The sequence below is a fragment of the Microplitis mediator genome, chromosome 7 (genome assembly GCF_029852145.1).
Source record: "Microplitis mediator isolate UGA2020A chromosome 7, iyMicMedi2.1, whole genome shotgun sequence".
Taxonomy (NCBI): Eukaryota; Metazoa; Arthropoda; class Insecta; order Hymenoptera; family Braconidae; genus Microplitis; species Microplitis mediator.
Window position 1 is genome coordinate 9239654 of NC_079975.1, and position 72089 is coordinate 9311742.

Genomic DNA, 72089 nt, shown 5'->3' on the forward strand with positions numbered 1-72089 from the left:
AGAAGATTAAAAAATCTACAGGTGCAATTTTTTCAAGTATTTTTTTTTTTTTTATGATTTATTGTTTAAAAAAAAATCCAAAAATTATGAGACGTCGACTAACTCCAGTATCATAAATTTTATTGGATTAATTTTAAGAATATTTTAAGAAAATAATAATAAATGATCGTATATATACACTAATGCAAAAAATTAAAGGAGCAGAAAAATTTTATAAATTTTTTAGTGATTTTTGGAAGGCTGTAACTTGGTGAAAAAAAATCGTATCGAAAATTAAAAAAAAAGCATTTTATAGCTTGAAATCTCTAGTTTAGGTGAATTTTTTTCAAAATTTTTTAAAAGCTCCGATTATTGCGCAAACATGAGAAATACCGCGAGCCAAAAAATTTCTAAATTTTTTTTTTTTTTCCGAAGAGCCCACGGACCGCGGAAAAATTCTTTCAACTAAACGAATGCATACATCGTTTATCAAATTTATTCAGCTTCAATTTGGTTTTTTTTTTAACCTCGTAGGACGATTTGTCGCAGAGATATCAGCCTTCAAACAGAAAATGATCCTTTTGGCTTTGATCTTCGATATTTCAGGTACCAATGATCGCACAGAAAGTTGAAGGGCGGCGTTGAAAACTTGAATAAATTCCCTACAAGACCCTGTCATCATTTTTTGAAAAAAAAAATTTTTTTTATTTTTAACATCCATTAGAAGAAAGTACAAAAAAATGACTTTTTTTGGTTTTTTAGTAAATCAACCGCTACTCTGCAAATATCGACAAAAAAAATAATGTTGCCAGGGACTTTTTTAGCTTAATGTACCCCCAAGACCTCTGTAAATTTTTAAATTGATCTATCGAATCGTTTTTTGGGAATCATCGATCAAAGTTTAGCTAAACAATTAAAGGAGCAAGTTTTGTTCCTTTAATTGTGTAATCATAATCAAAATGAAAAAATTTTTTTTTTTCGACTTTTCTTAAATTTTTGCGTTGGTAACTCAGCAAATGCAAGGAAATGACAAAAAAAAATGAAAAATTTCCAAAAAATGTCAAAAAAAAAATTTAGAACACAAAAAACAAGTTTTAATTTTTTTTTTTTCTTCGATTTTTTTTGACATTTTTTGGAAATTTTTCATTTTTTTTTGTCATTTCCTTGCATTTGCTGAGTTACCAACGCAAAAATTTAAGAAAAGTCGAAAAAAAAAAATTTTTTCATTTTGATTATGATTACACAATTAAAGGAACAAAACTTGCTCCTTTAATTGTTTAGCTAAACTTTGATCGATGATTCCCAAAAAACGATTCGATAGATCAATTTAAAAATTTACAGAGGTCTTGGGGGTACATTAAGCTAAAAAAGTCCCTGGCAACATTATTTTTTTTGTCGATATTTGCAGAGTAGCGGTTGATTTACTAAAAAACCAAAAAAAGTCATTTTTTTGTACTTTCTTCTAATGGATGTTAAAAATAAAAAAAATTTTTTTTTTCAAAAAATGATGACAGGGTCTTGTAGGGAATTTATTCAAGTTTTCAACGCCGCCCTTCAACTTTCTGTGCGATCATTGGTACCTGAAATATCGAAGATCAAAGCCAAAAGGATCATTTTCTGTTTGAAGGCTGATATCTCTGCGACAAATCGTCCTACGAGGTTAAAAAAAAAACCAAATTGAAGCTGAATAAATTTGCTAAACGATGTATGCATTCGTTTAGTTGAAAGAATTTTTCCGCGGTCCGTGGGCTCTTCGGAAAAAAAAAAAAAATTTAGAAATTTTTTGGCTCGCGGTATTTCTCATGTTTGCGCAATAATCGGAGCTTTTAAAAAATTTTGAAAAAAATTCACCTAAACTAGAGATTTCAAGCTATAAAATGCTTTTTTTTAATTTTCGATACGATTTTTTTTCACCAAGTTACAGCCTTCCAAAAATCACTAAAAAATTTATAAAATTTTTCTGCTCCTTTAATTTTTTGCATTAGTGTATATACATATATTGAACAATACATGATAATATTCTTTTTATTATTATTATTATTATTATAATTTTTATTTTCATTATTTTTATTATCATTATTTTTATTATTTATTACTAATATTATCGTGATTATTATTATTTCACTGCTGAAGAAACAATTATCAACAATTGTTTCATTGATTTAAACTTTAAATAATGTAAAAAATGTTTTTGAGAAGTGTCCAAGTAACACAAAAGCGTATGTCAAATTCAACACTCTTTAAGTGTTACAAATAACATATGAGTGTGTCAAATTTGAAGGTTACGTTTTCGAGGATTTTGACACTCATAACACGTTACTTTTAACATACACGAGTGTAACTTTTTCTACACAAACGGCGTATGTTAAAGTAACATATAAATAAGTGTCAATCGATCGTTTTACACACGGCAAGTGTCAATTTTGACGAATCCTTTTTTACTGTGCACCTACTTGGTCGTCTTATTACTCACTTCATTCGTGTGCTCAACCTCGATCTCGTGGACAATCGATAATTTACCGCACTTGTTGCACAATATACTATTGAATTTGTTTATTTAATTGACTATTTGGAGAGGAGGACTTGGAGGTACACATAAATGATCAAAAATAATAAATTAATTGTAATTTTACTCCAAGAATGAATATTTATTATTTGAACTCACTGACAATTACAGTAAATAGATATACATCAGACATGTTAACTTTTAATTACTTAAATTAACGAATTATATGACAAATTAAAGCTAGTGTTGTTTTATTTTACTATGTATTTAATTTTCAGATGTTAATGTATTGATATAAAGTATTATCAAGACATGTAATTATGTTATGAACTGGTGATCTAATGAACAAAATGTATTTTTTTTTATCATATATTTGACTTATTCATTTATTAATTAATTTATGTAAGTACTTAACAATTACCGAAAAATTTGTATAGACAAATTTAAACAATTAATATTTATTCATTACTAATTAATAACATTATAATTATTTATTTTTCATAATTTTCGGTAACTTAATCCTAAATTTTACAAAAATTTCTACATTGTTATCGCAATCGTCATAATAAATATAAAGTTTTTTTTGTATTGTGACTTTAGTTGAGTTTTAAGATCCGAGATGACAAATTTTATAACCATGAATTAAATAAATTCATCGCAAAGATAAGGATTTTAAAGTTTATGTATAAATATATTCAAATATTTAATAGTTTTTATAGAATAAGAAAATCGTATTTATACAAAAACTAATTTTTTACCACTACACTTTTTAAATGTCTATTATAAAATAAGTAAATTCGGGTTTTTTTCCGAATAATAAATATTTATTTATAGGGATTAATTATTTTTAATTTTAAGTTATATTTTGTACTATAAAAATTATATGATATCGAAAAAAGTATGTCTACTAAGGTTTATTTTTTTCCTGGTGAGGTTTAGTCGGAAGACGTGCTTGAAATTTATCATTTCGAATTTGATACTCTACATTTATTATTCATAGAAGTATTATCAATAATAACAGATGACGTTTACCTGAAATTTTCATAAAAAAAAAAAAAAAAAATCATTGGTTACTGAGCAATATAAAACCATGCATTTATCCTCAGTGTATAAAATTTTCATGTACATTTTGAAAAATCTAAAAATAAGAGTTTTATACATCGAAATTTTTTTTGCTTTTTTTTTTACATTAGAAATTCTGACAGCGTAAAAATATTTGCATACTAAAATATTATAAAAAAAAAAAAAAATATTGTAAACTCTGCAAATATTTTATATATTTTTATCAAAACCTTTTTTTTTAAATATAGTGATGATAATTAATTATTTCGTATATTTAACAGTCACTATAATCTTAATATAACAACAAAAATCTATATGGTGAAAAAATAAATGAATTTTTTCTGATTAAAAATATTACCACACGGCACACTTGTGTTTAGGATTCATCCTTGATTCTAGGGGGCATTGGAAATCTTCAGCGAATTCCGGCATATTCGAAAGTGATCCAAGAATACGGAATTCACCTGGACTGTGGAATCCAGTCGTAATACGTAATTTTAATGCTTCAGGTCGATGTACAGAGCACCAGGTGTTAGCAGCACTGATCCAAAACATTTGTCTCGGCGTAAAAAAAAGTCCAGGAAGTGTTGGTTCTGGTTTGTGTCGATCAGCCCAATCTTTATACGCCAAATATGCTTCCTTTATACCTCCATTGTCAGCAATATTTTCACCTTGAGTATTAATACCATTCAGCTAACAAAAAAAAAAAACAACATAAACAAACAACAATCATTATAATAGACGTAATTTTTATACTAAAGTGAATTCTTTATTTTCTCACGTTCTTTCCAACTTCTTTTACGGTATAATTGCCGTACTGATTAATTATACATTCAGCCTTCTCTAGATATTTTTCTTTGGTTGACGGTGCCCACCAATCGACTAGATTTCCATCTTTATCTAACTGCCTTCCTTGATCATCAAAGCCGTGAGTGATTTCATGACCAATTACGAATCCAATAGCACCATAATTCATGTATCTTGGACGGTCATTACTAAAGAAAGCACCTTGAAGAATTCCAGCAGGGAATTCTATACAAAATAAAGAAGAAACTTATGACACTGTAAAATATCGGGAGTGAATATGGATTTAATTTCAATTCGAATTCACTCTCTCACTCCAAGTTTTAGAGTTTAAAAAAAAGTCACTCTGTATGCGGAGTTAATAGGGATTTTTTTATGAGCAGAGTGATTTTGGAGTGACAAGAATTGTATGTCAATTCGCATTCACTTCGGTTCGGAATTTTAATATTTAATTAAATTTGTTTTTAATAGAAACAGCTGTTAATTAGAAACATAATCGCTTCAATAGATAATTAATTCAGATATTAATAATGAAACTTAAATTATTATGTTTTCAATTTACAGTGACATAGTTTTTTTGGGAATATTTTACCCCATAAAAAAATTTTTTTTTGATTCTTGAAGAAGTCTGCTCTCAAGATCGATAGGTGCTAGTGTCTTTTTCTACGTATGTGTCTTGGTGCAGATACTTGTGGCCAAATTTAAATTGCAAGATCTTTCGAAAGAAGTAACACGACTTAATCTCTCTGGACAAAATCTCCTTGGCAAAGTATCCCCACGACAATATCTCCCTAGGACAAAATCTCTCTACACGGAAAGGAAATTATGGCAGCGGTTCCCATAATTATAGGAATGTTTCCCATAATTATAGGAATAGTTCCTATGATTATGGGAATAATACCCATAACACTACAGGAATGGTTCCCATATTATCATGAAAAAATTAATTTAAAGAAGTGTGGTAATCACTTCTACAATACACAAAAATATTATTAAACATGAAAACAAAAAATCAAACATTGAAAAAAAAAATCGTATTTGGCAAAAAAACATTAAAATTTTTAACAAGAATTTTTTGTCAGCACAAAACATTCAAGAAAATTCAAATTTTGGGAAATTTCTACACTATTGTGCAAAAAAAAAATTTTATGATATTATAGGGATGGTTCCCATAACATTATGGGAATAGTTCCCATAATATTATAGGAATAGTTCCTATACCAATATGGGAACCATTCCCATAATAGTATGGGAACTATTCTAGGGTTCTTGCTCAAGATACACTCCAGAATCTTGCTCAAACACGTGTTACTAGGGTTATTTCGCTACAATATGAAACGTTATCTCGTGGTATGATTGATGTAAATCATACGACAGTTTGTGACTCAGTGGAATTATATTTGCGAAAGTTTTATTATCAGCTGCTTATAATTTTTAAAAATCATTTCGCGTAAATTTATGGACAGGAAGCTCGTAATTATTCCCGTACTCAATATAAATGTCTAAATATCAAAGCCCTAAGCTCAGTATGTATTAGCATTTTTTTTATAATTAATATTCTCTGAAACTCCCCTTCAAAGTGAAATTCACTCCGAGGGAATTAAATAAATAAAAAGTCATCCACTCCGCTTTCACTCCGCAATTTCTTTATCGTAAGCAACTCATTATCTATTCTTAAATAATTAATTATTAATAATGTATGTGATGAATAATAAATTAATTATACATACGAATACTGTTTTCAATTGATGAATAAAATGCATTAACAACAGCTGGGTGGCCGTGTGATACCCAATCACTCTTATTAATCGGTTTTCTTAATTTGCTAAATGAGTATTCTGTGCCAAATAATGTCAAGTTCAATATATTTTTCAAATAAGAAGCATTGTCATCAAGCTGTAGGTTTTCATAGAATTCTCCCAATTTCGCGTCATTCAAAAGCTCATCAGGATACGCGATATGGCTTGTCATGGATGCAGCTTTTTCCAGGGCACTTTTTCTCGTTTCTTCATCCATCCAGTCAACCTGTTATAAATTATTTAAATTAGCAATATCCTATCAATTATGATGAATAAATAGAAGGACAAATAATAAATCAATTACTGTTTTTAATATTTTATTGAACTGATTACGGATGTCCGAAACCATTTCCACGGCATTTTTCTTGGCGTCCTCGTTAAAATATGTCCTTACATACAAAGCTCCAACGCTTATTGATAAAGTACTGGAGACAATGTTAACACACTCTTTCCATCGAGGTTGTCTTTCCGTTTTACCACTCAGAGCTGTAGAATATTCAAGCTGTCTTTTGCGAATTTCATCATTCAAGTAACTCACAGATGCAGCAACGGCCCGCCACATTACATAATTAGCCTGTACCCTCTTTGGTGTTGATTTCATTAGTTGTTCGAAGTCTGATATGAAACTAGGAACGTTAACGATCGTTATTTCGTTGTCATCAACTTGAACATGAGGCTTGAGAATTCTGTTGAAGTATTCCTTCCAAGGGATACTTGGATATTTATTTGATAACTCTGTTATTGTCATCGGGTTGTACAGTAAAGTTGCATTACGTCGTTTTTCAACCGGCAAAGATATCTAAAATTTTTAATAAAACTTTTCATATCATCATCTTACTTTTTATCATTAATTAATTAAGTTAAATTTATCATTCAGTTTTACATTGGCAACGTTCATTTCAAATTTAAGAGACCCCATTAGTTCTTCTTCAGCGCGTTCTCGCTCAGCACCGAGAATTACTGCAATATCGACCATGTACCGGTAATATTCTTTTACAATCTTGTCATCAAATCCTTTGCTTAAGTATTCTCGTGATAATCCAAGCGAAGCTTGATCTAACTGCAATAAAAAAAAAAAAATGTTGGAAAATCCACACTGTAAAAAGAGCGGTCCCGGGAAAAAATGTTCAGACCTGATCAGACATGAGCAGGCATGAGTCTTCAGGCCTGATCAGACATGAAAAATGACCATGCCTGACCAGGCCTGATCAGGCATGTTCAGGTCTGTTCAGGTCTGTTCATGCCTATTCATGCCCATTCTGGTAAAACAATTATATATAAAAAATGGTCCTATATAATTATATATAATTATGCATAACTATATACAATTATATATAATTATTTCTATAAAAATGAAAAAAAAATAAAAAATATGGGAGTGTCTAGGATTCGAACCGTGGACCTTGCGCTTGAAAGTTCGCCTCGTTACCTGTTGACCTAAGAGATTGAGTTGACAAGAAGGTCCCGTACGAACTTCAAGTACTGAAAGTCTTAAGACTCATGCCTGTTCATGTCTGATCAGGTCTGATCCTTTTTTCTCGGGTTATACGTGATAGATTCTTGGTCAAAAAAATTTTATATCTATGAACAGACATGAACAGACATAACCAGGCATGAACAGGCCTGAGCTTATTCAACGCTTCAGACATGAACAGACATGAACAGACATGAACATGCATGAACAGACATGGGCAGGCATGGACAGGTATGATCAGGCCTGAACGCATATAACGCTTCAGACATGAACAGACATGGTTAGGCATGAACAGACATGAACAGCCATGAACAGGCCTTAGTGTATTTAACGCCTCAGACATAAACAGGCATGGACAGGTATGATCAGGCCTGATCATGTCTAATTTCAGGCCTGATCATACATGAACAGGCATGATCAGGTCTAATTTCAGGCCTGATCATACATGAACAGGCATGGTCAGGCCTGATCATTTTTTCCCGGGGTGTTAAAAATGGACTCATTTTAACTCCGCCCGGTGTTAAAATAAAATTACACCGGTGTAGGAGGAGTAATACACCGGTATTAAAAATACCGATGTTAAAGCGGGGTAACCGGTGTAAAAGCGGAGTAAAACCGGTGTAAAAGCGGGGTAACCGGTGTAAAAGCGGGGTCACCGGTGTAAAAGCGGGGTAACCGGTGTAAAAGCGGAGTAATGCCGGTGTAAAAGCGAGGTAAATTGCGTCCGCTTGGAGTATTAACTTTAAAGATTATAATATATTATAATAACTATAATAACTATAAAGATTTATAATATATTATAAATCCGAAAAAATCTAGTTGCATGATAATGAATACTTTTTCTGAAGCTAAATATTTAGTTCTTGCAGCTTAATTTTATATTATTAAGGCTACATGAAAATCATGTTGCTGACACATGATTTTCTCATGTTACCGCAACATGACTATCATGTAGCCGAAACATGACAAATCATGTGAATGCAACATGATTTCATCATGTTTATTTACCAAGACTGCATCATGTTGCATTCACGATTAATTTTTTTCCGTGTATGGGAATTTTTGGATAGGGAATGGCATGAGTTGTCAATTGTCGTGTATGAAACTCAGTAGACCAAATAACTCTCGATAGACACAATTAATCGGTCTAACTTTTTTTCATTATCTTTGTATTTTTCATCACAAGAATCCTATTGAAAATTATTGTCCAAATCCTTTTAGTTTAATTGTAATTAACTAAAAACGTAGAACTGATTAATCACGAAAAGTTTAGCGGCCATTTTTATTTTTACTATTGCTATTATCACAAAAGTAAATTTTTTTTTTTCCTCCCCATTAACTACTGGCAGCAGTATAGCGTAAAACAATAGGATTGAAAAAAAACGATATCTACAACAAAAATGCGGGGTATTTAGAGAAAGTGTAAATAAAAAAAAAAAATTTAACTGGAATTAAAAAATAAAAAATTCAAATTTATAATTTAAAAGTTGAATGAAAATTCATACACTGTAAAAAGAGCGGTGTTAAAAATGGACTCGTTTTAACTCCGCCCGGTGTAAAAATGAAATTACACCGGTGTAGGAGGAGTAATACACCGGTGTTAAAAATACCGGTGTTAAAGCGGGGTAACCGGTGTAAAAGCGGAGTAAAACCGGTGTAAAAGCGGGGTAAATTGCTTCCGCTTGGAGTATTAACTTTAAAGATTATAAAACACAAAAAATGTCAGTTCTTTATGAAAATTAATAAAAAATATCATTTATCAACAAGTAAAGTGATCGAGTAAGTAAAAATATTCACAAAATAAAATATTTTAACACCGGTAAAGAATATCTACACCGGCGGCGGCGTTATTTTAACACCGGTCTAGAATATTTACACCGGTGGCGGCGTTATTTTCACACCGCTTTCGGGGGTAAATTTAACACCGATAATTTTAACACCTACACCGTTTGGACTTACCCCGGTGATTTTTTACAGTGCAAAATTGCACACCTCAATCACTCATTTTATTTTTAATCATAAGTTTTATTTATTTTTTTTTATTACACTGTAAAAAATCACCGGGGTAAGTCCAAGCGGTGTAGGTGTTCAAATTATCGGTGTTAAATTTACCCCCGAAACCGGTGTGAAAATAACGCCGCCACCGGTGTAATTATTCTAGACCGGTGTTAAAATAACGCCGCCGCCGGTGTAGATATTCTTTACCGGTGTTAAAATATTTTATTTTGTGAATATTTTTACTTACTCGATCACTTTACTTGTTGATAAATGATATTTTTTATTAATTTTCATAAAGAACTGACATTTTTTGTGTTTTATAATCTTTAAAGTTAATACTCCAAGCGGACGCAATTTACCCCGCTTTTACACCGGTTTTACTCCGCTTTTACACCGGTTACCCCGCTTTAACACCGGTATTTTTAACACCGGTGTATTACTCCTCCTACACCGGTGTAATTTCATTTTTACACCGGGCGGAGTTAAAACGAGTCCATTTTTAACACCGCTCTTTTTACAGTGTATGAATTTTCATTCAACTTTTAAATTATAAATTTGAATTTTTTATTTTTTAATTCCAGTTAAATTTATTTTTTTTATTTACACTTTTTCTAAATACCTCGCATTTTTGTTGTAGATATCGTTTTTTTTCAATCCTATTGTTTTACGCTATACTGCTGCCAGTAGTTAATGGGGAAGAAAAAAAAAAATTTACTTTTGTGATAATAGCAATAGTAAAAATAAAAATGGCCGCTAAACTTTTCGTGATTAATCAGTTCTACGTTTTTAGTTAATTACAATTAAACTAAAAGGATTTGGACAATAATTTTCAATAGGATTCTTGTGATGAAAAATACAAAGATAATGAAAAAAAGTTAGACCGATTAATTGTGTCTATCGAGAGTTATTTGGTCTACTGAGTTTCATACACGACAATTGACAACTCATGCCATTCCCTATCCAAAAATTCCCATACACGGAAAAAAATTAATCGTGAATGCAACATGATGCAGTCTTGGTAAATAAACATGATGAAATCATGTTGCATTCACATGATTTGTCATGTTTCGGCTACATGATAGTCATGTTGCGGTAACATGAGAAAATCATGTGTCAGCAACATGATTTTCATGTAGCCGAAACATGACAAATCATGTGGATGCAACATGATTTTCTCATGTTACTGCAACATGACTATCATGTAGCCGAAACATGACAAATCATGTGAATGCAACATGATTTCATCATGTTTATTTACCAAGACTGCATCTTGTTGCATTCACGATTAATTTTTTTCCGTGTAGAATCCACTCAACTGCGATAAAAACCGAAAAGAATCCAATACAATTTATAGGATTCTATGCGGTTTTTGTCGCAGTTGAGTTGATTCTATGGGAATTTTGGATAGGGCTGGGATTAAAATAATCTATATTTAATTAATGGAAGAATTAATCGACTTAGAATTGAGTCGAAATTATTCTTCAATAAATTGTCTTTGTGTTGGGATAAAATTTGACCCATTTTAGTGTAATCGAAAAAGTCTAGAGATAATTTAATGTGAGAGAATGAGTCAAAAAATTTAGAGCGATCATAAAGCACCTTCAGTTCTTTTGCGCTTGAGGTGTGCAATAAGTATAGTAAAAATTTTTCACGAGATTTTTGAATACCCAAAATTGCAGACAGTATTTAGATGTCAAGTAACAGAGTTCATTATTTTTTCATTTTGTTTTTTTCATGAATAGTTAAGGGGCCGCTTATATAATATGTCACGCAAAATTTTACCTTTTTAGGTCCCTTTCCCCTTCCCCACATTTTTTTGCGATCCCCCTCTAAATATTGCGTCACAAATGATAGACCCTTCCTTACTATGCCGGAAATATATACATAGAAATATTTGTATACTTGCAAATATAAAACAAATGATTTTTTATCGAAACAAAAAAAAATTAAAAAAGAACGAGAAAAATTTGCGAAATTGCTTAATGAGCTGCAAACGTCACGTTTCCTTAAGCCCCTAGACCCCCCTTGCCACATCAAGTCACAGTAAGCGACACCCCCTTCTCCTCCAAAAGTGCGAACGTATTTTATAAGCGGCCTTTAACTCATTTTTTTTTTAATTTTCATTAACTTAAATTTTGTTTTTAAAAATATGAGTTTTTTGGTAACTCACATCTAGAACTCGCTTCGTACTGTTTTTAGGATCGACAACAACGCCAAACTGTATGAAATAATCAACTGAATAACCCATTTCTCGGAATTTGAAGACAGATGCCATCCAGCTAAATTCGTCATCTTTCCACATATCGCCGTCTATTACCGGCCATCCTCCAAGTTTTTTTACGATACTCAACAAAGGAGTAAGTCCTTGTTCTTCAATAACAGCTGGAAGTAACAATTTCATTACCATAAATTTAATTCAAGGTAATCATTTAAAAAAAAAAAAATACTAACTTTTATTCATGCAACTCTTGTAGAGAGTTTTTACCAGCCTGAATGGATAAGGCATGTCTATCAATCGCGGGTCTTCTATGCTCATTCTCAATTGCTCTAAAACTTGATCACTAATAATACTGAATGTATTTACGCTGACTTTGTCATCAGGAATGATAGTTGACTTTAGGAAACCACCACAGGCAAATCTGTAGAAGTCATCACACGGGTCGACGGATGAATCCATATTTTTTAGGATCTTCGAGGCTAAAATTTTATTTTTTATTACAGACCATTTTTTTTTTTATTACAACTTTATAATTAAGGTCATTCTTAGACAGTGACCCCCACTTTTTAAAAATATTCAGTGACCTTAAACTGTTAGTGGAATGAAAATTTTATTAATTAATTTCAAAAAAATTAAAACATAAATTGAAAGAAAGACAACGCAGTAACAATTTTGCCGAGATACAGATTTTTAAAAGAATCATCACAGTTGATATCAATTAGGAGTTAAACGAAATTTGTGAAATAAATTTTAGCCCACAAAATTTGAAAATTCGAATTATAATTTAATATGAAGATTTTACTGGTTTATTTCCTAAATTTCGTTTCACTCCGAATTGATTTCAACTGTAAATAATTTCTTTAAAAATCTGTCTCGGCGAAATTGTAACTGCGTTGTCCTTCTTTCAATTAATGCTTTAACAATTTTTTTAATTAGTTATCAGCATTTTAAAACGGTCATCACAATTGAAAGTCATTGAATATTTAAAAAAAGTAAAGGGCACTGTCTGTAAATGGCTTTAACGATTGCTTACCGGTATGAACACATGATGGTGAGTAGCAAATGTTATCTGAAACTTGCACAACAGTAGGTGAGGCTTGGAATGATGAATTAAATCCTAAAGCCACCCGAGTCGAAATTTTAGCACTCATTTCATATTATTTTTGGGTTTTGCCCCTCATTTGATCCTCAAAAGAGCAAAGTGAGTCTCATCTCGCCCTCAATGAAATTTACTGTCCCTCATTTCATACTCAGAAACCTTATGCGACTAAACTGAACCTCATTTCAAACTCATGAACCTCATACTGACTCTCATTTCATACTCAAAAACCTAACTCGACTAGGCTGAACTTCATATTAAACTCATAAACCTCATTTGATACTTGTAGAGCCCAGGCACACCACTGTTATTGTAGTATTTATGCTGTTATAGCTCACATTGTCGACCACTCATAACATACATGCATACATACCCGATAAAAAATGTATAGATCCAAGCATATATACAAAGAGATCTCAATGTATCTAAGTACATCCAAACAGATCTTGAAGTATGAAAAGAGATCCAAACAGATCTCAAAATTTCCAAAGAGATCCAAATAGATCCCACTAGGGGAGGGTGGGGCAGAGCGGCCCCCCTGAAATTTTGACCAAAAAAAAAATTTTTTTTTTTTCGACTAATTACTATAAATCCGATATGTTTGCGCATTTTTACCCCTACGCATGACATTTGGGGCAAAATGGACAAGCCCAAAATTTTGAAAAAGTGATTTTTTCATATTTTTATCGTCAAATTAAAAAAAAATTATCATAATTCCACATTTCTAGCCCTACGCATAACACCTGGGGCAAAATGGACCAGCCGAAACTTCCGAAAAATTTATTTTGTTATATTTTTCGGCCGTTTCTCTATGTAAGAGGCAAATTTGGTCACTCAAAATTTATAAAAATTAAATTTTTTTTTTTCGTTGATAAATTTTTGAAATAAAGTAAAATTATAGAATTGATTTTTTTTATTATTAAATAACAATTAGTAATTAAGGTAATCGAGAGTGAACGATTTTTTACGCTTTAAAAAATTTTTTTCGAGTAATATAAAACCAAAAATAGTTGTCAAGAGAAAGAAATACATTCTTAATGATGAAAACAATTTAAAAAAAAAAAAAAAAACGAAAAAAAAAATTTTTTATCACTTTTTGGAGGGGGGCCGCTCTGCCCCACAAAAAAAAAAATTTTTTTTTTCAGAATTTTGGCAAAATGTCCATAAATTCGTTCAAAATAGGACAAAAGTAAAGTGATCTTATGGTTGAAAGCCACAAAAAATAATAATTGGCTTAGGGGGGCCGCTCTGCCTCACCCTCCCCTACATATTTTTTTAGGAAATTGAACGTTCTACAAAAAAGGTCTCTTATCGTTTTTCGATAAATCCATCTATTCAAAAGTTATTAGAGCTCGTAGTAAAGTTGGAGAGCTTTTTACTTTAACGGTAAAACTATCAGACTTATCACAAAATTTTATGATGTCTTTTTTGTCGCCAATTTTATTCTCTACAAATTATTATCAGTAGAAATTTTTCAAATTCTGCATTGTTTTCTAGTTATTTTCATTTCAATGTCGAGCTCTTGAAATCGATCAGAATCACTTTTTTCAGAGCTTGTAATTAAAATGAAAATAACAAGAAAACAATGCAGAATTTGAAAAATTTCTACTGATAATAATTTGTAGAGAATAAAATTGGCGACAAAAAATATTCCACAACATTTTGTGATAAGTCTGATAGTTTCACCGGAAAAGTAAAACGATCTCCAACTTAACTTCGAGCTCTAATAACTTTTGAATAGATGGATTTATCGAAAAATGATAAGAGACCTTTTTTGTAGAACGTTCAATTTCCTAAAAAAATATGTATTAGTCTATTTGATTTATTGATTTGTTAACGAGGTTAAAAATACTTAAAGCTAAAAAAAAAATATTTCCCATGTTATTTAAATGGGAAAATCGAATTTTTCAATGAGCTAGGTCTGTAATCGACATCGAATTTTTTTTCTTGCGCGAAAATTTTTATTTTGTGTTAAACTATGGTTTTTTCCACATGCACTTGAAAAAAAAAAATCTGGTTCCGAAATGAAGCACCCTAATATATATATATATATATATATATATATATATATATATATATATATATATATATATATATATATATATATATATATATATATTAGGGTGGTCGTTAAAAATTAAATTTTTTCAGGCGCCCCATAAAAAGCTTCTTTTTAGTGGAAAAAATACGTGGGGAATTTAGTTTTATCGTTTTAAGTAAAAAGAACACGTGCCGAAGGACGAAGTTCATTTTTTGATACAATCGCGGTTTTTTTCTAATATCTCATGAAATATGCAGATTAACGGAAAAAACCTTCAAACCAATTTTGTAGGAAATTAAATTTTTGACAAATAAAGTCATGTTCATTTTTTTTATCAAACGTGTATTTATGAAGATATTTTCAAAAAACTTTTTGAGATCTTATCAATTAGACATTTTAAGGATAACGAACGTTAAAAATAACGTTTTTTTCTTAAATATAGACAACTTCGTAACTCGTAACATATCAATTATTAATGCTTGTTATAGTTTCTCTATACTTAAAAAAATGTTATTTTCAAAATTTGTAATCCTTAAAACGCTCAATTCATCAGATCTAAAAAATGTTATTTTAAAATATCTTCATAAATACACATTTTATAGAAAAAATGAAAATGACCTTTTTTGTCAAAAATTTAATTTCCTACAAAATTGTCCTTGTGATTTTTTCCTCTAGTCTGCATATTTCATGAGATATTTAAAAAAAACTGCGATTGTATCGAAAAATGAACTTTGATCGTCCTTCGGCACGTGTTCTTTTTACTTAAAACGATAAAACTAAATTCCCCACGTATTTTTTCCACTAAAAAGAAGCTTTTTATGGGGCGCCTGAGAAAATTTAATTTTTAACGACCACCCTAATATATATATGTATTAGGGTGATTCAAAAAACAAACAAATTTTTTTTTTTCTTCCAAACAGGTTTAAAAGTTTCGTTTAGATAAAAAAAGACGCCTGTGAAAGTTAGAGCTCTTAATATTAATATTAACATTGTCTGCATTGCACTTTTCTATTTCCCATAAGAATAACATGGAAAAAATTTTTTTTACGTCTTCTGATTTTTATAAGTAGCTAATGATGCGTCATAGGAATAATTGGCAGGCATATTATTGTAGGGAATTGAATGCTCGACAAAAAAAGATTCTTATCATTTCTTGAGGAATCTATTTGTTCAAAAGTTATTTGAGGTTGAAGTCGAATTCATATTAAATTTTGATATCTTTTTACTTTTCCGGCGAAACTATCAGACCTATTACAAAATATCTCTGGACCTTTTTTGTAGACAATTTTATTCCCTAGAAGTTATTCTCTATAAAGTTTTTTCGAATTCCGCATTGTTTTCTAGTTATTTTTATTTCAATGTCATGCTCATAAAAAAAATTGTCTTCTGATCGATTTTAAGAGCTTGACATTAAAATAAAAATAACTAGAAAACAATGCGGAATTCGAAAAAACTTTATAGAAAATAACTTCTAGGGAATAAAATTGTCTACAAAAAAGGTCCAGAGATATTTTGTAATAGGTCTGATATTTTCGCCGGAAAAGTAAAAAGATATCAAAATTTAATATGAATTCGACTTCCCCAGAGAGGAAGGTACCACGGGCCCAGGCTTGGCCCAGACTTGGCCCAACTTTGTAGAACCTTGGGCCAGGCTTGTACGCCAGTCTTGGCCCAGCCTTGGTAGAAGCCTGGAATGATAATCTCGGGCCAAGCCTGGTTGCCAGACCTGGCCCATGCTTGGTTACCAGACCTGGCCCAGGCTTCCAGGAAACGAATAAGTTTAATTAAAAAAAATTTATTATTATTAACCTCGTAGAATTCATGATCATTAACGTTTTAATTATCTAAGGGAGGTAAATGATGTGAAAAAAACTCGGTGGAAATTCTGCTGGACTCTGGGCGCGAACTGCCGTCCTTCTGATTACTAGGTCCGAACGGTAGCTACTGGACGAACCTACTAACGTTGAACCGGCACATTTATATGATCTCCTTGTATAAACCATGGGTATATCCAAACTTGGGTAATCCTACCTTGGCCCAAGCCCGGGTAATCATTGCAACGGCCAAGGCTAGGTTACCCAGTCCTGTCCCAAGCCTGGCTTGACAATGGATGGCCAAGGCTAGGTTACCCAGTCTTGGCCTAAGTCTGGGTTGCCATTGGACGGCCAAGACTAGGTTACCCAGTCTTGGCCCAAGCCCGGGTAATCATTGTAACGGCCAAGGCTAGGTTACCCAGTCCTGGCCTAAGCCTAGGCCAATATAGGTGTGCCAAAGCTAGGTTCCTCAGTGCTGGGCCAAGTAGGGGCCCGTTGTTCAACTCTGGCAGCTCCTGTATGGGTTCAACCTCAAATAACTTTTGAACAAATAGATTCCTCAAAAAATGATAAGAATCTTTTTTTGTCGAGCATTCAATTCCCTACAATAATATGCCTGCCAATTATTCTTATGACGCATCATTAGCTACTTATAAAAATTAGAAGACTTAAAAAAATTTTTTCCATGTTATTCTTATGGGAAATAGAAAAGTGCAATGCGGACAATGTTAATATTAATATTAAGAGCTCTAACTTTCACAGGCGTCTTTTTTTATCTAAACGAAACTTTTAAACCTGTTTGGAAGAAAAAAAAAAATTTGTTTGTTTTTTGAATCACCCTAATATATATATATTAAGGTGTTTCACAAAAAAAATTTTTTTTCTTATGATCTCAAAAGATAGTCTTAGATATAAAAAAAACTCTTCCCAAAAGAGCAGCTCGAAATCTCAATTCTACTAAGAGCTCGACGAATATTCATTTTCCCATTCAAATTGCATGTGAAAATTTTTTTTTTTGTTTTTTAAAAATAAAAGTATTAAAAAAAATTTTTTTCGAAAATCGAAGTACATAGCTTATAGGAAATTGGATTTTCTACAAAAAAGCTTATAAGTGTTTTCTCCAGAGAACTAACAGAAAAAAAAGTTATAAAGTTTTAAACTATATTAAATAGTATAACTTCATGTTTTCATTATATAAAACAGTTTTTTGATAGAAATTTAGGTTTCTTCATCTGAGCTAATGTTAACTGTCAATTTTTTTCTGAACACATGGGAAAAATTTTCCTTACTTTGAAAACGGAACTTTCTTTTTGATTTCAAAATACAGAAAGAAAACAATTTGAATTCTTAAAAAAAATATTTTTCTTTCAAAACTTATACGGAAAATGAGTAAAATGTCAGAAATCTTTTTAAAACACCTTACTGATTATACATAGTATATAGATTCACTGTATAAATATGTACACATAATTAATTCCGGAAATGATCTTTACGTTAAGTTTTTCAATTCACTATTTGTTTCAAGCTTCATAACTTTTTTTTTGTTAGTTGTACGAAGAAAACACTCATGGACTTTTTTGTAGAGACTTTAATTTTCTACAAGACCATGTACTTTGATTGTCGATAAAAAATTTTTTAAATACTTTTATATATATAAAACAAAAAAAAATTTTTTTTACATGTAATTCAAATGAGAAAATTAATATTCGTTGAGCTCTTAGCAGGATTGAGCTTTCGAGCTGCTCTTTCGGGAGAATTTTTTGAATACCTAAGACTAATTTTTAAGACCATAAGACTTGAAAAAAAAAAAAAAAATGTTTATTTTGACACACCCTAATGTATATAAAATAACATAATTACATATATTTATATAAAAATATATATATATATTTATATATAATGAAATTAGAAATATTTATATAATTATATATAGTTTTATAAGACTATATATAAATTTATATAATTATGTAAATTTATATATAATTATGTATATTTATATATAATTATACAAAATTATATATAATTTTAGATAATTATACTCTAATGGAAAAAATTAAAGGATAAAAAAAAAATTCCAAATTATTGGGCGATTTTCAACAGGCCCTAACTTTGAGAGAAATGGTCGTACAAGAAATAAAAAAAAAGGAAATTGTAGCTCCAAGTGTCTACTTTTTGGATTAGAACTTCCAAATTTTGTAGCGTCAGCGATTTTAGAGTAATCTTAGAAAAACAAACGACAAAAAAATTTTCAAATTAAAAAAATTTTTTTTTTTTGGTCCTCGGGCGTGGAAAAAATTTTTTTTGCTTAACCACTATGATGATCGAATACCTTTATTATTCGGCTTTAATTTCTTATTTTATGGACCTTGAGACGTCCACTTCTCGCCGAGACATCGGTCTTCAAATGGAAAAGGATCCTTTTGTCTTTGATTATCGATATCTCAGAAACCAATGATCGCACAGTAAGTTAATGGTGGATTTTAAAAACTTGAATAAATTCCCTTCAACGATTAGCGATTTCTTTTTCGAAAAAAAAAATTTTTCCTATCGTCACATGAATTTAAAAATGCAACTAAAAAAGGGCATTTTGTGGTTTTTTGGAAAATCAAGCGCTGAAACGAAAATATTGTGGAAATCGATAATGTTAACTATGCATTTTACAGTTAAATATGTCCACAAAAACCCTACAACGAGCCAGATCAATCCAACCAGCCGTTTGTTTGTTTCACTCGATCAAATTTTTGAAAAAATTAAAGGATCACGTTTTTTGCTCTGAAAAGCTCATAATCTTTAACAAGATGAAAAAAAAAAAATTTCGGAGCTTTGCCCACAATTTTATTGCAGACAGTGCATAAATTTCCAAAAAATAAAAAAGTTTTTTTTCAAAACAAAATTTTCGAAACGAAAAATTTTTCAAAAAACTTTTTTTTTGGAATAACTTTAGGAAATTTACAAAACCGAAACCCAATCATTTTTAACACGTTTACGTCGCTGATTTCCGTAATTTTACTGATCTCTCGGTCTATAAATTCAAAAAAAAATTTTTTTTTTTGAAAATTTTGTTTTGAAAAAAAACTTTTTTATTTTTTGGAAATTTAAGCACTGTCTGTAATAAAATTGTGGGCAAAGCTCCGAAAAATTTTTTTTTTTCATCTTGTTAAAGATTATGAGCTTTTCAGAGCAAAAAACGTGATCCTTTAATTTTTTCAAAAATTTGATCGCGTGAAACAAACAAACGGCTGGTTGGATTGATCTGGCTCGTTGTAGGGTTTTTGTGGACATATTGAACTGTGAAATGCACAGTTAACATTATTAATTTCCACAATATTCTCGTTTCAGCGCTTGATTTTCCAAAAAAACACAAAATGGCCTTCTTTAGTTGCATTTTTAAATTCATGTGACGATAGGAAAAAATTTTTTTTTCGAAAAAGCAATGGCTAATCGTTGAAGGTAATTTATTCAAATTTTTAAAACCTACCATTAACTTTCTGTGCGATCATTGGTTTCTGAGATATCGATAATCAAAGACAAAAGGATCCTTTTCCATGTGAAGACCGATGTCTCGGCGAGAAGTGAACGTATCAAGGTCCATAAAAAAGAAATTAAAGCCGAATAATAAAGGTATTCGATCCTCATAGTGGTTGAGCAAAAAAAATTTTTTCCACGCCCGAGGACCAAAAAAAAAAAATTTTTTAAATTTGAAAATTTTTTTGTCGTTCGTTTTTCTAAGATTACTCTAAAATCGCTGACGCTACAAAATTTGGAAGTTCTAATCCGAAAAGTAGACACTTGGAGCTACAATTTCCTTTTTTTTTTTATTTCTTGTACGACCATTTCTCTCAAAGTTAGGGCTTGTTGAAAATCGCCCAAAAATTTTGAATTTTTTTTTGATCCTTTAATTTTTTCCATTAGTGTATATGATTATATCTTGTTATATATCATTTTTTTTCCTGGGAAGATTGCTATTATAGCAATCCAAATTATTAATATAGCAATCCAAATAGTTGATATAGGGATACGTATTGCCGTAGCAACCATCTGTATAGATAGTTGGTTTAACGAAATATTGTATGGGTAAAATATCAACCTAACCTTTACACAAATAAAGTATTGCTACATTAATAATCTACGATTTTTGAAATTTTAGATGGTTACTACAACCTAACAGTATTGCTACTATAGCAATATTTTTCTTTCAGTGTAATTGTTATTAAGATTCGAAGGAGTTATTGGTATGAACTTTTAAAAATTTTATTCGAAATTTTATGAAATCTTATAAAATTTTATGAATCTTCATAAAATTATATAAAATATCCTCATAATTTTACATATTTATTACCAAGATTTGAAGTAGTTATTGGTATTGATTAAAAATTTAAGATATCGTTGTAAATTTATGAAGTGTATCTATGAGATAAATTTTCAATAACATTTAGTAAAGAACTTACTAGTAAAAGCTGGAGAAGTTTCGTTATTAGCTACTACACCCTCCTGAAGTATAATTTTTGGAGTAGGAGTTGTTTTTATGATAGTAGGACTAGTAGTAGTAGTTTTATTACTTCTTTTTGTTATCCAATCCCAAAAAGAATTTCTCGATACACATGCCTTAATTATAAACCATTAATATTTTAATATAGCGATCGAACATTGCATTTTTAAAATGTTTATACTTACTTCAGGTTCACTTTTTGATGGCAGAATTGTTGAAAAAATTAAAATTATTAAGAAACTGGACAGTTTCATTTTAAGAATCGCTTTAGGCTAAATTAAGTACTCTAAAATAAATTCTGCTGTTGAATACAACTTATTTATGTATCTCACCAAATTTATACGCACGGATGTTAATCTTTTTGATAAACTTTTGATAAAATTCTTTTCTTTATATGACACGAATTCGGCTCAATCTATTATTACACTTGATTGTTTCAAGGCAAGTTCGAAAGCTTGATTAGATTATTTATTCATTTTTACGCTTATCATTTGTAAAACAAAACACTAAACGTTTTCCTGGTCACGACTTTGATAGTTTAATCTGTCAATTATCAAATATTTATTCTCATGTCAATAAGAATAGCCATCACAGTAATGTTTTCGTGCTCATTGGAAAAATAATTTCAAGAAATCATAAACAATTATCAATGAGAAATTCTTCAATTTTCATTTACCATTATTCTTAACAGTGTGAAACCCATAACTATACCAAGAATGGAGCTCAATGCCGCTGTCTTACTCGCTCAACTGGTACTCTACGTCAAGAAAGTCTTGAAACTTGAAAATGTACCAATTTTCATGTGGACAGACTCCGCTGTATCCTTAACGTGGATACAAAACAACCCAGCTAGATGGAAGGTCTACATTCGCAACAGAGTTACCAAGATTCAATATTCGCTACCAAGTGTCAACTGGGATTTTGTTCCAGGGAACCTCAACCCAGCTGACTGCGCTTCGAGAGGTTTAACAGCAGCCAAATTAGAACAGCATTCGCTATGGTGGACGGGACCTAAGTGGCTCAGTCAATCAAAAGAAAACTGGCCATCTTTTGATACCCCTTCGCAGATGGTATCACATCTTGAAGAACGTCCAGGTCTGGTTTTTACCATCTACAAGGCAGATTCACACCCACTATACACGATAAATTCTCTAAGTTGTCACCGTTTACTTCGCTCGCTTGGAATCGGTCTACGTGCCATCGCTAAATTTAAAATAGTACCACAGTCCACACCACTCTCTACAGTTGACCTGGAACTCGCTAAGACTTTGCTGATAAAGTATACTCAAAGTCAGTACTATTCGCAAGAGCTGAAGCTACTGGAAGATGGTGATTCTCTACAACGAAATCATCGTCTCGCTAAATTGATTCCCTACGTCGACTACAACGGAGTACTCAGAGTCGGCGGTCGCTTGAAAAATTCGCTACTGGATGATGAACAAAAGAATCCAGCAATACTACCATGATCATCACGCTTAAGTACGCTATTAATTGATCATTCGCATCGAAGAACATTTCATGGGGGAACTCAATTGACTCGCTGATTTACGAAGATCTGTCTGGATAGAAGGTGGGCGAGTTCCAGTCAGATCACAGATTCTTCGCTGCGTCGTGTGCACGAGACATAGAGGTGTTCGTGCACAACAATTAATGGGACAATTGCCATCCGCTCGTGTAAGACCATCCAAAGCTTTCCTACACACTGGAAAAGACTACGCTGGGCCAGTAACACTCAAGACTTTTCAAGGTCGAGGTGCGAAAACCTATAAAGGATGGATCGCTGTTTTTGTATGTCTTGCTACGTCCGCTATACATATCGAAATTGTCACCGATTATTCTACTGACGTTTTCGATCGTCGCAGCATTTAGAAGATTTACTAGTCAGAGAAGCATCTGCAATACCCTATACTCGGACTTAGGTACAAATTTTGTAGGAGCAGACGCCACGCTAAGAAGAGAATTCCCAACAGGATCGAGACAACTAAAGGAACTTCAGTATTTACTCGCTACAGAGGGCACAGACTGGAAGTGCAACTCGCCAAGCGCTCCCCATTTAGGTGGCAAATGGAAAGCAGCCGTTAAGTCAATCAAGTTTTCTCTTATACGAACTATTGGTGAATCGTTATTGGCTTACGACCAACTTGCTACAGTAACACACTACAAAAGTTGTATGACATTTTTTCTAGAAAATTGATAGCTGAAATAATAATAACCATTAATTATAACTCTTTGGTGAAAATAAAAATTTCTGAAGTTTGAAGTCTCATAACTTTTGAACCGTTGTAAATGCATCTATGTCACTACAAGTAATTTTGAAGAGGACTACGGGCCCTATAAAACAAGCCAAAAACAAATCGATTGCTCAAAAACTGCCTGAGTAGGAATTTAAAAAAAAAAATGTGATATTGTTCCTATGCTTTTTAAATGGGAAAACTTTAAAAATAGATCCCAACCTCTTAAAATTAAAATTAAGGCCTAAAATTTTCAGGAAATTTTTCTTTTTTGTCGTCTGCTATAACATTTTCGTATAGGCTAAGAAAAAAAAAAACGTTCGAAAAATAAAAAGCACCCTCATATATGTATATTAGGGTGCTTCATTTCAGAGCAAGATTTTTTTTTTTTTCAAGTGCATGTGAAAAAAACCATAGTTCAACACAAAAAAAAAATTTGCGTGCATGAAAAATAATTCTATGTCGATTACAGACCTAGCTCATTGAAAAATTCGATTTTCCCATTTAAATAACAAGGGAAAATTTTTTTTTTTAGCTTTAAGTATTTTCAACCTCGTTAACAAAACATTAGATCGAATAGACTAATACATATTTTCGTAGGAAATTGAACGCTCTACAAAAAAGGTCTCTTATCATTTTTCGATAAATCCATCTGTTTCAAAGTTATCAGAGCTCGAAGTTAAGTTGGAGATCGTTTTAATTTTCCGATGAAACTATCAGACTTATCACAAAATGATATACGGTCTGTTTGGTTGCCAATTTCATTCTCTACAAATTGTTATCAGTAAAGTTTTTCCAAATTCCGCATTGTTTTCTAGTTATCTTCATTTCAATGTTGAGCTCTTGAAATCGATCAGAACCACTTTTTTAAGAGCTTGAAATTAAAATTTTCAATGTTATCATGTTACCATTATCATGTTATTTAAATGGGAAAATCGAATTTTTCAATGAGCTAGGTCTGTAATCGACATCGAATTTTTTTTCATGCACGAAAATTTTTTTTTTGTGTTGAACTATGGTTTTTTCCACATGCACTTTAAAAAAAAAATCTGGCTCCGAAATGAAGCACCCTAATGTATATATATGTGAATGTGTGTGAGGTGGAGTAGGAAGATACTTAATTTACAATGGAAGCAAGATTGGGGGTGAAGTGGTCAATTAGTAGAATAAGACTGTAAATGAAACTGGTACAAGTGGTTATGGAATAAGTTAAATTAAATATTTTTGTTGGAATATGTTGAGAGAATTATTGAAATTATAGAAATGTGGAATACTTTTTAATAGAAATGATTTCCTAAATAAAAATTACCACTAAGTGTACACCACTGGTTTCGCTTACAATTTTTTTATTTCTTACAACACTAATACACAAATGTGATGTACGAAAATTTTATTTTTTCAATTATGCGCAGTTTATATGACTCTTATGACTCTTTGGTGCTGAACTCATGTCATCTAACAGTTAAATGTTAAATTCAATTCATCTTCCTAGATAGCCATTGCGTCTGCAATTGAAACTTGGCGCCAACATTCCCGTAGCTCGTTGGCGTGCATAACAGTTGATGATAACTCGCCGCCAAGTTGAATGGAATAGTAGGGCAAGTAGAAAGTTGCTAACAACTTGACGGAAACTTTCTTTGTCAAGTTGCCTTCATATTGCGGCTGCAGGTTGTCACCAACGTTCTGAGAAAGTTCAAGCCAATTTTGTAGTCAATAATTGGATGGTCAAAAGTTACCCACAACTTGACGGCACATTGACTGAAACTGTTTTTCCGTCACTGAGTTACAGAGAAAACTTTAATTACCCTGATAGCCAGACTTTTTGATCAGAAAATACATTTTATTTGCGACCAACTTAACGACAAATTGTTGACAACTTTCAGCTTTTGTAATTGTTGATTACTACTCAGAAAGTTGGCGACAATCTACCGCCACAACCTGTCGATAACTTGCTGAGAAAATTGAAGGCAACTTTCTGCCATGAACTTTCTCAGAAAGTTGCCATCAAGGTTTTGGAGTGACTTGTCATAATGCCAATTTTTTGATCTAATCATATGTGATTGGATTCAAAGAGTCAGATATATTTGGATTGCTATTTGAAATAACTAATTATAGTTAAAATTAGAAATTATACTACCTCTTGGCTTTAGACAGCAACTAAAGTCAAAAGGACATATAAAAAATATGTCCTTTTAGAATTAGTGACGCGATAAATCTGTTGCTTCACGTACACACCTACTTGGTCGTCTTATTACTCACTTCATTCGTGCGCTCAACTTCGCTCTCGTGGACAATCGATAATGTACCGCACTTGTTGCACAATATACTATTAAATTTGTTTACTTGATTGACAATTTAGAGAGGAGGACTTGGAGGTACACATAAATGATCAAAAATAATAAATTAATTGTAATTTTACTCCAAGAATGAATATTTATTATTTGAACTCACTGACAATTACAGTAAATAGATATACATCAGACATGTTAACTTTTCATTACTTAAATTAACGAATTATATTACAAATTAAAGCTGAATGTTGTTTTATTTTATTATGTATTTAATTTTCAGATGTTAATGTATTGATATAAAGTATTATCAAGACATGTAATTATGTTATGAACTGGTGATCTAATGAAGAAAATGTATTTTTTTTAATCATATATTTGACTTATTCATTTATTAATTAATTTATGTAAGTACTTAACAATTAACGAAAAATTTGTATAGACAAATTTAAACAATTAATATTTATTCATTACTAATTAATAACATTATAATTATTTATTTTTCATAATTTTCGGTAACTTAATCCTAAATTTTATAAAAATTTCAACATTTTTATCGCAATCGTCATAATAAATATAAAGTATCTTTTGTATTGTGACTTTAGTTGAGTTTTGAGATCCGAGATGACAAATTTTATAAACATGAATTAAATAAATTCATCGCAAAGATAATGATTTTAAAGTTTTTGTATAAATATATTTAAATATTTAATAGTTTTTATAGAATGAAAAGATTGTATTCATACAAAAACTAATTTTTTATCACTACACTTTTTAAATGTCTATTATAAAATAAGCAAATTCGCATTTTTTTCCGAATAATAAATATTTATTCAAAGGGATTAAATATTTTTAATTTTGAGTTATATTTTGTACTATAAAAATTATATGATATCAAAAAAAGTATATCTACTAAAGTTTATTTTTTTCCTGGTGAGGTTTAGTCGGAAGACGTGCTTGAAATTTATCATTTCGAATTTGATACTCTACATTTATTATTCATAGAAGTATTATCAATAATAACAGATGACGTTTACCTGAAATTTTCATAAAAAAAAAAAAAAAAAATCACTGGTTACTGAGCAATATAAAACCATGCATTTATCCTCAGTGTATAAAATTTTCATGTACATTTTGAAAAATCTAAAAATAAGAGTTTTATACATCGAAATTTTTTTTGTTTTTTTTTTACATTAAAAATTCTGACAGCATAAAAATATTTGCATACTAAAATATTATAAAAAAAAAAAATTATTGTAAACTCTGCAAATATTTTAAATATTTTTATCAAAACCTTTTTTTTTAAATATAGTGATGATAATTAATTATTTCGTATATTTAACAGTCACTATAATCTTAATATAACAACAAAAATCTATATGGTGAAAAAATAAATGAATTTTTTCTGATTAAAAATATTACCACACGGCACACTTGTGTTTAGGATTCATCCTTGATTCTAAGGGGCATTGGAAATCTTCAGCGAATTCCGGCATATTCGAAAGTGGTCCAAGAATACGGAATTCACCTGGACTGTGGAATCCAGTCGTAATACGTAGTTTTAATGCTTCAGGTCGATATACAGAGCACCAGGTGTTAGCAGCACTGATCCAAAACATTTGTCTCGGCGTAAAAGAAAGTCCAGGAAGTGTTGGTTCTGGTTTGTGTCGATCAGCCCAATCTTTATACGCCAAATATGCTTCCTTTATACCTCCATTGTCAGCAATATTTTCACCTTGAGTATTAATACCATTCAGCTAACAAAAAAAAAAATATCATAAAATAAACAACAATCATTATAATAGACGTAATTTTTATACTAAAGTGAATTATTTATTTTCTCACGTTCTTTCCAACTTCTTTTACGGTATAATTGCCGTACTGATTAATTATACATTCAGCCTTCTCTAAGTATTTTTCTTTGGTTGACGGTGCCCACCAATCGACTAGATTTCCATCTTTATCGAACTGCCTTCCTTGATCATCAAAGCCGTGAGTGATTTCATGACCAATTACGAATCCAATAGCACCATAATTCATGTATCTTGGACGGTCATTACTAAAGAAAGCACCTTGGAGAATCCCAGCCGGGAATTCTACACAAAATAAATAAGAAACTCAATACACTGCAAAAAAACGGGAGTGAATATGGATTTTATTTCAATCCGAATTCACTCTCTCACTCAGAGTTTTGGAGTTTAAAATAAGAATCACTCTGCATGCGGAGAGAATCGGGATTTTTTATGAGCGGAGTAATTTCGGAGTGACGGAAATTTTATTTCAATCTGCATTCACTACGATTCGGAATTTTAATACTTAAATAAATTTGTATTTAATAGAAACAGCTGTTAATTAGAAACATAATCGCTTCAATAGATAATTAATTCAGATATTAATAATGAAACTTAAATTATTATGTTTTCAATTTACAGTGACATAGTTTTTTTGGGAATATTTTACCCCATAAAAAAATTTTTTTTTGATTCTTGAAGAAGTCTGCTCTCAAGATCGATAAGTGCTTGTGTCTTTTTCTGCCTATGTGTCTTGCTGCAGATACTTGTGACCAAATTTAAATTGCAAGATCTTTCGAAAGAAGTAACACGACTTAATCTCTCTGGACAAAATCTCCTTGGCAAAGTATCCCCACGACAAAATCTCCCTAGGACAAAATCTCTCCAGGATGCAATTTCTAAAATTATTTTTATCGGTCCAATCCCTGATGGCCATACTATCACTTCAAAAATTTGACGTTCAGGGATTTTGATTAACTTTACAGTAAGTTTACGTCAAGTTCTTGCAATTGACGATGATGTCAAATTTGGGCTGGGAATTTCCCATGATTTTATGCATGTATGGGTAACACATTCTATTTATTTATGATATACACATAAAATGTGAAAAAAAACCTGAACACGATTCCAGTCGTAAGTGTATCAATCATTATAATTACATAGATTATTATAAGATTTCGTATGTAGAGATTGTGTTGGGAAGATTTCGGCTGGGGAGATATTATGGTGGAACCGCGAAAGACACACACGTAGAAAAAGACACCAACAGCTAGGGTTCTTGCTCATGATACACTCCAGAATCTTGCTCAAACACGTGTTACTAGGGTTATTTCGCTAAAATAAGAAAGGTCATCTCGTGGTATGATTGATGTAAATCATACGACAGTTTGTGACTCAGTGGAATTATATTTGCGAAAGTTTTATTATCAGCTGCTTATAATTTTTCAAAATCATTTCGCATAAATTTATGGACAGGAAGCTCGTAATTATTCCCGTACTCAATATAAATGTCTAAATATCAAAGCCCTAAGCTCAGTATGTATTAGCATTTTTTTTATAATTAATATTCTCCGAAACTCCCCTTCAAAGTGAAATTCACTCCGAGGGAATTAAATAAATAAAAAGTAATTCACTCCGCTTTCACTCCGCAATTTTTTTACCGTAAGCAACTCATTATTTATTCTTAAATAATTAATTATTAATAATGTATGTGATGAATAATAAATTAATTATACATACGAATACTGTTTTCAATTGATGAATAAAAAGCATTAACAACAGCTGGGCGGCCGTGTGATACCCAATCACTCTTATTAACCGGTTTTCTTAACTTGCTAAATGAGTATTCTGTGCCAAATAATGTCAAGTTCAATATATTTTTCAAATAAGAAGCATTGTCATCAAGCTGTAGGTTTTCATAGAATTCTTCCAATTTCGCGTCATTCAAAAGCTCATCAGGGTACGCGATATGGCTTGTCATGGATGCAGCTTTTTCCAGAGCACTTTTTCTCGTTTCTTCATCCATCCAGTCAACCTGTTATAAATTATTTAAATTAGCAATATCCTATCAATTATGATGAATAAATAGAAGGACAAATAATGAATTAATTACTGTTTTTAATATTTTATTGAACTGATTACGGATGTCCGAAACCATTTCCACGGCATTTTTCTTGGCATCCTCGTTAAAATATTTCCTTACATACAAAGCACCAACGCTTATTGATAAAGTACTGGAGACGATGTCAACACACTCTTTCCATCGAGGTTCTCTTTCTGTTCTACCACTCAGAGCTGTAGAATATTCAAGCTGTCTCTTGCGAATTTCATCATTCAAGTAACTCACAGATGCAGCAACGGCCCGCCACATTACATAATTAGCCTGTACCCTTTTTGGTGTTAATTTCATTAGTTGTTCGAAGTCTGATATGAAACTAGGAACGTTAACGATCGTTATTTCGTTGTCATCAACTTGAACATGAGGCTTGAGAATTCTGTTGAAGTATTCCTTCCAAGGGATACTTGGATATTTATTTGATAACTCTGTTATTGTCATCGGATTGTACAGTAAAGTTGCATTACGTCGTTTCTCAACCGGCAAAGATATCTAAAATTTTTAATAAAACTTTTCATATCATCATCGTACTTTTTATCATTAATTAATTAAGTTAAATTTATCATTCAGTTTTACATTGGCAAGTTTCATTTCAAATTTAAGAGACTCCATTAGTTCTTCTTCAGCGCGTTCTCGCTCAGCACCGAGAATTACTGCAATATCGACCATGTACCGGTAATATTCTTTTACAATCTTGTCATCAAATCCTTTGCTTAAGTATTCTCGTGATAATCCAAGCGAAGCTTGATCTAACTGCAATAAAAAATAAGTAGTAAAAATTTTTTTACGAGATTTTTTATTACCAAAAATTGCAAACAGTATTTTTATGTCAAGTAACAGAGTTCATTACTTTTTTTTTTTTTCATGAATAGTTAAGGGGCCGTTCATAAAATACGTCACGCAAAATTTTACTTTTTTAGGTACCCTTCCCCCTTCGTCACATTTTTTTGCGATCCCCCTCTAAATATTGCGTCACAAATGATAGACTCTCCCTTACTATGACGGAAGTACACACATAGAAATAACTATATATTAACAAATATGAAACAAATGATTTTTTATCGAAACAAAAAAATAAAATTGAAAAAGAACGAGAAAAATTTGCGAAATTGCTTGATGAGCTGCAAACGTCACGTTTCCTTATACCCCCTGACTCCCCTTGCCACATCAAGTCACAGTAAGCGACACCCCCTTCTCCTCCAAAAGTGCGAACGTATTTTATAAGCGGCCTTTAACTCATTTTTTTTTAATTTTCATTAACTTAAATTGTGTTTTTAAAAATATGAGTTTTTTTGTAACTCACATCTAGAACTCGCTTCGTACTGTTTTTAAGATCGACACCAATGCTAAAGTCTATGAAATAATCAACTGAATAACCCATTTCTCGGAATTTGAAGACAGATGTCATCCAGTTAAATTCGTCATCTTTCCACATATCGCCTTCTAGTACCGGCCATCCTCCAAGTTTTTTTACGATACTCAACAAAGGAGTAAGTCCTTGTTCTTCAATAACAGCTGGAAGTAACAATTTCATTACCATAAATTTAATTCAAGGTAATCATTTAAAAAAAAAAAAATACTAACTTTTATTCATGCAACTCTTGTAGAGAGTTTTTACCAGCCTGAATGGATAAGGCATGTCTATCAATCGCGGGTCTTCTATGCTCATTCTCAATTGCTCTAAAACTTGATCACTAATAATACTGAATGTATTTACGCTGACTTTGTCATCAGGAATGATAGTTGACTTTAGGAAACCACCACAGGCAAATCTGTAGAAGTCATCACACGGGTCGACGGATGAATCCATATTTTTTAGGATCTTCGAGGCTAAAATTTTATTTTTTATTACAGACCATTTTTTTTTTTTATTACAACTTTATAATTAAGGTCATTCTTAGACAGTGACCCCCACTTTTTAAAAATATTCAGTGACCTTAAACTGTTAGTGGAATGAAAATTTTATTAATTAATTTCAAAAAAATTAAAACATAAATTGAAAGAAAGACAACGCAGTAACAATTTTGCCGAGATACAGATTTTTAAAAGAATCATCACAGTTGATATCAATTAGGAGTTAAACGAAATTTGTGAAATAAATTTTAGCCCACAAAATTTGAAAATTCGAATTACAATTTGACATGAAAATTTTACTGGTTTATTTCCCAAATTTCGTTTCACTCCTAATTGATGTCAACTGTAAATAATTTTTTTCAAAATCTGTCTCGGCGAAATTGTAACTGCGTTGTCCTTTTTTCAATTAATGCTTTAACTGTTTTTTTAATTAGTTATCAAAATTTTAAAATGGTCATTACAATTGAAAGTCATTGAATGTTTAAAAAAAGAGGGAGAGATTGTCTGAGAATGGCCTTAGCTATAATACTTACCGGTATGAACACATGATGGTGAGTCGCAAATGTTATCTGGAACTTGAACAACAGTAGGTGAGGCTCGGAATGATGAATTAAGTCCTAAAGCTTCGACTGTTGATGGTAGCATTTCATTTTTTGCGTTGGCTGCTCTCATGCATTTGCGATTTCGGGTGCAAGAGCAAACAAAGCGAGTAGCATGTATATTAGTAATTATGAATGTCGTGAAAAGATAAATGAAAAAATTTAACTTCAGTAGTCGAAAAAATATATCAGATTTGACAGTCATTTCGATATGCGTTATCATTGATAATGTAAAATTATTACTTTTTTTTTTATTCAATAAAATTCAAACCTATTTTTGTTATTGGCGTATATTTTATATTTAAAAATCCTATGACGTAAAAGATAAATAATTTATTTAAATAAAGTTTTTTGTACTAAAATTCAGGTTAAAATTTCAAAAACAAAACCTATTATTTATTTATGTTTATAACTTTAGTCATTTATTTCTCAATATGTTCTTTATTTTATAGAAATAAATTTTGATTTTGTTTTTTATTTAGAAAATTTATTTTATCAATGTTGATAAAAAATTGGCAATAAATGAGCTGAGGCATTTTTGTATTAAAAATTATGATTGTAAAGTTAGTTGACTTCAAATAATTTTTTGATTTTTTTATAGTTGGATTAGCAAGACTTTGCTTTTCGGATATTTTCGGTGTTTACCCCCACCATCTAAATTTAATACCTAAGACATTGCGCCTTGATGGGGGGAGGGGGTAAAAAACCGAAGCGCAAAGTCTCGCTAATCCAACTTTAAAAACGATAAATTATAAAAAAAAATATTTTAAAAAATTGCACCAAAAGATCTTTTAATTTTCTACATGTGCATGTTTTTTTTTTTTTTTTTTTTTTTTTTTTTTTTTTTTTCATATTAAATTGTTGAAAAAAAAATTCAAAAATTGTTAATAGTCTGTAAACTTCTGGATCATTAAAAGCTCCAATGAAGAAAAAATTTATTATCTTATGTATGAAAAATAAAATTTTTAAATATTATCAAAAGTCTATTTCGTAAGTATCCATTTTTTTTTTGTTTTGTAAAATTTGATATGTATTTTATTTATATTTTAACAGAACTTCATTTTGATAAAAAAAAAAAATAATGGAATTTAAAAATCCATTTATTTTTGTATAATTGTAAAATTTCCATAAAAAGTAATAAAATATTTAAAAACTGCAATAAAATAACTTTTATTTTCGTAAAATAATAAAAACTCATTGTAAATATCTTTGACAAATTTATTTTCCATTGTTTGTATTCAAATTAGCAATAGATGTTCATGTATGATTATATGATAACATAAACTATTTTTATCTGAACATCGCTATTCTACATAATATAATAAACCTGATAAGTAATTATCAATTATGTAATTTTTTATACCGGATATAAAGTTAAATTACAGCGTAAATACTTTACTTTTAATAAATCAATAACATTTTTTTTCTGTTAGAGCAAAAAGTTTATTGCCAAAACGAATTGGCAAATATTTTATTAACTAAAATTAAGTGGTATGAAATATACGTCAAGAATGAAACAGTCATTGACAAAAGTCAAGTAAACTCAAATGTAATGAGTAATGACATTTTATTTAAAAACTCTAGTGCATTGGCATAATTAAAGCTGTTATTATTAAAGATTGATTCACTTTCCCAAATTTTCTAATAACTAATTGATTTGGTTAAATCTAATCCATCCAACCCTTAAATCATATCAAAAATCATGTATACTTTCATAAAAATAATATTTTAATTATTTTATGTAACTCATGCCGAAAAATACGCCGTTAACTGGCTAAAGTCAGCCTTATAAAAGTTTATATTTAAGTACAATCCTTTGTGATTATGGTCAAAAGTCGTATTTAATATATATTAAATCATTACTTTTTATATTAAATCATGGAATTTTAGTGAAATGGATGGAGCATTTCCCTATAGGAGTATACTCAACACAAACATGATTCAACACAAACTAACGAATTTTTCACTATGCCTGCACCTGAAAGTTTACATTTCTGCCCTGTTGAGAGAGAAGAAAGTCGTTCTTTTAACAGAGGTAAAAATTTAAACTTTCAGGTGTAGATCTGGTGAAAAATAGTATACACACCCCGCAGGAAAGTACACTGTCAAAATTTTGGAATTGAAAGCGGAGTAAATTCGGAGTGAATGCAGAGTGAGTAACTATTTATTTATTTTATCCCCTCGGAGTGAAATTTACTCCTAAGGGGAGTTTATTTTAATGTTAAAACTCCGAATTGAAGTGAATGCAGATTGAAATAAAATGTATGTCGCTCTGAAATTACTCAGCTGAAAAAACAAACTCCTCACAGTAAAAAAGGATCCGTCAAAATCAACACATATCGTGTGTAAAACGAACGTTTTGCACTTATTTATATGTTATTTTAACATGCTGTGAGTGTTAAAAAAAGTTGCACACGTATATGTTAAAAGTAAAAATTTTCCGAGCATTCTTTTGTGATGGTCGACATTATTTTTAAGATATTTTGTGTTGATTTGACAGTAACATATAAAATGTGTTACTTTCGAATAAAGTAACATTTTTGTGTGTTAAAAAGTCAATCAATTGCAAGTTCAAACAAGATAAACACTGTGTGTTAAATTTACACACAAATGTATTGAAAATTCAACACTCAGAATTTTAACACACGCTTTTTTTTATACTTTGACGATTCGTTTTTTACTGTGTTTATTTATGCAAAGTGATTTTTTTTTAAACTCCGGAACTCCGAGTGACGGAGTGAATTTGGATTGAAATAAAATCCGCAATCACTCCGAATTCACTCCCACTTCATTCATACTTTCCTCCCTTGGTGTGTAATATACTAATATTACCTCCTTATTTTATGACCACTTTGAATTTAGCTATCTGATTAACATGACTTAAATGTCTAGACTGCACATGCGCATTTAATTAATCAGCACAAGCATGTGTAGATCAATGCAACGTTAGCTAAATGTTATAACCTTACATATCTCTATTAATTGATACGAGTTAACATCAAAGTTGACTTTTTTTATTGAGTTAAATTTGTTAAGTGCAGAGTATTAAACAAGTTATTCAATTCCATAAAGTATAATTCTGTTTTAATAATAAAAAAGTAAATTATTTTATAACTCTGATTACAAGGCGCTGACTTTAGACATTTAACGGCGTTTTTCTTCATGTATTCATTACATCAACTATTGTATACATCTAGTAACATCAAGTATAATACCGATTTCACAAGATGTATAAGATACTATTATCAACAAATACAAAAAAAAATAAGCAGTAGTAATAAAAAAAAAAAACTTAATAATTTCAAGAAATAGATTCACCTGCATCTGTGCCATTGCATGACCTCGAGTTCGTAACTATTACACCAATACTTATTGCCAAGGCAATACATAAAAGGACTCCGCAAACTGCAATTATCGTCAGTCCTCGTTCCAAAGCTGATCGTCTCTTCCACCATGTCGGGTTTCTAGAAATTATATAATGCATGTTACTTTTATTTTCGTAAATTTTTATTGTTGATGTTTCACTGATTTAATCAGTAATAGGGTAGAAGTGCCATTTGTGGCCATTGCACTATTTTTGGACATTTAACACTTTATTTTAATTAATGATAAAGTATGAAATAAACTTGCATTATAATAATGTAATAAAAGTGTCTTTGAACATTTGAATAATTAATTATTTGATTGCGGATTTTACGAATGATTTAATTTGAATTTTGGAAATGCCCAAAACTGGCCCTACAGTGACTAAAAAAAGTAATTCTACCTTGTATGTGATCGTACAATACAATTAATATCAACTGATACAGTTGATTTTCTTACAAACTCATAAATTTTAAAACAAAATTTTTTAGAGAATTTGTCCTTGATAATTGAAGAAGAAAATGTCAAAAAGAAGAAAGAACATCAATGATATCTTTACTTTTTCGTGAGCAGCTTTTATTATGAATTAAAAGAATCATATGGATTCAATGCAAATGTCTGTAAGCAATGGGTTCATAAAATAAAATCCTTACTGATAATTTAAGGACAGCAGTTTTTTTCACCTCCCGAGTTGAAACTTAAAACGTATCTCAAGCGTCTCAGGCGTTTAAAACGTAAATTAAGAGTCTCAGGCGTTGAAAGCGCGTTCAAGACGTCTCAGGCGTTAAGAGCGTGTTTAAAACTTTTCAATAATTTCTTAATTCCGATTAAAATTAAAAAGGTCATGTACTGGGTATTAAGTAAAAATGTTTTTTTCTATTTTCCGTCAAGTTATGACCTCTATGATATTTCTATGATATTTCGGGCCAATATGTGATATATGGGGCATAATGGACCACTCGAAAAGAAATTAGGAAAACGGTTGACCCTAAAGGCCACCCTGCAACTTCCCGCTTATTGCATATTTAAGCGCTCGAAATTGCACTTACGTTTTTGAGCTGAAACGCTTTAATCACGCTTACAACGTCTGAGACGCTCAATATACGCTTCAAACGCCTAAGACGCCTGAAATACGTTTTAAACGCCTGAGACGCTTGAGATACGTCTTAAATTTCGACGGGGATTTTCTTAATTTTTTTAATAAAAGTAACAAATTATATTTTTTTTTGGCATGAAAATAAAAAAAAAGATATTTTATTTGTTTTAGTCCCATTCTTAGTGCTGAAATTTATGACGTTGTTATTTTTCGTAATATCTAAGAAACGGTTTCAGACCATTTCGGAGCATACGTTAGAGTAAGCGTCTGTATGTTTCGTCTCTATATAAACATAAACAAAATTTCGTTGTATGAAATCTCAGATGGACCAACCCCTTCAAATCATTCTTGCGCTCATCTAAAAGCTTCATTAAGACTTAAAACTGATTAGTTTTTAGGATTAATCATACTTGTAGATAATTTATATATTAGTCAAAAGCATAATTAAAAGAAATTTTTTTTAATAAAATTCGTAAATTCCTGATTTCACTGTGATCCAACGTTAAGAAGATTTAAAATTTTAATGAACCGCTTTGATTGCTGCAATGTGTATTCGGGTGATTTAATTCCTTTGAGAAATGTAAGATGTGACGGAAATTATTTTTATTATCTAATTTTTTTAATTTTATTCATATCTTCTGAACGAGTCAACTGATTTTAATAAATCTCATGGCAATCGATTGAAGGATAAATCGCTTACGAAATACAAAATAAAATAACATATATTTTTAAACATAATAAATTTTTTTTTTTAAGAATTTTTTTCCAAAGAACTCGAAAAACATCTAAATTAATTTATGCTAAAAATTTATTTTATTTACCTCTTAATAATTTTTTTCTAGAATAGAATAACCATTTGAGAGAGTTAAATCTTGCAAAATATATCGTAAACAAGTCAAAATCATTTTGGTTTTTTTTTTTTTTCATTATTTCGATGATTTAACTTCTATAATATTTATTACACTTAATAAATTTTTAATAATTGAAGAAATATTAATTTATCTTCTTATCATTCATTTAATGTTGGTACATGTGAAATAATTAAATGTTATTTCCATAATGTCTTCAAAAATACAATGACAGCATAATATATTTATTTTTTATAATTTCAAAAACTAATTTTTAAAGTAGGGGATGAGGGGCCAAAGTGGGCCCCTAGGGGCAAATTGGGCCCCTCAAAATTTTCTATACGCCAATAAATTCGGACGGATAATAAGCTTATCGAAATTTCTTATATATAATTAGGGCTAAAATAGACCACCAAAACTTTTCATTAAATATAATTTATTAAGAAAGTTAAAGAAAATTACGTTATAAACTTATATCGCAGCAGACTATTAAAATGACTTTTATATTATTAAAATACAATTGTTTTATAGTTATTTGCAAATATCACAAGTGTAAAGAATCAAAAATATCAAATCCGAAATTTTTTGGAGGGCCCACTTTGCCCCTAATTTTTGATTTTTCAATTTTAATGGACGCAGCATAATGAAGTGAAAATAAGTATATATAACACCGAAAAAATTTCACATTGTCAATTCACACCAAAAGGACACCGTGTAAAGTCCTCGAGGACCATTTTCACACCAAAAACTTTTTACAGTGTATACATATATAGAGTAAATCCGACATTTTTAAATAAAAATTAAAAATATTACAAGCCACGAAAAATGAATTTTCTTTTTTAATTTCTTATCACGTAATCATTAATGTGCAATTTCAGTTAACTATACAATCATTTTTGTGCGTACAGTACAACATGTCATACTTGTAGCTCGTGCTGACTAAATAGATAAATAGTTAAACGGCCTGTATTAAGTGCGCGTACTCATCGGAGCAATCGAGAGTCTGCATAACATAATGGAACAAGTCTGACAGGAAACAACAACTCGGGTATATCGACCTCATAACCTCGAGAGATTTCTTGGGTGTCTAGCTTTTTCTGTCTCACTCATATTTAGAAAGTTAGTAGTTTTAATGAGTTGTTAAGTTGTTGAAAATTTATTTAAAAATTATCATTTAGATCGTACAATAAAAATCAATGATTTTTTTATTTTGATATAATTAAAATTGAATGTAATTGCATAAAATTATTTTATTATATATAGAGAAAGAATAGTGTAGTATCAAAACAGTATTATTGATTGCATAATCGGTAAATATTAAGTAAGTATATACCTCGTAATTTAGTTTATTTCACAATTTATTAGACGGATGCAAATTTATTTTTATATCTTATAAAAAGTATAAGCGACCTTTTCTAAAAATATAATTTTTTTTTCTTGCATAAATACTTTCCTTATAAGAGATAAAGGCCAAAAATACTTAATAATTTTTTGTATTCTCTTTCATAAAAAAAAATGTTTATTTCATATTTAAATATTCTCGATGTTCATTAATGCGTTAACAGTATTTGCTTTACAGAAAAAAAGAAAATGAAAAAAATTACAATTTCACAGGAGAAATGCGTCGCTTCGAATAGAAGGAAAACTAGAAAAATTACAGTTTCAAAGAATAATTCCAGGATTTTTCTAAAAACTCATATAAACAAATTTCATCTTAAAATGTAAAATTTACTACTGACAATTATATTTGAAAAAATTTTAACTTGAAACTGTAGGGTTTGTTCTTTTTTTTTCTTTGTTGTCCCCTTCATAGGTAAACCTTGTAACTACTTTTTTTTTTCATAATTACAATCATAAGTAAAAATGAAAAACGTTCTTTAGTACACTGCTATTGCGTGAAAAATGCTTCAAATTTTAATAATTATAATAGAATGTTCGAAAGACTTTTGAATTTTAATATTTTCAGTAACGCACGTGTAACACAATCGATGTTTTGACCGATTTCTGAAAAAATTATCATTTTGCAGCAATCCCTTGTAGGAATAAAAAATATTGACAATGGGACAGGTCTTGGCACAATACTGGGCTACCCAGGCTCGGCCTCCAAAGGTTGGTCCGAGATCCGACCAACGTTCAAGTGACGAGCCTCGGTTCGCCAGTCTTGGGCCAAGATTCAACAGACATTTAACTGACAAGTCTGGGTTTGCCAGTCTTTGGGCAAAGTTCAGCCAATACTCTATTGACGAGCCTTGGCTTGTCAATCTTGGGCCAAGATTCAGCCAATACTCAAATAACAAGCCCTGGTTTACCAGTCTAAATAACAAATGTTACCTAAAAACCTCTGACTTCTATGTATAGTATAACAGCCTAGTGGATAAGACACTTGCCTAGCAGCCATGAAGGATCAGGTTCGAGACCCAGCAAATGCAAAAACAATTAGTTTCATCTATCTACCTGATTTTTCTGTGTACAAATTTCTTTCCATATGTTACCATCACGCAAATGTCTACTAATATTTGTTTTTTTTTTAATTTATTTTTAATAAGTATAGGTGCTTATTTAGCAACAGTCAATACTGGCTCTCGATATTGGGCCAATACTTAGATGCGATCTTGGCACAACACTATCACTCAAGCTTGGCTCGGTGTCATCATTTCGATGCTTAGACCGACTCGGGCCAAGCTTGGATTTCAAGCTTTCCCCAGAGTTGATAAGTCTTGCGCCTAGCCTCGGCCGAGTTTGGGCCTATTGTTTTTTCCTATAAAGATAACGAGGTTTACCCAGAAAGGGGACGAAATGAAGTTATAATAAGATCTTAATCATTAATGATTTTATAAGTATTTTCTTATAATATTGTCGTATTTAATAATGGACAAGTAGTAAAAAAAAGAGTAGTTATAAAAAATGATTATAGCTTGAATATAATAAGAAATCAATTATTATCGTAAGCGAATTTTATTTTTAAAAAAAATTCATTTTTTACTAAAAATTTTCAAGCGAATAAACTTTTATTGTTATTTAACTATATAATATCTATATATCTTATAAAATATTATTTTGCATTAATTATAAAGTTAGTAGCCGAATAAAAAAAAAAATAAAATAAATAGATTCAATGCTAAATTTAATGCCCAAAAACAGTTTTCGCACTGGAAAATCGTTAATTATTGAATTATGAAAGATTTTAATTAATGAATGTATTCAGCTAATCTTTTATTGCTATATATACAATGATTATTATTTAATTACCATTAAAAACCCGTTTCCTATTCGCATTTGTCAACAAGATTTATGTAGAAAAATATTTTCATTTTGCAAAAGTATCAATACTAGAATTACTATACTGATATAGGAAAACATGTGAATCTTAAATTACTTTAAATTTCCCGCGTCAATGCCACGGCAATCTTATCAGATTCGTTGAAGCGTTTTGATTGATTTTTTATGGTTGGTTTAATATAATCTCAGCAAAATTTCTCCAGTGTAAATAAATAATATGTTATTAAAATATTATTTATAAATTTTTGTATTTAAATATATAAATTTAAATGTGATTTTATCTTTTATCACATTATCTTACAATTAAATACTTTTACTTCCTGTTATAAAAGAAATTATAATTTTATATAGAAAACGGAGAGTCATTGTAATAATTACTTCTATGATGACAAATCTTTTCTTTCTTTGTAAAATGATCATATTGGAAAAATAAATTGAATACTTCTCGGGTAAAATAAATTCGTTCCAAAAAAATTCCAAAAAAGTTCGAACTGTGGAACTTTTAAACTTGAGACAGATTAAAACTTTTTTAGAACGTTCGTAATTTTGATAGTAAAAAAATAGTTTACATGAGCGAAATTTGAGTCAAAAAAGAACTTTTTCAAAACATATTTTTCAAAACTCAATTTTACTACATTTTACCCTGATTCCGAAAAAATTTCCCATTGGGAACCAATAGCCTGATAAAAATAAAAAAAAAGTTTCAAATTAGAGGTTTTTTGAACTTTTTCGGAACCAGGGTATAATATAGTGAAAATATGTTTTAAAAACGTTCTTTTTTGACTCAAATTTCGTTGATATAAAATTCTAGATAAACTTTTTTTTCACTATGAAAATTACCAAAATTCTAAAAAAGTTCCACCCGAAGTTTTAATCTGACTCAAGTGTAGAAGTTCCACATGTCGAACTTTCTTGGAGTCTTTTTGGAACGAATTTTTTTTACTCGGGTTTGTCAGATAAATCAGTGCTAATTATTTATTCAATTTAAATTGTATAAAAAATTGACTCCTATCACAACGTAAAATTAAGAGATTTGTAATACTAAAAAAAAATTTAACTTTTAAAATTATATATGTGGTTACCAAATTGGCAAATATAGAGAAAACAACAATTGATTATTCTGATTGTATGTTATTGTAGACATTGCAAAACAATTTAAATAAATTTATATTTTTATTAATAGAAGTCAACAACTATATGCAATAATAAATTTCCTACATCTTGATATATTCGTTAATTGAGTAATAAAACTCGTGGTGTAGTTAAACCATTCCGTCAAGCTTATATTAAATTATACACGCGAGGTCGATAACTATAGATTGAATGATGTGCTGACTATACATATATATGTACATTATTTTTTGCTGTTTAGAGAGTGTGCTGCGAATTTGAGTTGTCTGGAGGACGGTATGTTCCCAATAATTCATTACGACTGGTCAAGTAGCTTGATTAAACAGTTTGTCATACTTAATGAACAACATAAGAGATAGAATTTTTTTATTTTTTCGTTTCATATTAAGGAGCGTCTATTAAGAAATCCATCTTTACAGATAAATCTAAGAAACGAAATTGTTCTTTAAATTGCGGATGGTATGAAATTTGAGACAAATTTTATGAAAATTACTGAGTTAAGAGCTATATTTTTCATTTCCGGAAATTTAAGAATTTCAGATGATTATAATGTGTCTTTTTTTTTAAGATTCAACCTTCTATTATCTCATTACTTTATGTGTACATAGAGAGTGGGATTTTACTTAATCACTTACTTACATAATTTAATTTTTATTAACATAATAGGATATTTTTTTTTACTAACATTTTATTCCATATTTTTTCTATGAGAAAAAAATTATAATTTTATTTTTAGGTCATTGTTTTACAGAAAAAATTAAAATTTGGTAAAAATTTTTAGTTGAATTAAAGTATAATGATTTCAGTAACAAAAAAATTATACTACTTACTAAAACTATATTATAGAAATCCAAAAATATAACAAAATTCGATAAGCATACCCAAGTCAAAATATTAGACGTAAATTGAACGTTCTTAACGTTTTAAATGTAAATTGAACGTTTTTAATGTTTCGAACGTCAATTGAACGTTTTGGACATTAAAAACTCAATTTGACAGCTTTTAACTTATTCAAAACGTAGATTGGAGTATCATAAATCGAAAACGTAACTAAAACCTATTTAGACTTACAATAAGAAAACATAAGCATACCAAAAAATTTTTTTTATCGATTTTGTACTCCTGGATTATAATAACGCCAATTCCCTAACATTTTGTCGTCCGCCGTTCTGGATTTTTAATAAAAAATTTATATTTTGAAAAAAAAATTTTTTCAGTTTCATACTTCTATCTATTACTATTATATCTTTTCATATATTATGATATCAAGGTTATGGTAATTGTGATTACAAATATTGAAATAAATTAATTAATGTTATCATTATAAACTGAAATCATAACTCATGAAATTACCATATTTTTTACGAACCAAAATACAAAAAAATCGTTCAATTTACTTTCAAAACGTTAAAAACGTTCAATTCAAGTTTAAAACGTCAAGAACGTTCAATTTACGTTTAATATGTTAAGAACGTTCAACTTACGTCTAATATTTCGACTCGGGATAATACTGATTTCTTGCCAAAATTAGAAAATTTGTAGAAGTAAAAAATTGACTGAAAAAGTTCGTACGTACATATAAGTATATATATATATATATATACGATTAGATGTTAATGCAGTGAGTTGTATATTTTCAAAAACTACTTCATAAGCTTGTGCAATGAAGATTATGTATTTTATATTCATTTTCAACCCAATTATCGAATTGTGTCGAATTAGTGTAGATTATTCTCGTTTACGGCTTTAACTGGATATTACAAATACTAAGAAACCGGTAATTCTGAGAATCTGTTTGTATAAAATATGATGATTACATTTTAGACTATTTATCTGTATAGATTTAATTATATAATAATCAATAAATAATAATTAATAGTAAAAAACTAATTATTTACAATTATAAATCACGTAAATTAAATCCATGCAAACCAATTCGTGTTGCGAAAAGTTCAATGATTAAATAAAATTATTAGTAACTTGTTTGATATCGTGATATTGCAATAAGTAGAGGTAATCAAGGTCTTCCGGAAATAATTTCAGTAGTCTGTTATAATTTTTAAAAAATCATGTAAATCAACTTATTTATTTTCTATAACATTTTTTTTTATTTGTAAAGAAGTAAAAATAAACATAATCTATTGCATCAGACTGTGTTTTAATTTTCAACTCGTTTTGTTTGAAAAAAATATTGATTACAAAATAATGCATTAATATTATATGCTTGACAGGAAGTTATCAACTATACTATATACGGAAAAATATATTTTATAGGTGGGTACATAGTATTTATTATTATTTGAATCAACAGTCATAAAATAAGTACTTTGCAGTTCAGAGTAAAGATTATTCCGTTTTTCAATAACAATTTATTATTCATCACGTTCAAAGTCCAGATAAGATTGTTAAATATTTGTGAGGTTTTTCATACATTTTTCTCGGATTTCTTCTTTTCAAGCATACTGAAAGAAAAAACGGATTTTCTGAATCTCTAAACAACACTTAAATAAGACCTCCACTATCGACTACAGATTCATTAATTGATATGATATCGTTATCCGTAACAGAAAAGTGCAGTTGAGATGACTATTTATTAGTAAATTAAACTACTTTTAAATCACCATGATCAGAAGTAAATTATTACGATAATTATACTTTTATAGCCAGTAAGCCCAACGAGATCAAATTATCGCCACAATATAATTGCAGCAACCACTATTATAAATTTATGGTTTCAAGTACTATGTTGGTATAGTGCCTTTGATTATTTCAACAAAATTAATTCACAAAATAATTTTTCACTATACATGCACCGAAAGTTTAAATGCCTGCTCGGTCTATAGGGAAGAAAGTCGTTTTTTCCTTTTATGAGAAAAAAAATGATACAAATTGGGGCATGCACCAGTCTTCCCGTAAACAGAGGCAAAAATTTAAACTTTCAGGTGCAGATCTGGTGAGAAATAGTATACACACCGCAGAAGAAGGTATAGGACGTTTCAAGCCGCGTGTTAGCTACTCTCGCCTACGGTTCGGGTAGATAATTTTGCAATAGAGTTAGAATATCCTACTTTACTTCCTTGGTGTATAATATACTATTTTTTTTTTTACTTTAAATTAAAGTGAAGTATTGGGATAGTTATTTTACACTGCATTAACATATTAATTTTTATTTAATCATACATACACGATTGTCTTCTTGCTGAAAATAAAATATCCTCATTATAATTTACGAAGGATTCGAGCCTAGCGACCTAATACGCGCGAGTCTTACGCTTTACCACTATGCTACTCACCCAGTTAAAGTACTGCAGTTCAATTGTGCTTCTACTATTTTGTTTCCATACTAAATGTTTATATACACTTCGTTTTATGCACGAAAATTTTTTTAAACACAAGTGACAATAGTCATAAATAAAGAACCGAATAGAATACAACATTAGTAGATTATATTCTTGAAATATGTTATGAAAAATGAAGTTTTTAACTTTTGTTTAAAATTCGAATGTTTATTAAATTAACAGTATGTTGCAATTAATCTTTGGTTATATTTTGAATTTTTTTCTATAAAAAATAGGATTAAAATGAATGGATTACTCCATACTTAAGTTCGAATAAAACTAATGATTCTAATTATTATTTTAAATTTTTACCTACCCGCTATAAAAAGTGAATTTTTTCCAAAAAAGGTAAATTATTGGTACCAGTCCAATTTTCGAAAATCGAGTTTTTATCAGATGTCGACGTTTTGAATAATGTTTATCTACTTTTGTTTGCATTCACCCATACATCGACGCGAACATCCTTTCGAGAATAATATTAGTACGTGATTGAAAATTTTATAACGTAGATATTTCTCGAGAATACCACTTTCGAAAAAAGAAATAATTATCATAACATCCTTTTTTTAGAAATTCTAAATTATCATCAAGAAAATACGAAGATTTAATAGAGAACAGTAGTGAAGCAATGTCGAACTTATAAAATACTGGATTAATAATAAGTTTTTACCATTTCGCGCGAAAAGTTCAAATTCCCGTCTTGTTTAAAGCGGGTATGAAGGTGCACTTTTAGTTTATAGAAAATGAAAATTAAATAAATACACGTAGTCAATATCATTTTTATCCGAAATAATCTTATTTCATCACTTGTCATACAATATACCATTTTCTAAAAAATTTTTTTCAATAGTGAATATTTTTTTTAATTTCCCCATAATTAGTTTTAATTAAAATATTTTTTATTTAAAAATTGTAGATAGCAATCGGTTGTAGGTCGTCCTTATAACAGCCCGAGTCAAAATATTAGACGTACATTGAACGCTTTTAACGTTTTGATCGTAAATTAAACGTTTTTAACGTCTTAGAAATACATACGTCACATTTGAACAAATCAAGGTCACTTTTATAACCTTTGTTTAGTAGGTTTCATTTACATTTTATTAGATTCGTGATACGAAGTTACATTTCGGGTACTATAGAAACGTTGAACCTTCATTTTAAATGTTCATTACGTTCAAAACGTTCAATTTACGTCTAATATTTTGATTCGGGAAATTAACGACTTTTAACAAAAATTATGCCTGGTTTCTATAAGATTTTTATCCACATTTCTCTAATATAGAAAAATAATTTCCCCAAGATCTTATATAACATAATCGTACAAAGATTATAACTAGTATATTTAAAAAAAAAAATTTCGATAACCATGAGGCTAAAACTTTAACCAGTTTTTACGTCTTAAAATAGCCAGCAAATATGTCAATGGCCTCTAAACATAAAGAAATAAAGACAATAATGTTCTTTCTTTTTTATAACAATATGATGTTTGAAATAAATTTTCTTTTCTTAATGTGTAGATTTAAAAATAAAACTTCATTTAAAAATCATAGGCTATTTAAATAAAATACTCCTGTATGAATGATAAACATAAAGAATTATATTTATGATTCAAAGCAGATAAATTTGATTATTCCGTACGTGAATTTTATAATTTTCTTTACCTGAAGTTCAACATTATAAAATATAAAAATATACTACTATCCGATTAACTTCATAATTTTGTGAAATAATAACATTTTCATTTCTGATAAATTACAGTGCATAGCTTCAAGGTTAAACTTTATTTAAATAAAAAAAATATTTATATTCGTTAATGTAAATAATGCAGTTATATTAGATTGTATAATTTGTGCAGCCCTATTAATGACATTATACTGTGGGGTTTTATCGTCACTAAAAAAATAAAATTATACTGTTAGTATTATGACTCATTATTTATTATTTTTTTTTCGTCGCATTACAGATCGTTTGAAGTTTAATTTATTTTTTAATCTTTGCTATCTTGGTTCTTTTCGTGTTTAAAAATTATATAATTAATTGATAACCGATAAAATTCTATACAGTAACAGAAATGCCTAAACAGTACACAGTATAAAGGATATCTTGGCGCAAAAAATTTCCACTCACCTCAAGAAAATTTTTACTTGCCCTAAGAAATTTTTTCCATTGTGAATTAAAAACAAAAATTTTCTTGGCACAAGAAATCTTTTTGGTCCTAAGAAAATTTTTGTTTTTATTTCATAGTGTAAATTTTTTTTTCCGCGAAGAAATTCTTTTTTTCTGTGTAATTTTTTTGTTTAGTTTCAACAGCTACACATGACACTCAATTTACGTGGATTTTTTCAATGAATAAATGATTTGTTTTCTTATGTTCTAACATATAGTCCATTTTCTATTGTATTCAAAAAAATAGACCTTACAGTTGTGCTAGATTCTATGATAATTAAATTGTTATTGAGAATAAGTCACGGATAATAGAGTAATTTTATGTTCTTTTATAACATGGAACATTAATAACGATTAGATTCGTCAAATTAAATTTAAAAATTCTTTTAAATTTATAAGCAGAGAAAGTATGAGTGAGTACTTTCGATGTATTTCTATGTATCAAGTACGAAATTTTGAATAACATTTTTGTTGAGTTTTTAATTTAATAAATAAGACTTATAAGTATGCTAATGCATTTTCATTTACGATTAAGCTTTTAAAATCGATCAGAAGACTATTTTTTTTATGAGCTTGACATTAGAATGAAAATAACTAGAAAACAATGCGAAATTCGAAAAAAACTTTATTCAAAATAATTTGTAGGGAATAAAATTATCTACAAAAAAGGTCGCATAATATTTTGTGTTGTCTGATAGTTTCACCGGAAAAGTGAAAACCCGGGTCAAAAATAGAACTTGATTTAGACTTGATTTACCAAGTCAAAATCTGGAGCCGTTTTTCATAAGACAAACTCGACTTTTTTTTACAGAGATATGAAATACATTGAGTTTTCGCCTTGGTTTAGACTTAACTGGCTTACTTAGTCACGATGTAAGACGAAAAAGTTGAAATCAAGTCGAAATTGATTTGATTTAGACTTATTCGACTTAAATTATAAGGCGAAAAAGTCAAAACTAAGGTGAAATAATTTTTATATATTAAGGCGAAAGTAAGGCGAATAAAAAACTTTTTTTCGACTTGATTTGGCAAGTCAAAAGTAAGGTGAATGACTATCGTGCTCGAAGTAAAGGCGAATAAGTTGAAACTACGATCAAAAGATTCGAATGTTAAAATAAGATGAAAAACGTTGAAAAAAATTTAATTTAAGTCGAAAAAGTCGAGATCTTATCGAAAAATCGTCGGCAAATCGATAACTTCAAAAGAAAATAATAAGGTGAAGTGAACCTGAATCAAGTTTTATTTTTGACCCGGGAAGATCTCAAAATTTAATATAAATTCGACTTCAAGCTCAAATAACTTTTGAACCAATGGATTTATCAAAAAATAACAAGAGACTTTTTGTGTAAAGCATTCAATTCGTATCAATACGTGTCTGTAGATTTTCTCTACGACGCATTGTTAGCTAGTTATGAAAATCAGAAGACGCAAAAAAAATTTTCTCCACATTTTTATGGAAAATAGAAAAGTGTAATGTTGAACCACATAATGTTAATATTAAGAGCTCTAATTTTCACTGGCGTATTTTAATATCTAAAAAAAACTTATGAACCTGTTTCCGAGCAGAAAAAAAAAATTTTTTTTTTTTTAAGCACCCTAATACATATTTAAAAAATCGATTTTTCGCGCTTATCTTAATATTCGACATATACATTTATGTAGTACATATAGTTTAAGAATTAATAATCCTACGAATATTTTCATAATTTTACATCCAGTTATTTAAACTTTATTTCATCAAATGACTAAAAAATCAGATCAGATTTAAAATGTAAAAAGGATTTCAAATTTAAAAATTCATCAATTAATTAAAATAAACAAATTGTAATATTGATTTCATATATTTTTTTAAGGGTAAAAATCAAATTTATTATTTTTCATCAATCAAAATTTTTAGAGCAATAAGATATTAATAGGCGCAATGAATATAACAGTACTATTGTATTAAAAAAATATAAGCATTGCAATCTTAAACATGGGCGACACTTACATGTAGAATGTGCAATAAAATATAACAGATTACTTTTATCGATACTATCGCTTATTGCTCACGAGTTTTTATGTAGTCTTTCCCTATATGAATTTAATTGGTAATTGACGTTTTAAATCCTCGAATTGAAAGAAATGATTTTTTCTTCAATATGTTGATAATAATTTCATTAAAAAAAAAAAAAAAAGAAAAGAAAAATAGTGTTCCCGACTAAAAAATTCATTTATTCTTGGCCGTGAAAAAATAAAAAAAATCAATCGAGTTTCTTTCACTTCCTTATTACAAGAAAAATCGAAGTTCTTTCATAATAAGGAAGAAGATAAAGTCAGGAGTCGCACTATTTCTTAAAAAAAAAAAAAAAAAATATAGAAGAAGAAGACTAGGTCAGCAACAGTCTAATCCCAATGTTAGTATTTTACGAATAGAAGGGGAGACAAAGCCAAACATTTTAGTGGATTTTCATGTCAGCCTTTTGTAGTTATCAAGATTTGTAAAAGTCCCTTGCTCATAAACCTTGCACTGTCAACTATTACTCAGATACTTTGTTTTTTTTTTTAGATGAAAATAAAACTACTTTCACTGTTAGGATATAGAGATAATTTTATCTCCGCCACAGTTTGATTATTGGACAAATATTTTTCTCTTTATCATCTTGGTAACGTTAAAAGTATTGGCTTATTGCTAAAGACGCTATTTTTCTTTATTTCGATAAATTTTTGTTTATTAAAGCACATAAATATAATAAAAAAAAATTATAAGTTTCAAAAGTACGACATTGTATTCTTAGATAAATATTATTTTCATATGAAAAATATCTAATTTATGTGTTATTAAATCCATTCATTAGTTTTTATCACTTTTGTTCTAAAATTTATATATAATAAGGTGATAAAATGTTATGAGGTGATTTTTTTTACGGCAAATGTTTTTTTGTCTTATGAAACAAAAGTTATTGGAAATGAATTCTAGTTGAAACCAATAGAAAAAAAAATATTTATGTTAGATTTCATACTGCAAAAAGATATTTATAGTCTAATTATAGACATGTCAATCTGACAATTAGTTATATTTTTTTTTGTTTATGTCTCTTGTTATTATCATCTACGTAAGATCAGTTTCTGACAACAAATTAAATTACTCCAATAATAATTACAAAAAAATTAAAATATCTAAAAACTTCAAATAAATACACTGAGAGAAAAAATTACTTTTGTTAAAAAAACCCACTTTTGATTCAAAATTAGTTAATATCTACTTTGTAATAAAACTCTTTTTTGTCTGAAGAAATTACAATCTTTTTTGTAATGATTTTTTTTAAATTCACTTTTAATACAAAGTTAAAAACTAAGAAAAAAATGGAAAAATTCCGTTATAAAATTTTTGAATGTTTGCGGTAATTTTTTCTGCATCTACATGTTTTTTATTGGTTTCAATTAAATAAGTTTTGATAAAAAAAATTCGTTTATTTTTTCTAAATATTTTATTTTGTTGTAAGCAAACTTTCTTTTCTAAATAATTCTACTAGATTGTAATTTCTTCAATCAAAAACTTACTATGTTACAAAGTTTTTATTAATCAAATTCTTAGATCAAGAAAGTATTTTTTTTTTTTTTGTCATTTTTTCTCTCAGTGTAAAAAACAATACGACGCAGTAAAAAAGGATCTCAAGATTTTTTTTTTTCATTATTAATTAAAACCAATGAATTTTTTACGGCGAGAAATTTTCTTTCGCCCAAAAACCTTTTTGTCTTCAATTTATAATGCAAAAAATTTCTTGCAGCAAGAAATGCTTTTTTTGTGAAGCATTTGATATTCAATGATATTCTAAATTATTGCAACTAAAGCCAACAAAATTGTATTTTCCTTAGAATAGCGCAAAAATCATGTAAGTTGTCGTAAATTACATTTTTTTTTTAAGTATGATGTGAAGGACAAAGTTGCATCATGAGTTACTGACTATCTGAAATTGATTGATAGTTACGTATATTTATTTACTATACAAAATCGCATTTTAACACGTTTTGATGATAACTTTTGATAAATAAATGGGCAGTTTTTCCTGTTAATAATATTCATCATAATTATAATAAATTAATTCGAAAGCTTACAGTTTGTTATAATCATAAAAGAAATGAATCCAACAAATAATTTATATTTTCTAGAATATAAACAACAACTTCCTCAACAATAATTTTATACTTAATTGTTTCGTTAATTTTTTTATAATTATTAAATGAATCAAACTATTATTTAAAATATAAAATTTTCAGTTTGTCCTTATGGAGTATAAATTACAAATGTATGACAAATGATGACTTGTTATGTATTAATTAAGAATAATCAATTAGCAAAAGTTTCGCAACAACTTTTACAAAAAATTATGAAATTATTTCAGTTACAAAGAATCTAACTAACGATTTATATAAGAATATTAAATCAATCTAGTTTATGAAATAAAGTAGTGCCTAGTTCGTGAGTTCAGATCGAGGTTTAAAATAATTGAATTAAAGATCACTTTATTATGATCAAAACAACACTATTTTGAATTATAATTTCACATATGTATCATTTCATACAGTACGTAATTTCAATGCTTGGAATGTAACGTATTTATATTATATCATTAACTCACTCATGCGTTGAAATCCCAAACAATGTCAGTAAACAATACAGTTAATTTATTTGTCAACAATTATTTAATGAAATTTTTTTAAAAATTATTTCGGTAATAAACTTACTTAATAACAGTTTGCTTCATACTATTTGTCATTTTGTTGATTATTATCTTCACAATATCATTAATTTCACCAACACATAACACTGTTAGTACACGTGATAATTCGCGCGCTTTGTGACCTGAATGTCATGTATGAAAAAAAAAATTTATTTGATTTTCCGTCTTCCTGTTATTTATTTAAACCAATCAAACTAAAAAGATACTGTTGATACGGATGAATTGGATTGGAATGCAACTGATGGACTGAATGAGCGCGCGCACTTCTCTACTGTATTTAAACGAACTATCCCTCCCACCAGCAGTTTATTCTTTACTTGTTTTTTTACTCTACTCTCACCACACAACAAGTATTTGTTTCAAATGGCACACCTTCATATTTATCAAAGATTTTTGTATCATCTTCTCGGTACATTCAAATTTACACGCAACATTTCTTTCGAGCATAAAAAATAACATTTAAATTTTATCAATCAAAAATTTGATTTATTACAAAAATTAATAAATAAATACGACTATTTTGTAGTTTTCAAAAATAATTCATATTAATATCATTATTTATTTATAAATATCATACCTTTGAAATTGAGGTATAGATAGAGTGTTCCCTGTTGATCCTTGAATAAGTTTCTTGACATACATTGTGCTACTTTCCTCGCACTATTTAGCGACAAGGACTTTTATTTTTTTTGACGATAAACTAATCGACATTAAAATGTAAATTACTTTGACTAAAATCTTATGACTACAAATGAAGTATTAAAAATTTTTAACTCAGAGGTTTTATAAACTCTTGAAATAAAAAATAAGTGACAGATGTATATAATTACAGGATACAATTACTATTAATTTGAGAGTATCAAATTATTTAATTGCTTCTTTGATAATTATGTTCACGTATATAATTTTTTTTTATCTTTTACTACAATGGTAATATTCAGAGAAAAATTTTTATTTTAAAAATATTAAATAGGTAAGATACACAGAAAAAAAAGTTATCTTGAGTCAAGAACATATTTTTGAAGACAAACGTTTTCGGGAACCAAGTCAAGATTTTCTTGAGCCAAGAGAATTTGTCTTGGTTAAAAAAAATTCGTTTTAGTCGGAGAAGATTTCTACTTTATCTGAGAAAATTTAGGTCTCCAAAAAAATTTTCTTGAATCAAGAATATTTACCTTTAGTCGAGAATTTTTTTTTTCTGTGTACAAACTGTAAATTTGATTTTTTTTTTAACTTTTGTTAACTGGTCGAGTACTTTAATTATCTATTGCGCAATAGATACTAACGTGTAAATGACCGTGATAATTATTGAAGCTAATTTAGAATCGCTGTAATGTAAATTTGTGAAAAAATGATTTTTATAAACAAGTAAAATTTGATTTATGAAAACAATGTTTCTTTTAACAATTTCATAAAAAGTATATATGTATATATATTTCAGAAAAAGTGGGAATAATAATTACATACTACCTTTTAAAGAAAAAATTATTGTATTGAGATGTAGATAATCAAATATAGTATTACAAGTTATGGTTATAATTGTTTTCATAAATAAGACTATATATATGTGTATAATTCTGATGGGAAAAATAGCTAGAAAAAAACATTCATCCTAACAAGTCAAGAAATTATACTACAAACATCATTAAACTAATGTTTGAATTATTTAAAATTCTACACACAGAAATTATTCCTGTTTTAAATGCTACGGTGTCATAGTAAAGCCGGGCGATAGTGGCCACCTTACAGAAATTTAAGTAAACACATGCAAAAATTACTATGACCATAGCAAAATTTACAATGGTAACCGTAGCTTATGATATAATCATCGTCAATTTTATTATGACCTTAATCATTTTTGCATATGTTTATTTGAATTTCTCCAGGTAGCCAACATGACTCGGTTTTACTACACTGTAAAAAATTGGAAGGGAATTCGGAGTGATTAAGAATTTTATTTGAATCCAAATTCACTTCGTTACTCGGAGTTCCGGAGTTAAAAAAAAAATCACTCTGTATGCGGAGTAAATAAGGAGTTTGCTTTTTGATCTGAGTGATTTCGGAGTGATCTGGATTTTATCTCAATCCCTGAGTCAAAAATCAGATTCAGATTTAAGTCTCAAAGTTCTCAATGAGGTTTTTGAGGGTTGATTTAGAATTTTAAGATTGACAACAGTATGGAAAGTTATCCTAGTTTAGTCTTCAAAGTAGTAGTTACGACCCATTTTACCACTTTGAGGACTAAATTGGAATAACATAATCTGGATTAGAGCCTCAAAATACCCAAAACATACAGGAATAATTTTATCCGCATTTGAACCTCAAAAGTCTCATTAACGAATTCGTCGTATTCTCTCCCCTCCCTTTTGCTATTAAAAATTTTTCAAAGTCCGAAATATAACTTTTCATTCGTTGAGGATTGTGAAGTCGTAGTTATCATTCAAAATCGATAAATTATTCGCATTTAAACGTCATAGTTCTCATTGAGGATTTTGAGTACTAAAGTAGAGTTACTTTTTGGACGGCAAATAAAACATCAAAGAAATTGAGGCTTTTGAGGACTAAACTAGAATTTGTTTTTTGTCTCGGGTCTGCATTCACTTCGATTCGGAGTTTTAATATGAAAACCAACTTCTTGGAGGATTGAATTTCACTCTAAACCGGATTTTCAATAATAATTTAAACTCCCCTTCGGAGTGAATTTTACTTCGAGGACATTAAATAAATAAACAGTTATTCGCTCCGCATTTATTCCAGGTTTACTCCGCGTGTACTCCGCTAATTTTTTACAGTGCATGACACCACACAGAAAAAAAGAATTTCTTGGCGCAAGAAATATTTTGTATTATGAATTGAAGACAAAAATTTTTCTTGGCTCAAGAATTTTTTTCTCGCCTAAAAAATTTTTTTCTTGTTCCGAGAAAATTTTTTCTTATCCCAAGAAAAGTTTTGTTTTCACTTTATAATACAAAAAATTTCTCGGGTCAAGTAAAAATTTTCTTAGAACAAGAAAAAATTTTTTGCGCCAAGAAATCCTTTTTTTCTGTGCATCGCAATTGGAAACGAGAATAATTTCTCCGTGTACGGAATTACCTGTAAATTTCAAAGTACTATTTATTTCAAACAAATTATATGTTATGAAAGTTATTGATTTAAAAAGTTTCTCATAATTATTTTCTGAATAGATTTTATAAGCTACTATAATTTTTTTAAAATCATGAGGAAGATAAGTAGCCCGAATAAGTGTCTTCTCTTTTTAATCTCAACATAGTAAACAAACTTGTTTTACAAATTTCTACGGCTATAGTTTAAATCGATTACCCTAAATTTAATAAATAATTCTAATAAAGATTATTTTATTTATGAAAAAATCGAAATTTTCGCAGTGACAAATATTTATGTTTTCGAATTAATGATACAGCAATAATAGTCATCAATACAATATATATTTTAGTGTACTGTCACATGAGTTTGCGCTTAAGTAATATCTCGTGATGAGGCTAATGAATCTAAGGCCTTCAATAAATACACGTCTCGATTTATATTGATGTTGAATTTCCGAACTACCAATGAAAGATCATTGTCCTTGTACATTAGAAATCAATCATAGTCGGTTACATGTTTGTGTTGACTTATAGATTAAATATTAAATGTGAACTCTAATGGCTTTTGTGAGATATATCCATCATATTTTGAATGAATGTATAGAAAATATTATTTAGTGAATGACTCGGTTAAAAATCGAGACTCTTTACTCGAATAAATTGCAAAAAAACTGTAGCTATGAATTACTTTTTTACTCGTGATATCAGACTTATATAATCAGAGTTGTAGTATACGCTATAGTACTATAGTTTTACGCAGAAAATAATTTAGACGCCAATGGACAATAAATTCTAATAAATCAATCACGTTAATTTCGCACAGTATTTCAAATCGTAATTAAAAATGTTATCAAATAGATGTTTGTGTGTAAAAAAATGTATTGCGAATTGAGAAATATTTTTTTTTAAACTATTAGTTTATAAATTTGAATTTCGTGACGAAAAAAAATATTAATCGTTGCTTAATAATGACATCTAATGAATAAATCTGGAGATAGAAATTGAATAAGTATTTTTTATTCTAATTACTTATTTTGCAATGTCAAGATTTTTTGAGTCAATAAATTTTATTTATAGTTATTTTATTTATATCTTTTTGAATTTTATTTGTAGTTTCTTTTTAATCCTTAATAAAATTATGTTTATTCAAATTAAACTTATTTTAAACATCAATTTTAAATTGAAGAGTTGAGATAAAAATAATTATGGGTAATTCAATACAGATATAATGATGTAATGAAAATTATGCTTCATACTCTCTAAACATGAATTAGTGAAAATAAGTGAATATTCACTAATTCCAAGTGCAAACCGAACCACTAATTTCAAAAAGTGGTTCGGTTGGCACTCAGAATTAGTGAATATTCTCTTATTTCAATTATTCATGTTTAGAGAGTAAAAAAATTTATTTTTATCCATTGCAAAAAAATATTTGTTTTAAAAATATTCATAGCGATAAACTTGCAAATTCGATACGATTCCGAACATTGAATTGATTACTTACAAAAATTATAAAAAATTCAAGAGTAAAAAAAATTTTAACTGAGTACTTTTTTGGAACGTTTTTCAAAATTTTTTAAGCTTTAACAATTTTATTTGAAAATTCTGCTGGATTGGAAAAGGTTTAAAAAAAAAATTTCTGACCAATGAAAAATGTTTTTTGAGTCGTATCAGAACTGATGCAGAATGAGTTCAGGTTCAAAATTTTTTTAAAGTTTTAAAAATGATCAATTTATAGTTCAAAATTGTCTCCAATTTACAAGTTTACTATTATAATCTTTAAATTACATGGTTATGGATACAATAATTTTAATTTACTCCAAAAAAATGTTTTATTCAAACCAAATAGAGGAAAGTTTAAGATGTAAAAACTGACAAATCTTTATGTGAAGTTCGAAAAAACATAGCTCGTCAAAATGGTCATGCTAATGTCTATACTTATAATCATAATCATCAAACTAGAAATAAATACGCAGTTATGTCTTGAAAAAATATGGATATATTGGAGTAACGAAATCATTCGAAGCATGTCAACAACACGTTTCAAGTTTTATAAAATCAATCTTTGTTAGTAAATATACTAGTACTGATTTCTTTCATAGCTTCTATTAAAACTTTTGTACATAGATTAAAATTTCTACTTTAACATTTATTTAAAATCAGTTACTCAAATAATTTATCTTAGTATTTCTTTTAGTTTTCGTTTGATTTTAATTGAAAGTTTAAATAAGTTTATTTTTTTATAATCATTTATGTGAGCTATAGATTTTAAATTAATGTATGTATACATAATTTTTAATTATAATAAAATGCATTAAAATAAAAAATTTTATGCGTGCTAAGTATAAACAGGTCAATTAAATTTTATGAATCTACCCGTTCTTTTAATTGTCACCGACTTGGAGGAAGTGATTACTATCAACGATATATGTATTCTACATTAAACTAGTTTGCATCTTCTGATAAAGTTCAATATATCATACGGCGTTCGACTAACCTAATCTCAAAATAATATTTTGTTTTTTTGCATATTATACATGAGATATATCAATATTTAACACATATAAACTTGTTAAACTACTTGGAAGTCAGTGACCCTGTAGTCAGCCAATTCCTATGTACATTTATACAGACATATATATGTATGCATATATGTTCTATTAGTGTTTAATTTTTTGTAATAAAAGTATTATGGAAATCGGCTAATCGTAAATCTAATAATTTTATTGCAATTAATTGTTTATTTGCTATGTCAGGGTTATTTCTGATATATTTACAACTATGTACCGTATACATTTTATTTTACACGAATAACATTGATATTCCATGCAAGTTAATCTTTTGATATTCTTATCACAGAAAATCTGTTCTCAATGCCACTGTACTTAAATGGTTTTTGTTTTTTTTTAAAAAACGAATATTATTACCGGGTTACATCTTTACAAAAAGATATTTTTCGATTATCTATTATTAGATAGAAGAATTATTCTTTCAAGCGTTAAATTAAAAATTAGTAAACTAGTTTTTTATTTTTTTTTAGAAACAAAATATTAACTCTCTCTAAGATAATAAAATCATTTGGTAAAGTTAGGAAAATATTTATTTGATAGACAACTAAATTATTGAATAGTGCCAACAAACCCAAATATTAAAGCAAAGTTTCATTACATTAATTCTAAGAAATATTACTTAGACACAAAAAATATGTTCATTTAAAATAAATATATATATTTGTTCGAAGTTAATAAATATATATTTGAACCTAATAAATATTTACCATCAGAAAAGGCAGTTGTCACTATGCTAGCCAACAGCAACAAGAGTAGTTCGATGCTCGCCACTAGATCGCGCCCACCACTTGTAGTGTTCGTGGTAAGAAGCTTTTTTCAAATGTTTTATATTCCAAATTTAAAGCACTTCTGGGAGGAGTATGCCGCTGTTAATTCGCAGAGAGATATTTCATTATGACTTTAATGTTCAATGTTTATGTTAGCCACAACGATTTTTCTTATAATCCAAAAAACGTGCGTGTTAGGAAAAAATTTTTTAAAACAATCAAATATATGATTGGCAATAGACACTTAAATCATTTTGCTGCTATAACTAAAATTTAGTTATCAGAAGAAAATTTTTTTTCAGTGTAGCTCCAAGACACCAGAAGTCCCCGATATTGAGGTAGACTTCCCACATCCACTTTGTCCAAAATAAAAGAGGCATGGTGGCACCATTGAAAGCGTCGTGTCCCGCAATAGCTCTTTTTCCGCAATACCGTCAGGGATCCCGTCAACTTTGAAATAGGCTACGCGTCCATCGTCGCTGAATTTTCTGAAGACTTCTTCCCGGGCGTCAAAAGCCTCGTGCCACGTTTCAAATATGAATTTCATTTTATATCTGAAATCAGCTCGGGTTTCAGATGCAACTTGTTTTTATGATCACTCTTCGCGATATTCGCAGGCAAACCTTCCACTATAATCATTTTTCCAAACATGAACAAGAATATCCTTGGAAGCAAACTCCTCGCCACATTGTAGGCATGTGAAGTTATTGCTCTCAAGAACTTCTTGAATCACGTTTGGCCAATCAATAAAAATATAAACTAAGTAAAAAAATGAAATAGTTGAAGTCTAAAATTTTTTTAATACTGTGTTAACTTAGAAAAAAAAAATTGTGCTATAATTTTTATCTAAAATTTAAAACCTCTGTTAAAAAAAAAGTGAACCTTAACTTATTTCTTAAGAAGTCACTGATCTCAACATGACGAACAGTTATACTTTTTTTTATAAAATTAATTTTTACACTCGTATAACTTAATTAATACTAATATTAATTAATTAAGTAACTTTTCGATGAACTTTTTAATTTTTAATTGATAACGGGTGACAACAATATAAATTTTTAAGTAAGTGGACGATAGAGGGGTCGTCTACCTTATCAGGTATCTGCTATTGAGTTACCAAGTTGAGATTGTTATTCAAAATTAAGATAAAATTTTAAAAGATATTTCTAGTCTCTCTGTGTACTATAGTAATTGGATGGTTTAAAACGTTAAGATTATCTTATTAAAACCTGTTTTGGATATTATAAATGAAATAATTTTTTCCAACTCAAGTAAAGTAAACGTCGCAGACGGTGACCATTTACATTATGTAGCTACAAATACTGAATTCAAGTTTACGTATTTAGAACGCGGTGGTTGTTCCGTTACGGATACACCTTGCAACGGTACGACTTGGTAATTCATTGAAAAGTTATAAAATTATCTCTGCATCTCGACGACCCACTCGGTGATCCTATAACTCAAGGAATAATATTTTCAATTATGATTATCAACTTTCATTGTATGCTTATTGATTTATAATTATTACTATCATACCAATACTATCAAAATCGTCACGGAATCTCATACATTTATAATTTTCATAGGGTGATTTTTATCTGTTATAATACAGAATTTTATTTTCTAAAATAAAAAATACATGATGCTTTTATTCAATTTTATTAAAAAGGTATAAATGATGAGCCACTTCAATTTCCGGCATGAAATTTTATTTAATCAAAAGTGAAATGATATGAATTGATAGAGGTTATAATTAATGATAAAAAACTGTATAAATGATTAGAAAAATTTAATTTCATTTATTATTTTTATTGAGGTTAACGTCCTGAAACGAAACTACTTTGACCGATACAAAAGTTGATTTTCAAGGTATATACTGTGTCTTTTGATCATAATGAGATTCTTGACTTAAACAAATTTTAAATGTTTAATGCTATCATAAAATTGATTATCAAGTTTTATATTATTTTGCAATTAAGAAAGCTAGTGGCGGTTTCAAATATTCAACTAAAGTTTGGATTAAAATCATCTAAAATACCAGAAATATAAGTACACGGAAAAAAATGATGCTCAAAATTTTAATAGTTTGTAGTTTATTTTTGACTTAAAATTAGTATATTTGTATACTAATATCAAACCAGGATCATTATATATTACAAAATGGCTATTATTTATATTGAAATTTGATACATATAGAAGAGCCAAATTTGTAATTTCGTATATTAAAATTAATATGAAAAAGAATCGATAAATTGGTATCTACAGTTATTTATTAATATTCAAATAAACATAGGAAAATTAAAAAAATTTACCACTTATTCGATTTATGTATATAATAAATTAATTTATAATAACGAATAAATAACATTTTATATTAATTATTAGTCAATGGGATAGAATTTATAAAATAAAAGTTGAAAGTTTTCGGTATTTTTATGAGCAAAAAATTAGTATCTAGTATACTAATTTTTCATTTTATTATTTACCACTTATTCGATTTATGTATATTGTAAATTAATTTATAATGATGAATAAATGATATTTAAATCTAATAATTGATCAGTGATATCGAATTTATAAAATAAAAGTTAGTAACTTTTGCTATTTTTCGGCTGGAAAAATCAGTATCTAAGATACCAATTCTTAATTTGACCAATCATTACTTCTTAATAGATGTATGCCATAAATTAATTAATTTTCACTAATAAGTCACGTATTTATATACCTAAAAGTAATAATATTTACTTACTTATTGATATAATTGATATTAGTTTTTAGGAATCTACAAAAATTCGTAAACTTCTTTGCATTAAGTACATAATAGTACTAATTATTGATAACAAATTCCACTTTTTACTATTATTTATTCATTTTTATTAATATAATCTTTTTTTTCCGTGTAAAAAAATTCTAATCCCGCTAAAAGTTTGATAAATTTGATTACAATTGTTAAGTAAATTAAGATTGATTGTTTTCAAATAATTTTCCAAAAAGGAAATGAATCGAAAAACTTTTATCTTTTCAAACTGTAAGTGCGTTATTTGTCCGAGTATTTTTTTCTTTATAGATTAAAACTTGATTTATGTAAATATTTGAATAATGATTAAAGGATTTTGAGTTAAAAAAAAAAAAAATAATAGATGGTTTTTGAAAAAAAAAAGAATAATACTCCAACATTTGTTGTTTGTAAGTAAATTAAAATAAAATAAATTGTAGTCAACACAAGGAGTGTCGTTCAAGGATTCTCGTCTAACATACAATGCCCGTGACCCCATAACTGAATTTAACGGCACTTTCGTACTCGGAGACGAATATAAATACTTTTTGTGAGTTGGTCGGATTTGGGATTTTATCGATTCTGTGATTTTTTTTGTTTGCCATTGTAATACTAATATTGTAAACTAGTATACATTAGTCTCGTTATAAATCTATTTGCATAAAAAAATATAGATGTTCATAAAAACAGTTATTGAAGTGCCACCTGCAAATAATTTTTTTCGAAGTATTTATATGAATGCTATCCCGGGTTTTATTAATTCATGAAAAGATGCTGTATTAAAGCTAGTATGAAGAAATGTTATGACTGAAAATAAATAAAATCAAAATTACCGCGAAATGTTCGAAGATAACATTCAGAAAAAGTTCACCGAAAAACTCACTATTTTGTATTACAGCTCAAATGAGAAGCGTTAAACGTGTTTTATTTCAAAATGTCTTACTACACTTACTTTGACGGGCCCATATTTCTTATATAAAACCAAAATAATGTATATGGAAAATGTCATCCAGCGGGAAATACGAAAAGTAGATACTTAAAAAAAAATTGTATGTAAAATTTTTTTTTTTGTTTTATAAATTTAATTGATCATTATTTTCTAAATTTTTAATCATCACCGTCTAAATGAGTTGTTTCTTAACTTATATTTTATGGTTATTTCAATTTATTAACCAAATAACTGTGAATTTTCGAAAACTATTATTGAGCAAAAAAAAAAAATTATCTGTGCAAATTAACGATTGAAGATTATAAGGCCCGAAAATTCTTACGTTCTGGAAATATTATCTCATTTTTTTTTCATTTTCAGAAATGCCTACTATCCAAAAAAAAAATCAAAACATTATTACTCCAAGGTATGATACTTTAAATTCCGAATCCCGAAAATATGCGTTTCAGTATAATCTGAAAATTTTCGTAGCACAGAAATTTTATTGTCTAAGTTTTTCCAGTCATCAATCAATCATATTCTTTTATTTCAGATATTTTTATCTTTCTGCTGTTGACATAAAAAAAATTTCAAAAAATACAAATTTGAAAAAATTGATGTTCGTAAATCGAAATGTTCATTATCAGAGGTTATCAGATATTTTCGGCTGAGTTTTTTTCGGAAACAAAATCTCTAAATACAAAATACAGACCACACATTAATGCACTACTGTCTAATCTAGCGAAGTGCGCTTACATTATTTGACAATATTCATTTGTTTAAGAGAAAAACTCGGCTAAAGTTTCCATTTACTGCACAAGTGCAACAAAGATAGTACCGTTCGTGAACTTGAGTGTAATAGAGAGAGAAGTACGAACCCCTGTTATGAAAAAATTATTGTTGTTCGAAAAGTTCAGACATTCAATTTCTTACCGAATCTTTTTGTTCGGAGCCTAATCATACATCTGTAAATGAAACTTTGACTTACGCATATTATTAATTACAGTTAAATAATCATAAACAATCAAAGGTTTATTTACTGTACCTTCAGTAGAGAATCTAAATTGCTGTTCAGATGTACCAAGTATATATTATTCTATCGACAGTTGAAAAGTAACCCGCTGATGTGATGATGATAAGATAGATTCGACGGTATTTTCAAGTCTTCGATATAATTTTTTTTTCCCGCTTTTCATTTAAAAAACTATACAAGACAAACATCAGCCATACTTGCACACAACTTATGTACAACATTCACACGGGCAGACACATACTTAAAGCATGCGTAAAATTGCGTGGAAACCACGCCGGCATGCCAGCCTACATTCCGCCATTAGTGATTGTGATTTCATAGCTTCCTAGGACCTTAAAACGTCTACATCTGATGAAAACTCGATTTACGAAAATCGGGGTGAAACCAATAACTTGCCGAATTTTTGAAAATTAACAATTTTTTTAGCGGGAAGTTAAAAAAAAAAAATTTAATTTAAACTTTATTTAAATAATTCTGGTTACAGAATTGGCCTTCAGAGTGCATTACGCGTATGTTTTTGTGCTCATATATTCAGTAACACCATTCGCGGAGGGATATCTTTTTTAGAATGACGCATGCGCAAAATAAAATATTTTCATAGTGAGGATGGATCCCAAACTAGTTGGGAACACCATATATTTTACCCAATCCGTACCTACAATAATTTTTTACTTACAGTTAAAATCAAATTTAAATAAATATCTGCACCAATAGAAGGATTTCTTAGCACTTAAAAAAGATTTCTTAGTATTTAAGAAATCATTTCTTAAACATCATTTTTCGTATTTAACAAATATTTTTTACTATTTAAGAAATGATTTCTTAACTATTAAAAAATCATTTCTTAAATCGTAAAAAATATTTGTTAAATACAAAAAAATGATGTTTAAGAAATGGTTTCTTAAATACTAAAAAATCTTTCTATGAGTGTGTGAATAAGTCAATCAAAATCGTTTAAAAATTTTTTAATTCGCGCGATATACTCCATATGTAATTTAATAAGGTATAAATATCAACATTCGTTCGCTTAGTGTAATATAAGTAATATAACCTATAATGTTACTCCGATTTCAGTACACGCTGAATACTCAATTGCGTCTGCATAGCCGTACCGAACATACAATGGCTGATATAAATCAAATTTTGGATACTGTAATTCTTCCCGTTTTACCAAGTTATTTTAATGGATTCGGTTTGGATTAAGATATAAAAGGATAAAAACATCAATAGAGCTGAATTTATTTATGATAAGTTACGGATCTTTTTCAAAACATATTTAAATGACATGGCAAACTATTTGGAAAATTCCAAAAATTTCGCCGAGTTATTTGATTCGTGTATCTTCATACACGAAGACATGGAAGAAATGTAAAAACAGTACAGTAGTTAATTAAACAGAATATTCAAGAAACTAGCGGTTAACGTCCAATCAATTTCCCGAAGGAAAGAGCGCGCGACTCACCAATAAATGCAATAACTTTGATATTTATCCCGGATCAACATGAAAAAGTTTAGTTATTACTTCAGGGAAAAAGATTTGAGCAATCGGTTCGTTCGATGATTCCAACTGTGGTTCTCGCGCATTATAATAAGTTTGAAGCGATCTTAGGTGAGTAATGAAATAAACTGCAAGAAAAAAGGATTCTAGTATTTACGCGGTGGACATAACTTAATAAATCAGGAGTTGCATAATGTTCGACGATTACCGTGAATTTAACGGAAATATTCAACGAAAATTTATTTCCGTGTAGGCAAATTTTAAAAGTTTTTTCCTATTTAAAGAAGAAATATTAAAAAATTTTTTAAAACTTTTTTTCGACGTTTTTATGATTTTTTTAAGATCATAGGCCTACGATTACTAGCCACCAACACGTGCAAATCGTCACGAATCCGTTGAATATCGTAAATAAAACAATTAATTTTCAATAGAAGAAAATGGATCAGGAAAATCTGGATCCGACAAAATTGGATCTCACTATGACTGGTATAGACGCTTTGAAACCCGAAGTTACTAATAAGTATTCGAATTTTGAAACGCTCTTTTACTTCAATCACAACAAATCCTTTCGGAAGTTGTATGTTTGAGTCTCTAAGCTACATTACTCTGTTTAGTTAAGTACAGTAAGGAAAACTCGACAATGCATTAAATCCGATATCATCTATTTAGAAGCTGACCTAAGCAATATTACTTAAATGCTAGTTCCAAAATTTGAATATTGTTTGAAACGTGATGAACATCAAAAATTAAATGAAATTCATGCCATCATAAGCCAAGTCTACATATAATTATATAGAACTATATACAACTACATTCCTATAAAATGTATTAAATAAATTGTAAATTTTTGTTCATATAGGAGAGACTATACTTTTTATCAAAATAATTTTTTTTTATAAGTCCATGTTCAATTTCTAAGTAAAATTATTCATGGAAGTATTGATAATAAATACTAATGACACCATGTAAAATAGGATATACTATGTTACCATCGAAAAAGTACTTATCACTCTGTCAAATATCAGAGGAGTACTCGTGTCGAAATTGCTTCCAGCATTTGAATATAACAGTTCTGAAATCAGTTTCTTACCAGGGACACTACAACCGGTGGGCGCGATCTCGTGGCGAGCATCGAACTACTTCCACTGCTGCTTATAGCACCGGTGACTTCCCTCTCCTACATATATACTAGGGAGAGCCAAAAAAATCAACCTATCCAGATAGCCAGATAGCCATTTGAAATTTTCCATTTAAATAACATGCAAAAACATTTTTTTTTTTATGAAAATATTATAATTTTTGAACCATGTGAGATATAAATTTAGCTCTGAAACATTCTTACAGGGCATTGAATTTTCTAAAAAAAAATCTTATGAGTCGAATTTCTAAACTTGATATTTCGTATATTTACAGGCCATGAAAGTCTAGAGTAAACAGAATCATACAAATTTAAAGCTCTATTATTAAACAAATCAATACTACGAGAAAATTCTTGAACTAAAATTTGATGAAGCAAGTAAAAAATGCAATTTACGTACTAGGCTCATAAAACAAACAAAGATTCAACTTCTTTACTTGCATTGTATTCCAATATATTTTTGGCCTCTATATTTTGTTATTTTAATTGTTAACAAAATATTATTTGTTATAATGTGGATGTTGCTGGTGATTTTATAACACTACACGTAGAACAAAGTTATTGATTACTTCATTGAATTTTAGTTCAAGAATTTTCTAGTACTCGGAGAGAATTTTATGGTAAAAGTTACCATCAAGTTATAGTACAATTTTGCAACTGAATTATATGATTGATAATATCATTTAAATTATTAAATAAACAATCCGAATGGTAGTATCTACAATCTGTATAGTATAGTTTACAATTATTTATGATAACCAGAAATTATAACTGTTATTATCTAAAATAATTACTACTATTATAAAAAATCGTAATTCTTAATAACCTGATGATAATGGTCACTATCAGCCTAAATAATGATGACCATCTAAGCTAATAAAAAATTAATATATAAACGTTATAGTCTGACGCTTGTCTATGTGTAATTTGTTTAACTGGGGAAGTGATTAATTTCACACACACACACACACACACACGCACACACACATGCACACATATACCTACGCACGTATACATGCACGCACGAATGCTCACACATGTACATAAACACGGGTGCGCACACTTGCTCGCACACACACACACACGCATGCACACGGGTGCACACATACGCGCGCGTGTGCACTCATACACCCACATGCATACAGACCCGCGCGAACACATGTACACACACGCGCACACATATACCCACGCACGTACACATGCACACGCACGCGAGCGCACTCATGCACACACTCACGCGAGCACACTCATGCACACACACATTCTTAGTTAAGAATTTTTACAACTTTGAATGGTAAGAGTTACCATCTTCTATTGTAACAATTATAATTTTCAATAATTACAATTAGCATCTTCGGTAGTAACCGTTACCATCATTAATTGTAACTGTTATCATTTTCAATTGTAATACTGATCATTATAACCACTGAAAAATATTATTACCATTTTAGATAGTTAAAATTACAATTTTTGTATTGTACATACAATAATTAATTTCTCTCCGTGTAGTATTGATTTTTTTAATAATAGAGCTTTAAAGTTGTATAATTCTGTTTACTCTAGACTTTGATGACCTGTAAGTATACGAAATATCAAGTTTAGAAATTTGACTTAACGGACTTTTTTTTAGGAAATTTAATGCCCTCCAAGAATATTCTAGAGTCAAATTTTTATCTCACACGGTTCAAAAGTTATAATATTTTTGATAAATAAAATGTTTTTGCATGTTATTTAAATGGAAAATTTCAAATGGCACCGAGACCATTTAAAATTGAGCTAAAAATTTTGCTCAATGGGAAAATTTTTTGCTCGGTACATAGGTCTTTTTTAAGACATCAATTCGATAGGTTGGTTTTTTGGCTCACCCTAATGTCCATGTAAAATCATGTTCAATCATGCATGATTATGCATGGGGAGTAAGAAATAGTCGCACAAGATTCATGCAATGGCATGCATGACGAAGCTCAATTATGAATAATCGTTCATGACACTGCATGATTCATGCAAAGGCATACATGGCCATGTAAAATCATGCATGACTAGGGAAGAATAGTGATGGTTCTCGCGGTAATCGATGCGTTTTATTGAGTTCTAGAGCTGATAAGATTTTCAAAGCGATTTATTTAGACGTTTCTGAGAAATTCCGAAAAAACTAAACAAACTTTTTTTTTGTATTTCTTAATTATCTCAGAGTCTATTTGATCGAATGATCTAAAAATTCCTAGGAAAGTTTATGGCTGACAAGCTCTTTTGATTGCCGCATGAAACATTCAAATCATGAGAGTATTTAAAAAATTGTAGAGAGTTCACACAATCACACATACATAGATACATAGATACAATTTTGAAAATGGTCGAAATAGTTTTTTCGGACCTCAAAACATCGAGATCTGATGAAAACTCAATTTTCGAAAATTGGAGTGAATACAATAACTTCCTGAAGTTTTCAAAAATCGTCGATTTTCATAGTGGGAAGTTAAAAGTACTATGATCAACGAGTGTCCAAAAACAATATTTTTGAGATGGTATATAAATTCAAAAACAATGTGAAGTTTCAGGACTGGACCGCAGGGTAAAAGGTTTCTCAATTTCTTTGGAATTTCATAACAAAAAATTTTTATAATATTTCATAACCTTATTACTATTTGTAAAACTTTCTATTTCTCTTTCAGTCCTACGAATTGAATGAATTTGATGTAAATTTAGTGTAAAAATGAAATGTTAAATGATATATTATATGACAGTTAAATATTATATTTTTTTATTAAACAAATATGTAACAACGAAAAAAGTGAGAGGGGAGGGAGACTCGAATCGGCGATTGAAAGTCCACAACCTCCACATTGCAGTGGTGGTGTGATCGGTTCTTTCTCTTTTTTCTATTCACCATTCCTCCACCTCCTTGTCAACAACTCACGAGCATCCTTGACGAAACATTTCTAACCCAGCCGAGATCACAGGAGTATCATGAGATCTACAATTTTCTTGTAAGTAAACATCAAAATTTTTTATTGAATTTATCAGTTTTTTATGTAAATCAAATTTTTTATTAATCCATACATCAATTTCAATTTTGCATTTACACGCATATGTTCTCATGTTCAGGTAGTAATTTTTATCATAATACTTGCGAAAAATTGAATGAAAAATTTTTTTATCAGTTCACGAGCAATAAGATCTTAAACTAAATGTCTTTTTTTTCTCAATCTTATTTTCGATTACTAGATATTTAATTTCGAATTCGGTGAATTGTACATTTATGTATTCATCCGTTTTAATTTACATGACGATCATTGCGTGGGAGTAAAAACATATGGTCTTAGAGCTCAGCAAATTTAAGAATAATTTCGAGCAAAAATAATAAAATACTCTATAAATTAACTTGTTATTTTAAAAAATTATAAACACTTCCAATAATAAATAAACTAAAACAATATAAAAGTAAATATTTTTATTAACCAAAGTAGATAATTTACTTGTTGATAAAAAATTAAATTACTATCTAAGATTGAACGTTACAGTTAATTTATTATTTTTTAAATGACTTTTAAAAATGAAATGGTAAATTATTTAATAGTTTAAATCGGAAAATATAATTTAAATGAATAAATAATTTTAATTTCTAATCGTAAATTATGTACTGTATAATTTAAAAAAAATAAAAGTGCAGACAGGAGTGTCGTGCTCTATTCACGATTAGTGCACTTTCGCTATGCTATATGCATAAAAAGCATCACATTACATACCGTTTTCATATATTTCATAAATAGTGTTTTAAATAATTAAAAAACGTTTGAATAAATTTAAATTACGTTTAATTCTAAAGCAATCGGTTCATTTTTTATAACTGCTAAAAATTGATATTTCTCCGCTCATATTATTAATAATCATAATCTGATAGAGATTTGTAATTTAAAAAAAAAACAATTAATATCATCGTACTTTTTATTATTAATTACAAAATTTGAATCATATAAAATTCTAGTTACTGATATTTGACTCATGTTATATTTTAAAATTATGTTTAGAAGAAATTTATAATATATTTAATAAAATATACAATTTGTTTGTCACTAATATTATTCTTGAATGGTTTTATAAATATCAATTTTTTTTCGATATACAGAAGGTGTAAATTTACATATATTTTTTTTTTGTACAATAATATTTGACAATATATTTTATGTAAAACTATTTTCATTTAGATAAAAGATATTAAATAATTTAATGTCAACAATCTCTTTCTCTTTAAATGTTAATTTCTTCATTTTTAAATTCAAATAATCTATGTGATTTCTGATTCCTCATTACTGATTGGTGTAACAGAGGTGATTATCGTCACGTGATGAAAATTCCAAGGCCGACGTGTTTACTTTTGATCCCTTTGGCTGCTAAAATTTCTGTACTCGGAAAGCAACTAATTAAACTTTGATTATTTAATTTGTACTTAAATTTTTTAGTTAATTAACTTTGAATCATTTAAGAATTTATCATAAATATTAATTACTTTAAAATGCGGAAATATATAAATAATTATAATAATTTATTGAGTTTACTATTCTAAATGATTAAGTAGGCAATAAATAACTTTTATTTGAATTATTTATCTCTATAATAGGTACTATTTTTTTTACTGCTATGTTATTGAGCTTAGTAATAAAGTTATTCTGATATAATGAACCCACAGAAGAAAGACTTCAAAAAAAATAAATAAATAAATAAAAAAATAAGTATTGTTTTGAAATTTTTATTACAAGTTATGATTCTTTATGAGTTTGACATTATCAAATCTTTTGATGTCATAAATGTGTTTAATAATTCATTTCATAAATGTCTTTACTTTTCTATATTTAGCTGATCAATAGACGATTTTCTAATTGAAAATATTATAAATATTAATTTTATTAACAATATTTCAATTGATTTATGATTTGTCACGATATAACCGGTTGTGTCTTCGATTGTCTACTTTCACTGCTCCACTGGCTAAACTTCAGCATTTTCATCGGCTTATGTGAAAGCCAATGAGAACAAATACTTACAGCTAAAATTAACAATCACACAAATTTATTTTCAAAAGTTTATCTTTTCTATAGATCTTTTGGTTTGCTAAATTATATTTAAGTTATTTATTTTGAAATATATAAAAGATAAATAAAATCGAAATTATAATACTTTGTTAGTTTATTCATGAATCCATAATATTTTTAATGTATAAAATGTATTACGGTGTAATCACATGCCATGATCAAAAGGCCAGAGAAAGTGAGACTCCGGATACTTGAATGTCACAGGTTAAATACGAACATTGGTAGCCGTTTGAAATATATTGATATGGAATTTATAAGTTAATCTTCGAGATTTAATGAGATATAGTCTCGAAAAAATGTGATTATCAATTATAAGAGAAAATTTTCTTATCAGTGTTATGCTAAAAAAATATGCTAATATGCAACAGTGAAAAAATTTACATAAATTGATGTTAGAGAATGATATTTTTATAAAATTTTTATAAACCAGCTAAAATTCGGGATAAATAATTACACAAAAATTATTATATGATTTAATTATTTTTTTATTAACTGTTATAACAGTTATTTATTTATTTTCTGACTGTGCAACAGTAAATGAAATCGATGAAGAGAAAGAATTATAATCACATTGAAAGAAAAAAAATTATTTTTGAGAAAAGAATTTTTTTTTTTATTTAAAAAATTTTGATGGAATGTATTGTTGTTTTAAAAAATAAAATGATTAAAAAACGAAGTACATTAATGCTATATATTTTGTAAGGCATTGAAATAAGTATCAATTTTTTTTTTATAAAAAAAAAAATAATGATCAATTATAAATAAATAACTGACTGAAATGAAAATGAAATATTTAATATTTTTTAATGACTATTTTTCTCTATGTATGTTCAAATACTTGTTATAAAAATAACTTGTAAAGGTCGAGTTGATATTTGCAATCTAAGAGTTCCGTAATAATTGCAAATTTTTTTTCTTTTTTTTTTTTCACTTATATACGAATTAATTTTAACTGACCTTTTCTTCTTATTATAATTGTGTTATCAATGTTTTTCGTGTTAGAAATAATTTTATGCTTTACCTTTTCTATATGGGATTGAATGTTTTCTTATTTTCAGAGATAAAATTCTGTAATTAAT

At 28.8% G+C, this 72089-nt stretch overlaps 4 protein-coding genes across 7 annotated transcripts in view; 2 read left to right on the top strand and 2 right to left on the bottom strand.

Annotated features, from left to right (window-relative positions):
• Positions 1 to 3077: 3077 nt before the first annotated feature.
• LOC130671647 (neprilysin-2-like) lies at positions 3078 to 21603 on the bottom strand. 2 transcript variants are annotated; one of them, XM_057475685.1, is made up of 10 exons: positions 21469 to 21603; positions 21243 to 21399; positions 12874 to 12909; positions 12074 to 12319; positions 11793 to 12004; positions 7034 to 7210; positions 6455 to 6949; positions 6082 to 6376; positions 4329 to 4579; positions 3078 to 4240 (listed from the first exon to the last, which is right to left on the bottom strand). In XM_057475685.1, exons 1-10 carry the CDS (start codon positions 21535 to 21537, stop codon positions 3902 to 3904), a joined length of 2277 nt encoding a protein of 758 aa, XP_057331668.1. In that variant the 5' UTR covers positions 21538 to 21603; the 3' UTR covers positions 3078 to 3901. The 2 variants fall into 2 exon arrangements, with proteins under 2 accessions (XP_057331668.1, XP_057331667.1); XM_057475684.1 differs by having other exon boundaries at positions 3079 to 4240; positions 12874 to 12915.
• Positions 21604 to 21999: 396 nt separating this feature from the next.
• Positions 22000 to 22749, top strand: LOC130671091 (uncharacterized). The gene has a single exon (XM_057474791.1). It carries the CDS (start codon positions 22000 to 22002, stop codon positions 22747 to 22749), a length of 750 nt encoding a protein of 249 aa, XP_057330774.1.
• A 3500-nt stretch (positions 22750 to 26249) lies between these two features.
• LOC130671293 (neprilysin-2-like) lies at positions 26250 to 52366 on the bottom strand. Of its 3 annotated transcripts, none has more exons than XM_057475094.1 (10): positions 52111 to 52366; positions 35480 to 35625; positions 32096 to 32131; positions 31293 to 31538; positions 31012 to 31223; positions 30285 to 30461; positions 29706 to 30200; positions 29333 to 29627; positions 27648 to 27898; positions 26250 to 27559 (listed from the first exon to the last, which is right to left on the bottom strand). In XM_057475094.1, the coding sequence occupies exons 1-10, from the start codon at positions 52140 to 52142 to the stop codon at positions 27221 to 27223; spliced, it is 2229 nt and encodes a 742-aa protein (XP_057331077.1). In that variant the 5' UTR covers positions 52143 to 52366; the 3' UTR covers positions 26250 to 27220. The 3 variants fall into 3 exon arrangements, with proteins under 3 accessions (XP_057331077.1, XP_057331076.1, XP_057331075.1); XM_057475093.1 differs by having other exon boundaries at positions 32096 to 32137; XM_057475092.1 differs by having other exon boundaries at positions 32096 to 32224.
• A 16381-nt stretch (positions 52367 to 68747) lies between these two features.
• Positions 68748 to 72089, top strand: part of LOC130671084 (uncharacterized) — an 8016-nt gene continuing 4674 nt past the window's right edge. Inside the window, exon 1 of the mRNA XM_057474778.1 lies at positions 68748 to 68907. Coding sequence (XP_057330761.1) covers positions 68888 to 68907 — 20 coding nt within the window. The 5' untranslated portion in view covers positions 68748 to 68887. The remainder of the gene's footprint in view (positions 68908 to 72089) is intronic.

Coding starts and splice junctions, on each gene's coding strand:
- LOC130671647 (XM_057475684.1), bottom strand. CDS start 21,537: ATGAAACTGTCCAGTTTCTTAATAATTTTAATTTTTTCAACAATTCTG. Junction 4,580..6,081: donor ATCAATTGAAAACAGTATTC/GTATGTATAATT, acceptor TATTTTGTATAG/AATTCCCTGCTGGAATTCTT. Junction 4,241..4,328: donor TAAAAGAAGTTGGAAAGAAC/GTGAGAAAATAA, acceptor TTTTTTTGTTAG/CTGAATGGTATTAATACTCA.
- LOC130671091 (XM_057474791.1), top strand. CDS start 22,000: ATGGAGCTCAATGCCGCTGTCTTACTCGCTCAACTGGTACTCTACGTC.
- LOC130671293 (XM_057475092.1), bottom strand. CDS start 52,142: ATGACAAATAGTATGAAGCAAACTGTTATTAA. Junction 32,225..35,479: donor ATGCAATGGCACAGATGCAG/GTGAATCTATTT, acceptor GCATGAGAGCAG/CCAACGCAAAAAATGAAATG. Junction 30,462..31,011: donor GTACGAAGCGAGTTCTAGAT/GTGAGTTACAAA, acceptor TTTTTATTGCAG/TTAGATCAAGCTTCGCTTGG.